Raw genomic sequence first — 71610 nt, 5'->3', positions numbered from 1 at the left:
GACTAAACTTAACCCAGTCCCAACCGGCCATTCCACAGACAATTTGAAAATAGAGCCTCCATATCTTGTGGCAGTCTACCTTAGGCAACCTTAGAACAACATGGTTATCTCTTTCTGGGATCTGCTAACTAAGGCCGATTCATCTAAATCAGTGTTTTTGAAACTTGGCAATTATAAGATCTGAGGACTTTCAATTCCCAGAATTCCCCAGCCAGCAGGAACTTCTAGGAGTTTTTGTCCACACAACTTAAAATTACAAGGGGGAAACACTGATTTAAGACCCCATACTTTAAACAATGGGGAGACACACAAAAGTTTGAGGTTTCTTAGGAGAATTTGAATGTTCCCCCCAAATAGCACTGTGTCCTATTAATGAGCACTTGTCCTCTCTTGACCCAAAGGAACATTTAAGAAAAAGCTGAGCTGTTTTTATGTAAATCGTGGTGAGACTCATTTTTTTTGTGTGTCTATCGTTCTCCAGGAGATTGTCAACTTCAACTGTCGCAAACTGGTGGCCTCCATGCCACTTTTCGCCAACGCCGACCCCAATTTTGTCACGGCCATGCTCACCAAACTGAGATTTGAAGTCTTTCAACCAGGGGACTACATCATCAGAGAAGGCACCATCGGGAAAAAGATGTACTTCATCCAACATGGAGTTGTCAGTGTCCTCACAAAAGGCAATAAAGAGATGAAGCTTTCAGATGGTTCCTACTTTGGAGGTGAGATAAATCAAGTCCGTCTTCATTCATATTTGTGGCATTCTGAGGGACAGGGACAGCTTTCCTTCCTAAAATTAGGGACCTTTGGAGAACATAAGTTTGGTTCACTTTCAAAATGGCTGCCAAAGAAGACTTGACCGTTCCCAAAATGGCTGTCAAGATAGGCATGAGAAGGTCCCAAACTGTCCGAAAGACAAAATAGCCCTATTTTTAAAAAAAATATTTGGATTAAGGAAAGAAAAAGACAAGAACTGAATTTAAAATTATGACATTTATAGCCACCAGCTTGACTGGAAATAATTGAAGGGGGGAAAAGACAAGGTTGGTTCCAGTAGATATCACCCCATTGTATAACACCAACGCAATTATTAAATTTGCGGATGACACGACAGTGGTGGGGCTCTTTAATAAGAACAATGAGTCTGCTTATAGAAAGGAAGTACAAGGGCTGACACTGTGTTGTAAAGAAAATAATCTTACACTTAATATCCAAAAAACTAAAGAACTTATAATTGACTTCAGGAGGAAGAGAGGTGTACATTTAGCATTGTACATAAATGGTGAGGAGGTGGAGAGGGTTGGTAGTTTTAAATTTCTGGGCACTTATATCTCGGAGGACCTCTCATGGACTATGAACGCTAACATGATTGTAAAGAAGGCACAGAAGAGGCTGTACTTCCTGAGAATGCTTAGGAAGATAAATTATCTCAACATCTCCTTCTGTCCTACTACCGCAGCACCATTGAGAGTGTCCTGACATACGGTATTCTTGCATGGTACGGGAGCAGCTCTGTAGCGGACAAAAAATGCTCTACAGAGAATCATTAAAACCGCCCAGAATATCATTGGGCTCCATCTACCAGCCCTGGAAGACACCTTCGCATCTCACTGTTTGAGGAAGTCGCACAACATTCTCAGAGACTCTTCCCACCCTGTGCACAATCTTTATGAACAGCTGCCTTCTGGCAGAAGATACAGAAACAATTAAAACTCGGACCACACGTTTTCTGAATAGTTTTTATCCCAGAGCTATCATTGCACTTCACAACGAACTTAAGGACCACCATCAGTGAGCTGTTGGACAGTCTTACTTGGTCTGTTGTGGGGATGCTTGTGTGTTTTTAGGAGGTGGGGAATTTTGGCGGGTGGGGAGGTGTTTGGGGATTGTCATGTGTGTGCACATGTTGAGTCTGGTCTCTGGGTGTTATGAGAATTTCGTTGTATACAATAAGGATGCAATACCGTACAATGACAATAATGAAGAATTCAATATCTAAGTAGGCTTTGTGAAGGACGGAAAGAAGTTGGCTTTAACCTCACAAAGGATGTATATATTCTTTTATCCTTAAGGGAGAAATCATTTGGAATCCAGTTTTTGGGGTTTGAATTTCCTTTTTCATCTTTCCTCCAGAGATTTGCCTCCTGACCAGAGGGCGTCGAACTGCGAGTGTGCGGGCGGATACTTATTGCCGCTTGTATTCCCTCTCGGTGGACAATTTTAATGAGGTCTTAGAGGAATACCCCATGATGAGGAGAGCTTTTGAAACCGTGGCTCTGGACCGGCTGGATCGCATTGGTACGTTGGGGGAATTGGCAAGGGAAGGGGAGGGGGTTATGGGCCAGGGTGTCCCAGTTGAAAACACGGGAAAAAAGGCATCCGGGTTTTATTTGGAAGATATGAGCTGCCCATTACGAGGAACGGGTAATCCTCGACTTAAAACCACAATTGAGCCCCAGATTTCTGCTGTTAAGCGAGACCTTTGTTAAGTGAGTTTTGCCCCATTTAAGACCTTTCTTGCCACCGTTGTTAAGTGAATCACAGCAGTTTTGAAGCTAAAAACAGTTATTAAGCAAATCTGGCTTTCCCCATTGACTTTGCTGGTCACAAAGTCGCAAAAGGGGATTCCTGTGACCCTGGGATACTGCATCCGTCATAAATATGAGTCAGTTGCCAAATGTCTGAATTGATCACACGACCACTGTGATGCTGTAACAGTCGTAAGTGTGAAAAAATAGACACTTTTTTTAATGGCGTAACTTTGAAGGTCATTAAATGAATGTTTGTAAGTTGAGGACTTCCCGCATTCAAGATGTTTTGGGTTTTTGAGCTTAACTCTTCCATGAACGGTCCCATCTTGTGTGTGAAACGACTTGCTTTGAAAACATGTTTGTTTGTTTATTATGCTGCCCTCTCTCCCAAAGTGACCCTGAGCAGTTTGACTATCTCAAAGTCAGAGTCGCAATTTTACAATCTTTTTCGCAGTGGTCGTTAAACAAATACCACACTCATTAAATGAACCCATGGTTTGCTGTGGGTGCGGTTGTGCCAAAAAGTGTAAGAAAAAGATGGTTTTTGGCAAAACCATCATAAAACATGGTCAGATAACAGATAACCAGAGTTGGAAGGGAGCTTGTAGGTCATCTAGTCCAACCCCCCACCCAAGCGGCAGACCCTACACCATAGCAGTCCAGTCTCTTCTTGAAAGCCTCCAGGGATGAAGCTCCCATAACTTCCGAGGGCAACTTCTATTCCATGGGTTGACTGTCCTCACTGTCAGAAAGTTTCTCCTTATTTCCAGGTTGAATTTCTCCTTGTTCAGTTTCCATCCATTCTTCCTTGTCTGGCCTTCAGGTCAGGTGACTGCAGGAAGCAGCAAACAGCCGTAAACACAGCCCAGTTGGCAGCATCCAAAGTGTGGCTGTGTGACTTGGGAGCAACAGTTGGAACTTTGAAACGGGGTTGTAAGTCCCCCCCCCCTCCAAGTAGATCCATCCTAACTTCGAACAGTCCCTAAACGGCTGGTCGCAAGTTAAGGACTACCTGTAGTTTTCCATGGGTATGGGAAGTGCTATGCAAGGGTATCAGTGGACTTGGATGTCTATGGAGATTCTCAGTCATCCAGGTCATGGTTGTCCAAAAGGTGCTTCTTCCAAAGGCAACTGGACTTTTTCTTGGGCTTTTTTTCCTTGAAGGGGTTTCTCTTCTCATCCAGGAAGCTTCTTCAGTTCTGACTGAATGGTAGAGAATGGAAGGCTTTATATTCCTTGCAGTCATGTGGTCATTCATACTCTCTCTAAGCTCAAGTGGCCTCAACGACTCTCAGAGAGAGCGCTAATGACCAGATGGCTGCAAAGAATATAAATCTTTCCCTTTGCCATCCTTCACTCAGAACTGAAGAAGCTTCCTGGATGAGAAGGGAAATCTCTTCAAGGAAAAAACAAAACAACCCAAGAAAGTCCAGTTGCCTTTGAAAAAGCACCACTGGGAGGGTGGACTTGGACTGCCAGGAAATCACGCCTTCCGCTCTTCTCTTGCAGGGAAGAAGAACTCCATCCTCCTGCACAAGGTGCAGCACGACCTCAATTCAGGCGTTTTCAACAACCAGGAGAACGAGATCATCCAAGAGATCGTCAAGTATGACCGGGAGATGGTTCAACAGGCCGAGTTCCAACAGCACACCGCCATGTATACCCCAACTCAGCCCCAGGTCACCTCAGCGATCGCCACCCTCCAGCAGGCCGTGGCGATGAGCTTCTGCCCTCAGATGGGCAACCCGCTGGTCGGCCCAATCAGCCTCGGGTCCCCACGGATGGTCCGACGTCTGCAGTACCAAGGAGGCCTTCCCGGGGCCTTCGCCATCTCGCCGGCCTTGCTTCAACAGCATCACCAACAGCAGCAGCTGAACCTACAGCAGCAGCAGCAGCAGCAGCAACAACTGGGTGGCTCGACGTTCCAGAACATGCCGCGGCCCCCACAGCCGAATGCCCCACTCCAACAGCAGCCCCCACCCCCCCCAGCCTCCGATGGCTGCTTCAGCCGGCCCTTTCCCCTCCGTAGTGTCCAGTCCCTCTTCCCAAAGCCCTCACGCCAGCCGGACGTTCCCGTACGGGGGTGCCAAGGGTCAGTCGGGATCCCAGCTCTCGCTAACTCAGCAGAAGCCGCCCGGTTCTCCACAGCGGCTGGCAGCTCACAAGAGCACCCAGGCTCTCCACACAAGCAGTCTCAGCCAGGAGACGCGGCCTCTTTCGGCCTCCCAACCTTCCCTCCCCCACGGCGCTCCTCAAACGCCCAGCCAGAGCCCGCCCTCTTCGGCTCACGAGTCCAATGCTTCGATCGCCGCGGGGCAGGGGGCCTCGCCGTCGTCGCCCGCCACTTCGAGCCGGAATGCCGGTAGCACCCCGCCAGCCGCATCGCGGCCGGCGGCCCGGAGCCCCCACCAGATGACCATGGCTGCCGCGTACCCTGGGACAGCTGCCTCAGGCATTCAGCAGGACCCGGGCGGTGCCCGCAAGGATTCCATCATTAGCGCCCCTGATACGGACTCAGCAAAGTCTAGGCTTCCGTCCAATTTGTGACCCTCGATGTAATCTGCCGGGGTGGGGGTGGGGGCTATGTCGGGTAGAGCTGGGAGGGTAGGAAACCGCCCCTCGCCCTAGCTGTGGGGCAGCATGAACTGGCAAGGGGGGGGCAGTTCTGCAGCACCCTTCTTGGCTCTCTCTCTGTCATGCTGACCATCACTTGCTCTGCAATACAAGCGGGGAAAGGAGCACCCCAGATCCGCACAGTCGTGTGTTTCGCCAGGTGGAGCTGGGACGCATGGGATTCAGTGTCAGGGAGGCTCGGCGGGACTTCTGCCTCTGCAGGAGGAGCGGGGTTGGAATGGAGTTTTTTTTTTTTTTTTTCCTAGCCAGGAGACAGAGTGCCAGGGACGAAGGAGCCGCCTGTCCCATCCTCTTCCTCACCAAAGTTTGGCTCCTGTCCAGCTGTCATCTTCATCCTGCCTCGCCCTGCTGTGTCCATTCCGTGAAAAGCCATATCTAGATTCTCATGCAATTTAATCCAGTGTGTGTAAAATATATACATACTTATATAAATATATATATATATATATATATATATATGTTTTCTGAGGTTTTCGCGGGTATTTGTATGTGGATCTTTGGTTATTCAGGTTTTCTCCCGCGTAAAATTGGAAGTATCTAGGCGACGTTTCGATGAAGTCCCGTTCATCATCTTCAGGCTTGTGTCTTCGGCTTTGTCCTTCTAAAGCTGAAGACACAAGCCTGAAGATGATGAATGAGACTTCATTGAAACGTCGCCTAGATACTGCCAATTTTACACGGGAGAAAACCCAAATAACCAAAGATCCATATATATATATACATACATACATATATATAAAATACCGAGAGAAAAAATTATATATATTTAGGAGTTAAACTGCATACGCAATGCCTTATACGCCATGCTCTGTGCTGAACCCAAAGGGGAAGAGACCTGCTGAGGAGACATTGAGGAAGAACGGTGTGGAATGGTGTCATGTCTTTCAGGCCAACTTTTGCTTATCCCTAGAACTGTGTTTCTTAATCTTGGTTGCTTTAAACCGTGTGGACTTCAACCCCCAGCATTCCCCAGCCATCATTTGTGGACTTCAAGTCTCAGAATTCCCCTGCTCGCATTTGTGAATCTCAACTCCCAGAACTCCCCAGCTGGCATGGGGAAGTCAACAGGTGGAATTCTGGGAGTTGAAGTCCACAAATGCTGGCTGGGGAATCCTGGGAGTTGAAGTCTAGGTGCAATGTGAAATGCAGCAACAGAGGACCAAAAGTGTGTTGGGGCTCAGGATTAAAGCCGCCATTTTGTGGAGTTCTCTTTGTTTCACACTGGTTCCTATTAAGTGACAGATCCGTTTGCATTTTGCTTCTCTGGAGTAGTCGCTTACAGCTAGTCCTCGACTTAAGGATTATTTGTAAAATGAAGGTTCAAAGCTACAACGACGTCAGAATAAGTGACTTATGACCCGTCCTCAACATTATGACCTGCATTGCCTCATCCTCAGGGTCATGTGATTGCTATTCAGGCGCTTGGCAACCAGCTCCCATTTAAGAGGACTGCGCCATCTTGAGATTACGGGGTTCGATTTACAACCTTCCCCAGATGGCTTCTGTCCTGACAATCAAAAGTCAGTTGGGGAAACTGGATTCACTGCACGATTGCAATCAAAATGTTCAAAAAAATTGGATCTGATTACTTGGTGACTCACTTAATGACAGCCTCACTTTGTAGTCGTAAATCGAGGATTGCCTGTAAGGTTGATTCTCCCCCCCCCCTTTCCCCTATGGTGCCTTCTTCTGTGGATCCTGTCTTTCACTTGGGGGATTGGGGTAGACTTGCAAAGATCATTAATCACAGATCTCCTGCCTTTTGGTTGCCTTCTGAAGTGGTGGGAGCTTCATCCCTGGCAGCTTTCAAGAAGAGACTGGACTGCCATCTGTCAGAAATGGTGTAGGGTCTCCCGCTTGGGCAAGGGGGGGCTGGACTAGATGACCTACAAGATCCCTTCCAACTCTGTTAATGTGCTAGGTTGACCAGTGAGACGCAGAAAAGCAACTGTGAATATCTTTAGTCAGAGGGTTTTCTTTTTAACAATGAAGGAAATGTGCTCTCTGTAGCTACTTGGATGAGTCGGAGGCTCTCTTGCATGGCTCTGGGGATTATTTTGAGGATTAGTGTTGTTTTGAAAGCATTAGACCTGCTTTTTCCACACAGCAAGCTCTATGGCTTGCCCTGAGGAGGAGGAGGAGGGATGGGCCCAAAAGCGATCGGTGAGTTTCGGTGGTGGCTGATGGGGTGCAGGAATTTTGGTTCCTGCACTTATATAACTACAGTGGAGCCCAAAATTTGATGAGGAGACTGGACTGGAAGTCAATGTGGAAGCCAGATTCACTTAACAACTATGATACTAACTGAACAACTACAGCGATTGATTTCACAACCATGGGGGAAAAAGGTTGTAAAACCTTTGGACTCAATTGTGGTTATAAGTCGAGAATTACCTGTATTTGACAGGGTGCCCAAATGTCCTATCCAGTTCCTGCTGCTCTAAAAATGGTGGAAGCAAGAGAAAAGATTTCTGAGAATAAGTTGGCACAATCAAGGAGGTAATTTTTTTCTCCTTATAACTCTGTGGATTAAAAAAAGGATATGGGAATATTTCAGATGCCAAATGCATTAACCTGTCAGCCTCTGCAAGAAAAGAGAAGAAAGGCCGCCCCAAAGAGAGGAGGAAAAAAAGTCCAAATAACCGACAAGGGAGCAAGCCAAATTAATTGTGCAGCAAGAATGGGTAGCAGTTAATCCTGGCTGAAGCTTTGAGTTTTGCATCAGGGATGAGCAAATGAGAAAATCCGGATTGTTGCATAAGATGGCAAGAGGGATTTATATAAGTGTGTGGAGAAAGTTTACTCATTGAATCGATGTTTTATGGCAATCCGTCTCACTATTGTGATTCTGGATGATGAACAAGAAATTAGAAGGCGGAACAACTCAGTGAATTACAGGGAAATTACATTCTCAGTCAGAGAATGTATCAGTATAGTGTATTACATGCTAGAGAGCCCCAAAAAATTATCTTGACAAGTCAGTGAAAAAACACTCACAAATCAGCCTGAGGGAGATAGATTGATACTACTAAGGAACAATTAATGAACTATCAATAGATAGATAGTAGAAAGTGATTGATGGATGATTAGGTAGATGGGTGGATATACAGACAGACATAAATATAGAGAGAGATACCAGTAGGTAGGTAGGTAAGTGGATGGATGGATAAATGAATGATAGGGAGATAGAGGTAGATAAAAGATAAGTAGAGAGGCAGAATGGGTTAGATAGGTGGATGGGTGAGTGGAGTAGATATAGACTGATGATAAATGACGGTGGATGGATGGATAAATATAGAAGATGATTTATAGATTATAGGGATTATAATTTATAGATTAGATAGGGATTAGATAGTTGATAGAAGGTAGATAGGTAGATGTAGACAGAGTGGATGTATGGATAGATTGGATAGAAAGATAGGTGACAGTTCCTTAGTAGTAGGTCCTTGGTAGTTCCTTAACAGTAGACAAACCAACGAGTAGAAAACAATATCCTTGTCAAGGAGGAAGCCACATCTCCATTAAGCTGGCAGAGTAAGCTACTGTATGTAAGGAGGGAGCCAACCCCACTCCCTTCTAGCACTGATGATGTTACCTAGTTGGATAAGGAAACGCCTCTAAGCAAACAACCAAGCTCAAAGACACCATGGACTCCACGGAGAAGGCACACCTCCTGGGTCCCATAAGATGATGTCACATTGAAGGGGTCCTGGAGCGGGCCTAGCCCATGAGTTCGGATAGGGTGAAACAATGGGAGGGGGCTCGAATAACCTGGCCCTACACCATCCAGGTGATAACCAGCACCTTGACATCATGGAATAGCAGAAATGCTCGAGCTGGTGAATTTTGGCACAATTGCAACTCGCAAGGTCTCCAAGGGCCACCCCATATAGAGTGTATTGCAGTAGTCAAAAGTCGGGGGGTTAATCAAGACCAGAGTCATTTATTCGCTTATTTATTTATTTATTTATTTATTTATTTAGATGGCTGCCCATCCACTCCAGGTGGCCAAACAGAACTACATTCTAGCCATCGCCACTATAACTCGTAGTTTCCAGATTCTCCCTTCCATTTCGCATATTCTTCTCTGTTTCGGTTCCAGGTGCCCCCATTTTCTCTCTCCTCTCCAGGGGTTCATGAGGAATGCAAGTTGGGGGTTCCTCTAGAGCAGCGGTCACCAATTTCGGTGGTCCGCAGAAAAAAAAAATGGCATTTTTTAAATATTTCACTTAATACTATTTATTTTTTAAAAAAATTCATAGTAGTGGTCCATGGGATTTAAAATTATGAATGTAGTGGTCCCTGCAGTCAAAAAGGTTGGAGACCCCTGCTCTAAAATATCTTTGGCTATATACCCAGCGAGGATCCAAATCCCCTCTTTGCTATTTGTTCCGTACTCCCAAGTCCATTTGACACCAATCTTCCATTGGCAGGATTGTAGCAGAAACGACAAAGAAGCCACAATTAAACCTCCTTCCTGCTTCTCTTAAGTTTCTGTCTTCCCTCAAGAAAAGGGAATCTCATTGGACTGCATGTGAATTAAACATCTTTCCAGGATAGTTCAGGGGCAAAAAAAAAGAGATCTATTTGTTTATGGGTTCTATTTTTCAAATGGCTTTAAAATATTTTTTTTAAAAAATATAATTATTTCTCCTTTATTCTCCCAAGAACTCTATAGCGGTGGGCTTAGCTGAGGGAATGAGCCCTTTTCTCAGGTTTTCGTGAACTTGGGAGTTCTGTAGTGAAATAAATTGATCCAGGGTTTCTTAACCTTGAGCACTTTAAGATGGGGTAGACCTCAATTCCCAGAATTCCCCAGCCAGCCTGGCTGGCTAGGGAATTCTGGGAGTTGAAGTCTACGCCTCCTTAGAGTGCTCAGAGTTGAGAAACACTGTTAATCATACTATCCCTTTGCGTGATTGTTCTTGGGGGAATCTGGAAGGAAACAGGCCATTGGCAGTTGTGTGGCAATACTCTCAATCCCTTGCACACCTACATACAAAGACACACACACATATACACCCCAGCCAGGGAGGAAGCAAAATGGCGGTTCTATAGATCGGCCCCCTGAGTTGTAGTCGTGCCGTGGCTGCCTCGTGCAAGACCCCACTCCCTGTGTGCTTTTGATCGTCCGTCCGGGCCTTGCACTTTGCTCTCCGAATCCCGTGTGCCTGTATGATTCCTATGGGTGTGCATTTGGTGTGCAAATGTATCTTTGTGTGTGTTCTACTATTCTGCAGCTTTGGAATCGCAGGTGTGGTTTTTGTAAGTGGAATGTGGGGCGGGGGGTGGTGGTGTTTGGGGCTGTTTGTGTGTATATTATCCGGATTTGAGAGATTTATTATTGATGGAATTTATTTATTTATTAAATTTATAAGCCTCCCCCCCGCCCTTCTCATCGTCCACTGACTGTGGGAGCCTTGCAACATCATAAAAGCACAATATAAATCCATTCAAACCTTAAAAAGATTTGAGACATTCAAAGTTAAGGGCTGAGCTAAGAGGGGTGTGTGTGTGGCTTTTTTTCTGATGTTTTCGATGGACCAGGGAGCTGTGCTGGCCACAGTGCTCACAATGGTGGGGTGAGACAGAGAAATGCACGGGAGGTAAGAGAGAGAGAAAAAAAATAGATTTCCTTTTGAATTTTAAATGCATTAACTTTTGTGCAGGAGGAAAAAGCAAAATGAACTTGGAGCTGGAGCCAAACTGGGAAATACAGCTAGTCCTGGGCTTACAACAGTTCGTTTAGTGACCAAAGTTGCAACGGCAGTGAAAAAGGTGATTTAAAACCGCTTTTTCACACAAGCGTTGGAGGAGTCCCGTGCTCACACGATCAAAATTTGGATGTTTGGCAACTGACTCATATTTATGACGGTTGCAGCGTCCTGGGGGGTCATGCCCTTTTGTGACTTTTTGACAAGCAAAGTCAGTGAGTAAGCCAGATTCGCTTAACAACGGTGTTACTAATTTAACAACTGCAGTGATTTGCTTAACAACTGTGGCAAGAAAGGTCATAAAATGTCACTTAACAAATGTCTCGCTTAGCAACAGAAATGTTGGGGTCTTTAAGTCGAGGACTACCTGTACACATTAGGCTCACTGGAGATTTTTTAAAAAAAATAGATTGGCAAACCATTTCACTGGCATGGTATAAGGTCTTTTAGCAGGGGGTTGGGTTGGATGACCTCCAAGGTCCCTTCCAACCTATGATTCTTCTATATTCTGTGAATCCATCCAGTTTTCTCCGCGATAAACCAGAAGTGATTCGCCATTGCTTCCAACCAAGATTTACTTTTCTTCCCCACTTCTAATCTAGTCCATCAAGACCTATTTCCTGCTTCGCTTTTTTTGAGTTGTGTCATCTGGTGTGTTTATTCCCACATCTTTAATCCATTTTTCTTTTATGTGAGAATTCAGCCACCATGTTTTTTTGCTCAGGATTTTGCCCTCAAAGCTGTGCTCAAATTGCCCAATGCCCTGAAGCCTCAGATTCTGGGGTTTCTTGCCTTGAAGGATATTATTTCCTTGCTATTCATAACAATTTTGTCACTTTGAATGCATTTAGCACTTTGCAAACACCAGAAAAAAATATTCCAATTTGGACCTAGCGGATGAAGCCGACTAGCCTGAATCCGATTTTCCCCTCATCCCTGACAGCCAAATGCTTCCATCTTCCAGCGAATAATAATAATGATCATTTATTAAAGTCATATGTCGTCCGGCTCCCAGACACTCTGGGTGGTTGCAAAGGTTTAAAAAACAAAAACCAGTGCAAAAAAAACCACTGTCAGGGCTCCAACAAATCCACCCCCCCTTTTTTTCAGAATAAAAAAAAAAGTTTTATTAGATGGCCATGTTGATGTTAGCGGGGTGCAGCTGACACTAAAATACATCATTTCTCCCTTGACCCTGGTTTTCCCCCCCATATCCCCTGGATGTATATTCTCCAATGGGACACATCCATAGCCAAGAGTCATCAATCATGCTCTCCAGTAATAATCTTGCGTGCCAACAGCTTTGGGCTGCCAATCTGAGGCATTTGAGGAATGCACTGCTTTCCCCCACAACTCTCTGCTGGCAACTAAAAAGACCAACGGAGTATTTTTTTAGTTGACAGCCACAACTTTTTCATAAAGAACAGAGTTGGCAAAGATGGGAACAAGGAAAAAGGAAGAGGTGCCTGCATCTTCATTCAGCTTCTTACAGGTAGTCCTCGACTTATAACTATTCATTCAGTGACCATTCAAAGTTATGACGGCACTCACTGAAAAAAAAAGTGACTTGCGACCAGTTTTCACGCTCAACGACTTGCGGCATCCACACGGTCACGCGATCACAATCCAGACTCTTGGCAACTGGCTCATATTTATGACGGCTGCACTAGCCCGGGAGTCACATGATCTCTCTGTGACTCTAACCAGCAAAGTCAGCGAGGAGTCCAGTCTCACTCAATAATCTTGTGACTAGCCTCGGTGGCGCAGTGGTCAGAGGGTGGTACTGCAGGCTGCTTCTGCTGACTGCCGGTTGACTGCAATTTGGCAGTTCAAAATCCCACCAGGTTCAAGGTTGATTCAACCTTCCATCCTTTCTGAGGTGGGTAAAATGAGGATCCAGATTGTTGGGGGCAAGAGGCTGACTCTGTAAACCGCTTAGAGAGGGCTGTAAAAGCACTGTGAAGCGGTATATAAGTCTACGTGCTATTTGTTAGGGATACACCCTAACACTATTGCTATGGCTACCAACTTAAAACAACTGCAGTAATTCACATAACAACTGTCGCAAAAAAAAAAAAAACCCAAGCAAAACTCCACAGCTGTCTTGCTTTGCAACGGAAACATTGGGCTCAATTGTAAGTCAAGGACAACCTGTATTTGCAGAAAGAAAGAAACCAGTGTTGCTAAAGAGGGGTGTGTGCTGGAAGCCCCCTTTTGAGATCAGGGGGGCCAGGGGGGTGTTGTGATGTGAGAACTCACAAAATGTCCCAGTGTAAATCTGAGAGTGAAACTTACAGATCTGTACATTGCTGAGACCTCAGATGGGAGTTAGTTTAATAACCTGAGTTAAATATATTAGACAAACCGTGATGCTGCATTTGTGTGGAATTTCTGCGCAGAACTGTGGGATTTTTATAACACAAGGACCAAATCAGAATCTGAAGAAAGGCCTGTATTCCCCCTTAAAGAAAAGTTTAAAAACTTATATTTATTGATTTGATGCATAGTCTAACTTTTCTACCGGGGCTCAAAGCAGCGTACATTTGCTTTTTCCTCTCTTTTTTCCTCCCCTACAACAACTCTGTGAGGTAGGTTGGGTGGAGGGAGAAGCGCCTGGCCAAACTCGGCCTCCTGAACCTTGGGGTGCCAAGGGTGGATTTGAACTCGAGGCTTCCCATTTCTAATCCAACCTCTCGGAACCGAAAAAATCATCATAAATCGTTAACGGGTGGCCAGCTTGGATCTCATCCTTTAATAGAATGATAGAAGAGAAGACTTGGAGATCCACTTGTGGATGAGATGCTTTCTTGCAAGATCAACTATTTGGAGCCGACAAAATGAGACCTTGGTCAACTTCTGGAGATGAGCAGGAGGGAAAAGTGTGAGAAGAGATAGCAACTGGAAACAACTTACAAATCTGGGAAATGGGTTGAATCTCTCTGCACGTGTCAGGCTGGTTTAAGCTTCATCCCAAACTGGGTTCACTTTTGGGGGGGTGCCATCCCTTGAGACTTTCAAGAAGAGATTGGACTCCCATCTGTCAGAAATGGTGTAGGGTCTCCTGCTTGGGCAGGGGGTTGGACTAGATGACCAACAAGGTCCCTTCCAACTCTGATTATCTGTTATTGTTTTTGGGCCTACAACTCAAACTTACGTGTGGGAATGATGGATCTTTAAAAAGAGGTTCAGCTTTCAAATATACACGCCCCCACCAAAAAAAAATGAGGCTTATTTTGGCAACATTAAATTCTGTGGTTTTTCTTTCTGCTGGGACTGAATTTTTGAATGTGGCTGTGGGACCCCTCCTTCCACTCCACCCCTTGTGTTCATCCCCGTGTTACACTTTGCCTATTCGGCCTTCCAGCCTGCTGGGGAAACGGAGAGTATTTCTCTTTCCTAAATATTATTTTTCTGCCCATGGGAAGGGCAGGATAGGGGACGGATAGATGAATCCAGCTGCTGCAGACAGCCGATCCGATCTCTTTCACGGAAGCCAAATTAAAAGCCCCGGGCAAGCCCCTTCTGTGCCACTTGTGTCTGTTGTTATGTTGAATGTACAACCAATAATAATGGATGATGACTTTTAAGTCGCCAAATGTTGGGGTGGTTGAGCAGTAGAGCTCCGGCTCCCGCAAACTGTCTGCTTTCCGTCCTGGGACGATTTGTTCATCTGGATCCATCTTACGTAATAAACATGACCAAGCTGAATGATGCATGATGGTGTTGATCTTTCATTCTTCCTAACCCAGAGGGGGGAACTGAGAAATGAACCATTTCTAGAAAAAATAAAATGTTCCCTCTCTGATCTACAATGTTCAGGTGGTCCTCAACGTACAACGGTTCTTTTAATGACCGTACAACGGCACTGAAAAAAAGGGAGGTAGGTGTTAGGATTCCGGCAGTGGCCCTAATGAAATCATGACCTTCGAGGCAAGCTTCCAACCCTCCAAAGGGTTTATTAGGAGCGAACATGTCGGCATGACACGTGTAACCAACTCTGAGACATGTAATTCACTGTCACCCTTGACCCTGGTTTTCCCCCACCCCTCTGGGCGTATCATAATTCATATTCTCCAACAAAACACGTCCATAGCCAAAGAGTCATCAATCATGTTCTCCAATTAGAGATTTTTGTGTGGCAGAAATTCCGGTAGCTTAGTTCTAATCTTTGCAAGATATGAATGGAATGCACTTTCAGTTCCAAACAGCTGCACTGCTCTTTTAAACTCCTCCCCCCGCCGCCTTTCTGTTGACAAACTATAAAACGGGCATAGAAATGTTTTCTGAGTTGACATCAGGACTATTGTTCATACTTAGGACTGTTTCAGCATCCCCTCAGTCACGTGATTTACAATCGGATGCTTGACAGCGGACTCACATTTATAACCGTAGCAGTCTCCCAGGTTCATGCAAATCCCCTTTTACGATCTGCTGACGAGTAAAGTCAATGGGGAAACCAGATTCACTTTGCAAACCGTGTAACAATTTTAACAATAGCAGTGATCAGTGGTGGGATTCAACCTTTTTTTTTTACTACTGGTTCTGTGGGCGTGGCAGGGGAAAGAGACTGTAAAATCTCCAGTCAGAGGTGGGATTTGCTGGTTCTCCAAAATACTCAAAATTTCTGCTACCGGTTCTCCAGAACTGGTCAGAACCCGCCGAATACCACCTCTGGCAGTGATCCACTTAACAACTGTGGCAAGAAAAGTCATAAAATGGTGCAAAACTTGCTTAACCAATTTCTCACTTAGCAACATAAACTTTGGGCTCTATTGTGGTTGTGAATTGAGGACTACCTGTATATACAGGTATGAGAGATTTGTATAAAAATAAATAACAGACTGTGACAACCAGGATCCGTAGAAGGCTTTATTTAATTAAGATATTTGCAAATATCGGACCCCAACTCCTCATGGCAGATTAGGAGAAAGAGACACTCCCTTAAAATGATTATAGCCTTTTATAAGATACTACATTTAAAAGATTACATAATGCTTCCTGTTTTTCACACATAGGAGTCTATAGGGACTTTCACCAGAAAGAAATGGATAGACCGGGGTGTTTTTCCATAACTCCTCCCAGATGGAAATCCCATGGAAATCCCATAGCTATCCTTATCATCATCTTTCCTGTTTTTCACTTAAAAGATTACACAGTAGATCATTAACAAACTTCCTTTAATGTCAGGGCATCCCAGCGTGAAATCTCAAACCAAGGACATAATATTTTGTAACTTTGCAGAACTTAGCAAAATAGCAAGTTAAATATAAATGTTCTGATATCTTTCTAGAAGGTCGGATTAAGAACAAAAATGGAATCTCTTTGGTTCTATACATTCTTAGGTGTAATAGGCAAATTTTCACATCTAACAAGGTACCTCCACTTGCAACCACTTGTTTGGGGAACCTTTGAAGTTACAAGAGCGCTAAAGGCAATTTATGACCGGGTTTTTTTTCCACGCAACCCTTATAGCATTCCTATCATCACATGATCCAAATTGGAAACTGGAATGCATATTTATAACAGTTTCAGTGTCTCAGGGGGTCACTGAAACTTTGCAACTTTCTGACAAGCTAAGAAGTCAACAGGGAAGCCAGGTTCACTATAACTGTGTCGCCAACTTTAACCACAGTGATTCCCTTAATAATCGTGGCAAGGGACATTGTAAAATGGAGCAAAGCTCATTTAATGAGTGTCTGGCTTAGCAATGGAAATGCAGGGCTCAATTCTGGTCATAAGTTGAGGACTACTTAGCAAAAGCCCAACTCGCCTCACAAGGTTTTTTTGTTGTGGGGAAGATAAGAAAAGGAAGTTGCGCTGGATACATTCACTGCCCGGAGTTATTTGTAAAAATCATAAAGGGACGTGGCGGCTCAGTGGCTAAGACGCTGAGCTTGTCAATCAGAAAGATTTGAATCCCGAGCGCCCCGTAATGGTGGGAGCTCCTGTTACTTGTCCCAGCTTCTGCCAACCTAGCAGTTCGAAAGCACGCAAAAACTGTAAGTGTTAGGCATCCAGAAATTATCCATGGTAATCAGTCACTCCGAGACAATACAATCTCCAATTGATTTATTAGGAACAGCTCTGGTATTTCTATGGCATTTCCAAAAGTGAAAGTCATTTTCTCACCTTACACAAAATCCACCTTCTCTCCTCCTACTTCTTACACTTCATTAATCACGAGAACCAATTAACTGCAGCTGGAATTTCTTAAGGCGACATACGGATTAACTTTGAACTTTCCAATTCCTCCACCCCTCTTTTCATTTTTTGGCGGCTGAATCTCAGAGCTGACAATAAGTAGAAAAATAGGGATCCCTTTGGTGGGAAGGTAATAGCGTTCCGTGCGCCTTTGGCATTTAGTCATGCCGACCACAGGACCACGGAGACGTCTTCGGACAGCGCTGGCTCTTCAGCTTAGAAATGGAGATGAGCACCCACACAGCCAAAACGACCAACACGTATGTGTGAGGGGAACCTTTACCTTTGCAAGGGAACAAACCAAGCCAGATCTCCCCCCTGGTCTCTTACACTATCTTGCACACCTGGTGTTTGATGCAGAAGAATTCAGCCATTAAATTAGGTTGCTAAAAAAAAAACAGAGGGAGACTGGAGGGAGGCAGAAACTCAGGCCTACCGGGAGACCTTGCTTGGTTAATGAAAAATACAAACAGCCCTTAAATTATCAACCTGTTCCCAGCCTAAGAAAGAGGCATCTCTGGGGAACGGTCCTTGTTCTTTCCATTTGCAAAGTAAATGATCCGGACTCAGCTGAGTTATGGACCCTCCAAATGGACCATCTGGCTTGAAGACTGAAAAGCTGCAGTCACTTCGAGGAGCAGATCATCCCATCTGGCCTCCAAACAGCTGCGACGGGGCTTTGTGCCAGGTCCTTGTTGGCATGCCAGAGATGTCCTCGGCCTCCGAGTTTCAGTGGATGCTCCGACCCTGGAAGTTTTAAGTTTTTAAGAAGAGTCTGAAATGGTATATAGGATTTCATACTGGGATTTGCATCCATATTCCACCAGTTGGTACCCATGGGTTAGCACTGGAAGCCGTGCCTTTAGTAGGAGCCCCTGTGATGACCCGGAGCGCGGCACAAAGGCAACACAGTCCGATAATAATAGCTCCAACTTTGCCCTTCTCCAGTGTTGGAGCACCCAACAACTTCTGGAGACAAGTTGTTCCACTGATTTAATTGTTCTATCGGGATTTTTTTTTCTAGGATCTAGATTGGATCCTTCCTTGATTACTTTCCACCGGTTACTTCTTGTTCTGCCTTTGGAAAATAAGTTGACCCTCTCTTCTTTGTGGCAGAAATATTGAAAGGCTACTATCATGTCACCCCCTGGTCTTTCTTTCCATTAAACTAGACATGCCCAGTTCCTGCAACCGTTCTTCATAGGTTTTAGCTTCCAGTCCTCTAATCATCTTTGTTGCTCTTCTCTTTACTGTTTGTATCAGCCGGAGAGGGAAAAAAAGAAAACTGCCTATTTCTGCTCTCGAACTTTCAATGCTATAACTCACTGGGGTGGTCTCTGGGGCTGCCACTTCAACACCATCACCATTGACAAAACCCTCACCTGGAACTGCAAAAGGTAGCTTTGGTCAGCTCATCAGTCTGGAACCCACATTACGTATCTGATATTAATACAGTTGAGAAAGTCCAGAAATATTTCCACATGAAGAGTTCTCCACTCTTCTACTCATTGCAGAATACCTTATGCCACCAGACTCGAAATTTTAGACCTAGACAACCTGGAACTACGTTGCCTTCGGTCTGATCTAAATATAGTACATAAAATTATACATTGCAATGTCCTACCTGTCAATGAATACTTCAGCTTCAACCATAACAACACAAGAGCAAACAATAGATACAAACTCAAGGTTAATCACACCAAACTTGATTGCAGGAAATACGACTTCAGCAACAGAGTGGTCAATGTCTGGAATACTCTATCTGACTCTGTAGTTTCTTCCCCAAACCCCAAAAACTTTAACCTTAGACTGTCTACTATTGACCTCACCCCTTTCCTAAGAGGTCTGTAGGGGCGTGCATAAGCGCACCAATGTGCCTACCATCCCTGTCCTATTGTTTCTCTTTTATTTTTATTTTTTCATTTTTCTTATATGTATCCATTTCATGTATTCATAACTATGTTCATACTTATACCTGTTATCTTATAATCGCTTGACTAAATAAATAAATAAATTAATTAATAAACAAACAAACAAACAGCCTGACATCCTGTGACAAAACCTTTTTAACACCGTCAAACAACATCTGCCTCTCCTAGGGAAGGACCTGGGTGGAGAAAAATGCCAAATCCAGCCTAAAGACCTGGCTGGCTGTGCAGTGAATCACAATCCCCTGCAAACTATCAAGCACGTGTGTACGGATGCTTTCCATTTCTTTACAAGCGAGAGAGAGAGAGAAAAGGAGGCGGAGAGGAAGAAGGACTTGGAGGTGAAAATCGTGTCATCCTCCCCATTGGGGGTGAAATTTCCTGGCCAAGTGGCAGCCGAGCTGAGTAAGGACACTCCCAACGTGTGCACTCGACACTGAGTCAGCCCTTCCTCGTGTGAGGGAGGGCACCGGCCTGCTGCATTTCTCTGAGTCACCGGTTGAACACGCTCTGAGAAGTGACAGCCTCTTCCTAGCTCAGCGCCCACGGTTTCTTTTCTCCACGTTGTTCAGCAGTGCTCCAGTGGAGACCAAGAACTGAGAGTCAGGGGGCTACATTCAAGGAACCACAAAATGCTAGCCTTTCCCAGCAGGTGCTGCTGCGAAAAATCCCAGGTGTTGGTTTGCAAATTAAGGAGAGAAAATATTTTTCATGCCATCAGCATCAGAAACATGTGCCGGTTACAACCAGTGGCTTTGTGCCTTTGGGGTGTTGGAAGAATGATCCTTCTGGGTTCAGTTCCAGGTGGTGAAGAAAGACACTGGAAACACGGTGACTGCTTGGAAAGACGCGTAAGAAATGCATCCCATTGGCTGTCAGACTCCCAGGGGCGGGGTCTTAGCTAACTTTGTAGGCTTTGTCTGGACCGCATGGCTTCGCCTGAGTGCTGGCTGATGCAATCTTCCCAGGCCATGTGGTGAGGTGGGTAGAGGCCTTGGTTATGTGGAATACTCTGGCCTAGTTGTTAATGGCCCACCTATTAACAAAGGTGGAGGGGTGAGCTTCTGCCTCTCTGCGTTTCTGCTTCTGAGTTTCTAGTTCTCTTTTTAGGGGAGATATTCTGCCTTTTTAATATTCCTTAGGATATTTCATTTTTCTAGGAGAGGGGTGGGTGCTAACTTCCTACAGGGGTACAATGGGTTCGTTTAATAACCATAACATTCACTTAGTGACCTTGGTGGTTCACTTAATTACCACCACCCCCCAAAATAAAATAAAACCAGGTGCTGTCACCTCATGATCTGCTTAATGACCATTACGACTTATGTCCATAATTCTGGGCTTAATTACAGTTGTAAGTTGAGGAGGTACCTGTTGTGGCTCTGGGCTTGGATTCAGCTCCTGTGACTGATATGAGTTCAAGTGAGGAAGACATGGCAGAAAAATATGAGCCGGCATGGCTCAGTGATTGGACTGGTAACCAGGATGAGGAGATGGACGTGACGAAGGACGACAGACCTGATGTATTAGAATTGTCAGGACCTTTGACCTCCTCTGGTTCCTTATCTGATCAACAGCCGGGAATGGCTGACAGGGAAGTTTTGAGAGAGTCTTCTAGTGGAGATGAGAACTTGGAAAATTTGTGGTTAAATGTAAAAAACAGAAGACGGTTGAGAAGGCAAACTCAGCTGGAGCGAATGAGGAGAGCGAGTCAGTAAATTAGCACGTTGCCTCAATGAGTATAAAAGGACACAGCTGGGCTGGTACAGTTTGCCAGGAACAAAGTGACTTATTTGAGTGAGGACGTTACAGCAAGAAGCTCTGAGACTAGAGATTTATTGCCAGGACTGGTTTGCCAGACAGAGTAAAGATTTATGCTGTGGATTGAGATTCCTGTCAGCCGTTATCTTGTAAGACTTCTTTCCGTTTGATTTAATTGTGAAACGGCCGCTTTCTGTTTTGTTCGTTGGAATTTTGAAAGGGAGTCATAACAGGTACCTATTATAACTTACATCACTTTGGGGTTTCTTTTGGCAATCCGTGATATGTGAAAGCTTAGCATCGGCCCCTCCCCGAGTCTTCTGATGCCTGCTGGAAAAAGGATGCTTCCAGGTGGATCTAAAAAGAGTCAAGAATCAGAATAAAGCTGGAAGAGACCTTGGAGCCTCTTGGTCAAGCAGGGAAGCCTATACCACCATTTCAGTGGTATAGGAGGATCCAGTGTCTTCTTACAAACCTCCATTGATGAAGCACCCACAACGACTGAAGGCAATCTCTTCCACTGCTTAATTGTCCTCTCACGGCTAGGAAGTTTCTTCTGAATTCCAAGTTGCTTCTCTCCTGGATGAGTTTCCATCCATTGTTTCTTGTCCTGCCTTCAGGGGCTTTGGAAAATAAGTTGACTTCCCCTCTTCCTCTTTGTAGTCACTTCCCCTCTTTGTGGCACCTTCTCAAACGCTGGAATACGGCTATCGTGTCCTCCCTGGTCCTTTTTTTTTTCCTAGACTGGCCAACCCCTGCAAAAGAGAGACTGAAACAGCATTTAGTGCTTTCCATTGATCAGATTGTCCCACGAAAATGTTCAGGTGGAGCCAGCAGATCTGGGATCTCTCTCTCTCTCCCCCTCCCCCTCTCTTTTATTCCAAATATGCAAGGGGGGGTGGGGGGAGAAAGGACAAAAAAAGAGAGAAGAAAAAACAAAAAATATAACAAAAGCTGCGTCTATCCTGACTCTCTGCTGCCATCCTGTGGATTTTCCTGGCCCACATTTTACAAAAAAACCTAAGGACGTGTTGGTGAACCTATGGCACGCGTGCCATAAGTGGCACGCAGAGCCATTGGTGCTGGCACGCGAGCCGAAAGGCAAACTTACCTCACTGTGCATGCGTGCGCCTCACAGCTGATTTGTGGGGGGGTTGGTTTGAGGCCTTTTTCGGCCTCTCGGAGGCTTGGGAAAAGCCTCTGCAAGGCTTTTCAGGCCGAATTATAGGCCCGTTTTGTCACTTCCTGTAATACCAGAAGGGACGAAACGGGCCTACAATTTGTCCTGAAAAGCCTTGCAGAGGCTTTTTCCAAGCCTCCGAGAGACCGAAAAATCAACTGTGAGGTGCAGTGCAAGTAAGGGAGTGGCGGGGGAAGATTGCGCGCACATGCGCAGGGAGTGGGGGGCGCATTGCATTCTGGGTACTGGCACGCAAGTGCGTATCTGCTGGCACGCGCACAGTTTTTAGCACAGGAGCCCCAAAAGGTTAGCCACCATTGACCTAAGGTGGCAAACATATCCACCAGGCCCATTTCCTATTTTCCTCACAAGAAAACCTCTGTGAGGTGGGTCACACTGAGACTGACTGGCCTAAGGTGGCCAAGATGGCTTTTGTGGCTAAAATGGGACTAGATTGGGGTTGATTGATCTTTATTTCCAACTTCCCAATCAGCTTCCAACACACAAAATTGAAGAGGGAAGTTGGATTCAATGAACAACCATTTGATTCACTTCTCCCCACAGTTCAGTTTCCTTTACTGATTAGCCCTGCCCCTTGTGCCATATCAAAGTGCAGAGTTCTAGACACAAATCATTACAAAAATCTGATAAAAACCATTTAAAATGAAATTGGATAAAAATACCATTTAAAGTGAAATTCAAATAAAATACAGTTTAAAATGAAACTGGAATCAAATACAATAATTTAATATGTAGATAAATAAAATATGATAAAATTATATTTCGGTATCAAAATACTTGATTCATTTAAAAAACAAACAAACCATGATTTGTTTAACCACCATGGCAAAAAGGCCATCAAAACAGGTACTCCTTGACCGCAGCTTTTTGCTTAGCGTTGGAAATCATAGTCCCAATTGTGGTTATTAAGTCAAAGACTACCTGTATTTATAAAACAGCAAGCAACCCACCCCACCACTCCCTTACCCTGATGATGTTGCCTAGTTGGGTAACGAAACGTTTGCGAGCAAGCCACCAAGCTCAGAGGACTCACCAAGGCCCTTCTTAATTTTCAGGTGACCAAATGGGAATTGCTGATTGTGGGGAAAAAAATCAGCAATTCCCATTTTTCAGCCATCGAGTGCTATTTCTCCAGGTCTTTTTGACCGCCAGGGATTCTCTTAGCACCCACATTTATGGGGGAGAAAAATGAATTCTTGTACCTGGCCACTGGCATCTTCTACCTGGGAGATTGCAGGTTGAAGCTTGGCTCAAATTGGAATCAACCGATCCTTTCTGATCTAGGAGAAGAAAAAAAAGATATTTGTCCTGCCTCCAGCATACCATTTGCCCTCAGCCTGATGGAGTTGCAAGACCAGATCGAAAAAAGGCGAGGGAGGGAAGGATGTGTGTGTGTGTGTGTGTGTGTGTGTGCAATTTTGCAAATAGATCACTATCACCAGGGAATTACTCCCAACCTTTGTAAATGAGACACAGTCAGTAGCCTGCAAGTAGGAACAGCAATTCCTTAGTGGTTGCTATTGACCAGGGACAGTCAATAAAGCTTGTTCACGCCATGGAAAAACCAATTCTGTAGCAACACTGAAGCCTAGTAACCGATGCACTGTATTGCAAAGGTTTGGCAGATCCATCTTGTTTTATTTTACACAAAACATTCCGGTTCAATGAGGCCAGAATTGGTCTCTTGTTTCTCTCCGTCTTTACTGCTTTCAAAAAATAGGTCACTTTTATTTTCACCAGCCTGAAATAGTGGGAAACACCCCGATTTCAGGGTCCTACCCAACAGCTTCCTCTAGCAAGCTAAGGAGAACCTTAGGAATTCTTCTCAGATAACTACGGTAGGAACTGGCTTAGGATACAGGGAAGGTAGTTATCCTAAGTTATGGAATTTAATTGCTGCTGTTGTATTATTCGATTCTGATAACTGCCGACATCTGGATGTTAAGGTTTAAACTGGGCCTGGCTAGTCTAGTGAAGAGAAGGACCAGGGGAGACAGGAGAGCAGTCTTCCAATATTTGAGGAGGGGCTGCCACAGAGAGGAGGAAGGGGGTCAAGCTATTTTCCAAGGCACCCGAAGGCCAGACAAGGAATAATGGATGGAAACTGATCCAGGAGAGATTCAACCTGGAAATAAGGAGAAATTTTCTGACAGTGAGAACAATCAACCCATGGAACAGAAGTTGCCTTAGATGAGAAGTGAAGAGTCTTCAAAAGAAGAAATAAGAAAGTCCAGTTGCCTCCTGAAAATGCACCTTTGGAACAACCATGACCTGGATGACCGAGAATCTCTATAGATATTTGCTAGATGCAAAGAGGGGAAAAAATACCTCAAGAAATGCTTTGTGTTCTCATTGAATCTTAAAATTTACTCAAAGCTGGTGACTCTAGGCCCAGATAGAAATAAAGCCCATGGCCTATATCAGAGATGTCCAACCTTGGCAACTTCAAGACTTGTAGACTTCAACTCCCAGAATCCCCTAGCCAGCTGGGGAATTCTGGGAGTCGAAGTCCACAAGTCTTAAAGTTGCCAATGTCAGGGTTCCAGGTAACAGACCCATAGCTAAACAACACTTCGAGGCATTAAGATGCCTGAACGAATAGCTTTATTGGATATCATATTGGCACAGATCTGGTGAAAACCGACTCTGAAGGTTTTCCGCGGTTTTCACCTCATTCAGTTTGTCATTTTCTCAAAACAATCAATCACATGATCCAATCACGGCGCTGTCTGGTGGCCTGGTGACAGCACTCCTCCTCCTCCTTCCTCTGGCCAGGTGTGAGAATGTCCTTGGGTCTCAAGAGAAATATATTGCTTTGGCTACAAAATCTCAGCTATCTCAAATCCCGCCTCCTTATCCTTCCACTCCAGTGTGGCAACACTGAACCTTCTAAAATGGCTTCCGTCAGGTCAGCTTCAGGGTTGACAGCCAAGTCAGGACATCCCATCCAGGGTTTTGTCACTAAAACTCCACCAGTCGTTAACTGGGAAACGCAGATTTAACACGGTGAATATTATCTCTGAGTTCTCCGTGTGTGGTTTTGGGCCAACCACAGCGGAACACAAGAGCTGTGTTAAATTCTGGCAGGTTTTATAACTTGACTGCAGGAGGCAGAGCTGCATAAAATAAGCCAAGTTTGTCCTTTGACCTAGTTTTCCCTGGTTTGTTTTGTTCTCTCTTCAAGCACCCAGGATGCATCATTGTGCTATAGAAAACATTAAGCAAATGTTGAAACTCGCGAGGCTGCCGGAGGGCAGCAAACTATGCCAAGAAGTCTTACGAACTAATTTTGACCGGAAGAAACTTGGGAGTGTTTTGTTCTTCCATCTCTTATTAAAAAAGAGAAATGGTCTCTGCTCGTTTAATGTGAAATAACAGCTTCAAGGCAGTCAGCACCCAGGATTTCTTGGGGTGCAAAAATATATATTTCAGGCAGCATAAAATACAAAATCCTGGTGCGTTTTAAAGAAAAAGGTGGATCGTCTAGTATGTTTGTGTGGGATTGTAAGCACCTACAGATTGTCCCCGACTTACAATAATTCACGTAGCGACAGTTTGAAGTTACAACGGCGGTGAAAAAAGTGACACGGCTGTTTTCCCCACTTCAGACTGTTGAAGCATCCACATGGTCACGTGTCATGGCCCTGTCGGAGCCTGAATCCACAGAGGAGGAAGAGCAGGAGCAGGGGCTGACGGAGGTCGAGGGGTTGACCTCAATGGCTTTGGAGGAATGCGGGAAGGAGCAGGACGAGGGACCCCCTCAGGCACGGGACAGCCTGCCAGCACGGAAGAATGAGGGCAGGACAACCGCGAGAAAGGGGAAGAGAGGGCAGGCAGTGGAGATGAGGAGCAACGGAGCTCAGGCGACAAACAAGGACCGCCCCCTCCTGATCCCTGAGCACGGAGAGTGGAGAGGAGACAGGAACAGCATAGGCCGACCCGACAACTCAGGAGGAGAGCGCCCCGCCCCGCTTCACAAGGCACACCTGTGGACTGAGACTGTGGGGAAAGGCATTTATCGGAAACAAGTGCTGAATTCATGGAGTTTTGTATGCCGTTGCAGAAGCCGGTTTGCTGGACTTGCCTTATTACGGCTTTTGTTTCTTTGCCTCGCTGGACTTCTCGTCTTGAAGCTGATGTGCTAACTGCGTTTTGTTGGACTACTCGCAGCCAGAGGCTGCTACAGGTGTGTGTGTGTGAGAGAGCACTTTGCTCCGGGACTTGCCATAAACGTGGGAGCGTTTGGGGGAAAAGTTGGAGCAATAAAGGGGAATTCAAACTATCAGCTGGCTGGGTTTTGCCTCCCTGCCTTGCCCCAGGTCATCAGTCATGTGATCAAAATTTGAACGCTTGGCAATTGGCTCATTTTTATGACGATTGCAGTCTCCCGGGCCCTGGGATCATCTTTTGCGCCCTTCTGACGAGCAAAGTCAAAGGGGAAGCCCCCTTAACGACTGTAATGAATCATGCAACAATTGGGGCAGAAAAAGTGGCAAAAATGGGGCAAACCTCATTTATGAAACTTCTCACTTAGCTAAAAAAAAAATATGGGCCTCAATTGTGGTCGTAAATGGAGGCCTACCTGTAATGCAAGGCTTCATTATAATACAACCAACTTTGAACAAAGGGATGTGGTGGCAAGTTGAGGTCAACCTGTGTTTATATAACGGGTGCAGGAATTGGGATCCCATAATCGCCATTTGTGACTTTCCCAGCTGTGGTTCCGACAAGTCAGTAGGAAAAGCCAGATTGGCTGAACTGCAGTGACTCATTTAACAAAGTGGCCAAAAAAGGTTTAAATTGGCCACGACTCACTTAACAACTGCCTTGCACAATAATAGGCTTTCTGCTTTTAATTGTTGGTTATATGTTGAGGATGACTTACATTTTCTGATGGATTTGTTTCCAGGGACATTTTTCCTAAGTTGGCGAAGGCAACAATAATAAATGATATTGTAATGTGTTAAAATTTATATACAGGTCATCCTCGACTTACAACAGCTCATTTAGTGACTGTTCAAAGTTACAACGGCACTGAAACGTCCGTTGCAGCATCCGCATGGTCGCAGGATCAAAATTCAGATGCTTGGCAGCTGGTTCATGTTTATGACGGTAGCAGTGTCCCACATGATCCCTTTGGCGACCTTTTGACAAGCAAAGTCAGTGGGGAAGCCTTAACAACCAGGTTACTAGCTTATCAACTGCAATGATTCGCAGGAAAAGTCATCAAACGGGGCAGAGCTCACTTAACCTGTGTCTCACTTAGGAACAGAAAAGTTGGGCTCAATTGTTGGGCCGTAAGTTGAGGACTCCCTATCCTAACTCCCAGTAGGAGTGGGTCTGTTTTATCCCGAGCCAGGGTGGCTGCCTTTTTTTCTTAGAAAGCAGAACAATGACTTGTTCCAGAACCCTTAAAGAGGAGGGGGGATGGCTCCCCCAACCCAACCCAGACCCTGCCGTGTTTCCATGGATCCGTCACTCATTTCCTTACACTCCCAACAGGTTCAGCTTCCAGTCTCGGTCATCCACAATCAGTGATGGACAAAGTTACCGGGGTAAACGATGCCTTGTTACAACAGGTGTAAGACAGAGGTGAGTATTCAGCAGGTTCGGACCGGTTCTGGAGAACCGGTAGCAGAAATTTTTAGTTCGGAGAACCGGCCAATCCCACCTCTGACTGGCCCCGCCAACCCCATCTCTTCTCTGCCTCCCATTGAGTCCCAGCTGATCGGCTGGGTCTCCTTTGGTTGCCCTGCACAGGAGAAGGGAGCTGGAAAACAGGTTAGTGGGGTGGGGAGGGAAGGGGGATTTTGCAGTATATCCTTCCCCTGCCACGGCCACCAAGCCACATCCACAGAACCGGTAGTAAAAAGGTTTGAATCCCACCACTGGTGTAAGCCTACAGGGTTGGGCTTTGCACAGACCTGAGTGAATTAAGAATATCGTCAAAATCCACAAGCAGAGGAAAACTGCGGACGACGTTAAAGAGATGCAGCTCAGACAGGAAGTGGGTCAGCAGACTTCTTGGGCAGAGCTTGTATTTAGTTTGGGATCTAGTGAAGTGGGCTGGACTACTGTAAGGCACAACTTGCAGGGCGCCCTTCAGAGCCTCGTCAAAAACTGCCACAGAGTTGGGGGCGTTACTCAGCAGGACGAGTCCCAACGCTCGTTTTGAAGCGACGGCAACAGCCACCAGCAGGCTATTTCACCGACACTGGCAAATAGTCCCTGACTTACAACAGTTCGTTTCACGACCAGAGTTACAACGGCACTGGAAAAATGTGACTTATGACCGTTTTTTTCAGTTATGGCCTCTGTATCATGTGATCAAAATTCAGATGCTTGTCAATTGGTTCGTATTTATGACCGTTGCTGTGATCCCCTTTTGTGACCTTCTGATAAGCAACGGGGGGGAAGCCAGATTCACTTAACAACCAGGTTACTAACTTATCAGCTGCAGTGATTCACCTGCAGCGGCAAGAAAGGTTGTAAAACGGGATAAAGCTCACTTAACAAATGCCTCACAATAACATAAATTTGGGGCTCCGCTGTGGTCCTTAAGTCGAGGACTGACTTGTACCCTGAAGGGTCCCCAGAGGGCAGCAACTCAACGCCTCCTTCTCCCTTTGCCTGCCTTTCCGTATCAGCCTCCTTCCCAACCTCACCTGTTGCAAAGTGATCTTCCCGAACAGGATTTCCCCAACCGTGTCAACTTTTGCGACGCATGGACTTCAACTCCCAGAATTCCCCAGCCAGCACTCAAAAAACAAACAAGGAACGAGAATAGGGAAAGAAACCAAAACAACCGAGTCTTGTTTTATTGAGAGAAAGCTCAGCTTATTTAAAACAATAACCTATTCCAATGGAAACCAAAACAAGGGTCGGCCCAACAAGCCGCAAGGACATTCTCCCCGCTTGGCACAGGCCAACGGCGTTGGGACAAAACGGAGGAGGAGCCGCACAAGCGTGACGTCCTGGCTTGTCTTTTGGCCTCGGTGATTAATTGCCGTCTAAAATGTCACGAGACTCAAAAGGAGACACCATCAGATAAGCTGGAAATACAACCCTACGTGTATATAAAGTGTGAGCTTCCGACTTTCAGCTCCCTTCTGGCTTGTGGGCCGTCCTTGTCTTTGGTCTTCCGAGCAATTATGGCACCATCGCTGTGTGTGTCTTAAGCGCACAAGATGACGCGTCTCCAAGGAGAGCCCCAAGGGGCTGCAGAGAGGAATGGCAGAAGGCGGCGGTCATCTTCCAAGGCCCGAGAAGCCAAACACAAAACACACCGACACACAAGCAGCGCGACAACCCCGTGTTTTGTGGTATCTTCGCTCCGGGATTCGGAGACGATGGCGGTGTGAGATTGCGGAGTTTGTGGTCCAAGGGAGACCAAGTAAGGAAGAGAAGGGGAGGCCGACTCTTCTACTGGCCAAACTTACACAGGGTTGAAGCACTGCCCTTCCTAAAGTTGAGGGTGAGTTAAAACTCTAAGATTGCTTCATGCTACTGCATCATTAAATTGGGACTAATTTAATAACTCCCCCTATGGTCTGCTACTTAAAAAAAAAAGGGGTGGGGGAGAGAAAGAGAGAGAGAGGGAGAGAGAAAAGAGAACAGCACGTTCTTGAGTGAGGGATGATGGTTCTTAAAACTAACTGGCGACGTTTTCTTGAAATGTAATTTCCCCCAGGCCTTCCATTTTCCTTTCCCCAACTCTCAAGATTCAGCAGTGAGGACAAAGAGAAAAAGACTTTTATGTGTGGTTAAAACGTAAAGGCTAAAAGATCTCTCACTGCTTTTTTTGTTTTCCTTTTTTTTTAAAAAAAAAAAAGGATGCAAGGATGTTCTAGAAATATTGTTGGTTTTACAGCAGGAAAGTGTCAGAAGAAACATCTAAGTTGTCTGCTTAGGTTTCATGTGTCACCTGAGAGAGAGAGAGAGAGGAGACAGAATATATAATTAGGCTCAACGAATGCATTGTATCGTGGGTGTTTACACACACACACACACACACACACACACACACACACACACACGAGTTAAGGGCAAATCCAAATATCCCAATCCCATCCAAGGATGACTTCAAAACACAGTGTCAGCCTTGGAAGTCATTTTTTACTTGGAAGCTTCGAGGCTGCCGCATTCAGTGCCTGAGGGAATTTGGGAGGGGGGATTTCATAGAGAGGAGGAAGATTAGACACAACAACATTCCTTTCTCAGACAGTCAAGGACATGTTGCCCTGCCCCTGGAGGGGAGCGACTGGAGGGGTGTCTCCAGTTGGGACGAAGATTTGATTGGGCCGTGTGATGGACTGATGGGTGCAGGGGAGGGACCTTGGACTTCTCTTTTGAACTCTCAGATGTGGCTTTTCCCAGATGTGCCAGTATGACGACTCCAATACAGTGGAACTTTGAGGAATTGATCGCCTTGGGAGTTTATTGGCTTGGAGTTGGTTAGTTGGACTGCTGACACATAGCATGAAAAGAATGCCAGCTGGGAAGTATGCGAGACTCATGTGCACTAAAGGATATGAGTTTGCGGGGGGGGAAAGAGTTTTAAAAATATTGAATTGTGACAACTCTCTTATATGGACAGGTTCTGGGTGGCCACCGATTATGGGATCAATTCATCGCACTCATATACAAACAGAGCAAACCCCTCTCTCTCTCAGCACTGATGATGTTACCTAGTTGGGTAATGAAATATCTGGAAGGAAATCACCAAGCTCAGAAAGCACCAAGGCCTCCACAGTTAACCCTGAGCTACAATTATTCCCTTCTACCGGTAATACATTACATCTTCCCGGTATTCCTGTTAGGTGAGTGGGATAGGGCAATAATGCCGAATGACCTTCACCTGGCTGAGTAGATACAAGGTGCAAAGGGAGGTTCAAATTGGGGTTACATGCTCCATCCTTTCCCAACTTGGTATCCTGAAAATGTGTGGGATTGCAACTTTTGTCCCTCTTGTGTAAATAATGCGAGTCGCAGTCCAAGAACTTTTAGAGGGTATTACTGTGTTTCCCTGAAAATAAGACTCTGTCTTATATATATTTTTTTGCCACCAAAAAAGGCACCAGGTCTTATTTTCGGGGAATGCCATCCATTGACTAACCTCATTTGTGTGGATCGCCCTCAGCCTCCTTTTCGCTGTCAGAGGCCTTCAGGAACTTCTTCTGCAGCCGGCAAGGCTTTCCTGAAGGCCTCCGCAGCCAATAAGAGAGCTCTGGATCGATCCAGACCTTTGTTATCAGCTCCAGAGGCCTTCAGGAAAGCCTTGCCGGCTGCAGAAGAAAGGAACCGGCAAAGGCAGGTATTGGGGTATGTGAGGCCTGGCTACAACTGTCCAAAGGTAAGTAGTAAGGCGGCTGCACCCACCCTCGATCCCTACCCTATGTACTCTGGAGTGGGTGGGATCTTAATTAGGGCTTATTTTGGGGGTAGGGCTTATATTGGGCGCACATGTTTTAAAAAAATCAAGCTAGGACTTACTTTCAGGATAGGTGGTATTTTTGGGAAAACGGGGTAGAACACAGAACAACAGGGTTGAAGGGGACTTCAGAGGTCTTCTAGTCCAACTCCCTGATTAAGAAGGAGACCTTATACCATTCAGGACCAATGATTGCCCAATCACTTCTTGACTGGTAATGGGAGCACCCACAACTTCTGGGGGCGAGCTATTCCACTGACTAATTCCTCTGTCATAATCAGCCAGGATGATGGCATTTCCTGACCGAGAAGACGCGGACTTCCTTTTCCGTTGCTGTTATTTTTCTAAAGCAAATCCAGAATTTCGAAAATGGGGTTTTCTTTCCATCTCTGGATGGTGGGGTGCAACGTGGCCATATTGGGCGACTCCCACCTGCCGTTGCTCGGCCCTCCCAGGAATCCTACCTTGCCGTGAGTTTAGTTTGCATTCCTCTGACGCACATTCTTGTCCATGTTGTTTGCAGTGTTGCCTTTTCTGGGAGGCAAGAGGGAAAGTCAGTCAGTTCTAGACCTTAAGGATGATCTGTGTCAAAGTCTAAACTAGATTAGCAAGTAGGTGGAGTCTAGGACCTATGCTGATACTTCACACACACACAGACACACAATTAGAAAGCTCTGCCTTTCACCTACCCTCTCACCTACCCATCTGATCAGAGACAGCAGGCAGCCCGTGTTCCTCAAAGTTAAAAGCGAGTGTCTCTCAACCTCGACAACTTGAAGACGTGTTGACTTCAGCTCCCAGAATTTCCCAGCCAGCTGTGAGCTACGCTGAGATTTCGAGACAAGACAATTTGAAGCAGTTTCTCAGCCTTGGCAGCTTGACGAAGCGTGGAGTTCAATTCCTAGGATTCTGGGCGTTGGAAGTCCACACATCTTCAAGTTGCCGTGGTTGAGGAAAATCTGCTCTGGCATAGCCAACCCAAGCCCTTGTGTTTCTAGACTTTAAAGCAGGGGCGTCGAACGCAAGGCTCACCCGCCGGATCTGGCCCGTGGGGGCGCTTAAATCTGGCTCACGGGGCTGGCCTGGAAATAGCAAAGTGCCTTTTGGGGGCCTCTGGCAACCAGAATGGAGCACTGGGGTGTGTGTGTGTGTTTCTGGGCTCCCCACAACCCGGCAAAGTGCTGCAGGAGGCCATCCAGGCTGAAAATGGGGTGTGTGGGGGTGTTGTCCCCCTCCCTCCGGTGCCCTGTTTTGGCTGGCAGGGTGTTGCAGGAGCCGTCCATCCCACGTTCCTCTCTTGGCCGGCCTGTGGAGGACAACTGTTAACACTGATCCGGCCCTCGAAGAAATCCAGTTTGACACACACACACATAGACACACACCCCTCACTTTAAAGGACCCATTAATCCTTCTCCTGCTCCCCCTCCCCCTCCCCCACTTTGGGCCCTGTGGGTTGCTCTTCCCTCCCCTCTCTGTTTCCTGCCGCTCCTCTTTCACAACCTGCCAGCTTCAGTAAGCAGCCTCTGGCTTAACCCTGGTTCCCTCAGGCAGGAGGCAGCCTCCTGAAGAGCCTTTATGCCTGCTCAGGTAGTTGCAGTTGGGCACATCCAGCTGGTTGTCTAATCTCCCACCCACAAGTGGCCTCAGGAGGTGATTTACCAGGAGGAGTGGGGGAAAAGGATTCTTTATACTTACAGGGGTGCAGAGCCTCCATCATCATCATCTTTGAGCAAAGGAAGAGAGGAGGAGAAAGACTGAAGTCAGCAAGAGGATTTTGGCGAATAAGCAAATCATACTTTGTCAGATTTATTTATATATACATTTATATTTCCTATTTATAAACCGCCCAGTTTCCTCAGAGAGGCCGGGCAATTAACCTCCTTCATCCCCAATTCATTCTACTGTATCTATCTATCATCCCATCTATTATTTGTCAAAAAAAATTAATAATCCCTAGCTTTTAACACGTCTACATTCATTTATTTACATCCCACCTTTATTATTTTTATACATTCTGTTTTCCCCACAACAACCCTGTGAGGTGGCTTGGGCTGAGAGAAAGGAACTGGTCCAAAGTCACCCAGGTGACTTTCCTACCTAACGCGAGACCAGAATTCACAGTTGCCTGGGGATTGGCCCAAAGTCACCCAGCTGATTTCTGTGCTTGAGGTGGGAGTAGAACTCATGGTCCCCCAGTTTCTAGCCAGGTGTCTTCACCGCTAGATAAACTAGCACATGGGCACTACGATCATACATGGATGACAAGACAACCAGGGCAAGAGCAAGAGGTGGATTTAGTTTGGACTTCTTCCATTTACCACAAAGGGTTAACAGGCAGCAGCAAGAAAGAATTTAATTCAACGTTAATGCCAGCAAGTATGCCAAATTTACAAGCTTTTAAACCAGATAGGCACTTTTAAGCTGTCTGGACTTCAACTTACAGCTGTCTAGACTTCAACTCCCAGAATTCCCCAGCCAGCATGCTGGCTGGGGAACTCTGGGAGGTGAAGTCCAGACAGCTGTAAGTACCTGAGGTTGAGAAACACAGTTTTAAGCCAATCAAGAAACCTTCCTCTCCTCTTAAGACAGCGGTCCCCAACCTTTGCAGCTTGGTGGTCCAGCCCAGCACGGGGGATGGGAAGAGGGGATGGTTTTGTGTGAGTGGCGTGTGCGTGTGTGTATGTGTGTGTGTGTGTGGGGGCTCTCCCACCACTTGTGTGGCCCGGTTCTGAATGGGTCATGACCCGGTAGTGGGCTGCAGCCTGGGCATCCAAGACAGAAGTAGGGAACTATGGCCTCTTTATGACTGGAGGACTTCAACTCCCAGAATTCCTGCTGGCTCAGGAATCCTGGGGATTGAAGTCCACAAATCGTAACAGGACGATAGCTCCCCACGCCTGCTCTAAGGTTCTCCCTTTCCCTTTACTCCATTCAAAGAATTGCTGCAAAAGACAACGTATACATGAAGCAGGACTTTAACTAAGTTTATAAGGATGAAGAAAGTCAAGAATATTTTCCGGCTTGCCAAGAAAAATATAAAGAACAATGATTTAAATCTCCACAGCAAAGAAAAAATTGTTTTAAAAGGAAAGAAGAGAAGGGGGTGGCACAGGAGGAGGTGCTGAATTTCTGATTTAGACTGAAACATCTCCGGTATTTAAAGGAAAAATATTTTTTTTTTCAAAATGCAAACATGTGGAGGGAAAAACACTGACGAGAATACTTCCTAAGAGAAGAAATTCACTGCTGACAGCAGTGAAATAAGGCTGACATTGGCGAAGAGATTTCTCCGGGGATTTTAAAAACATTCCTGCCCATTGATTTATGCAGCAGTTATTGTTTTTGGCCCCCCACAGGAGACAAGGAACAAGGGGAGCAGATAAAGTCTCACTCAGCAACGTTTCCACAGTGCCCAAGACCACTGAAGTTGCCATCGGAGTGAGATTAATTTCCTTTTCAGGTGTGGAATCCAAGCCAAGCTTAGTATAATTAGGCAACCTAATGGGCGAACATGCAGGAGCCGCTTAAGGCAGGGGTCCCTAACCCACCCACCCATCCCCAGTTTGTGGACTGGCACTGGGCCGTGGCATGCCACAAACCAGGCCGCACAAACAAGCAAAGCCCCATCCGTGGGATGCAGGCAGCACACGAAACCACGCCCGGTCCAGTCCGTGCCCCAAAAGGTTGGGGTCCGTTGTCTTAAGGCATCTCAACCCTAGAGAATCTGACCCCTTACAGGCCTTCAACCCAGGGCAGGGTTAGCTGTCATTTTAAGGGACAGATCTCAACCAACCCTCTCCAAATTATAAGTGGCAACACAGAATGATTTCACTCAGAAAAGCCATTTCCCCCCCCCCAGGGAAAAGGATTGACAGCAATTTTTTAAAGGCTTTCCATTCTCGGCCTCTGTTAATACACGACCTCCTTGCAATTTCCCAATGTCGGGAAAATCCTGATACAGATGCACATAAGAGCATCTTGGCACCAGCTGTTTGTGGAGACTCAGCTGCACGAAGCGGACTTCAGCCGAATCTGTCCAGGGGATACTTAGTCCATTGATCGTGTAAGACGTGATAAACCCAAGGGCTGATTTACTCACTTCATAAATGTTAATTAAATGGCCCAGTCAAAAATAGGGCCAGGTTTATGTCTTTTACCATATTTTTCGCACTATAAGGCGCACTCCCCCTCCCCACCCAAAAAGTGGGTGGAAATGTCGGTGCATCTTATAGCAATAGCACTTAAAGACTTATATACCACTTTATAGTGCTTTTACACCCCTCTCTAAGTGATTTACAGAGTCAGCATATCGCCCCCAACAATCTGGGTCCTCATTTTACTCATCTTGGAAGGATGGAAGGATGAGTCAACCTTGAGCCTGGTGGGATTCGAACTGCCAAATTGCAGGCAGCTGGCTGCAGTAGAAGTAGTTTGCAGTACTGCACTCTGACCACTGCGCCACAGAGGCTCCTATATAGAGCGAATGCTGCCGAAGCCCCGCCCACCCGCCAGCCCCCGACCTTCGACCTCTGCCTCCCAGCAATTTGCCTCGTTGCAGCAAACAGCCCGGTCAGCTTCAACACAGCATGATTAGCACAAGTGGCCTCCTGGAATACCACCGCTCAGCTGTGGGGATTGCCACCGTCCGTCACCGTATCCATGCGTCCTATTTTTGGCTCATTCCAGCCAGCGGGGATCAGAGGTCTGGAACGGGCCAAAAATGGGACGCGCGAAAGGCTGAAAATGGGGTGCGCGGAGGCGGCAGTGATCCCCGCAGCCTGGAACAGCTGATCGGCGGTATTCCGGGAGGCCAATCCAATCGCCAATCAGCTGCTCGTGCTAAATCGTGCTGTGCTGAAGCTGACCGGGCTGTTTGCTGCAAGGAGGCAGAGGAAGATCCCCCCCCTTCCCCTCCCCCCCGTTTTCCTCCCCAAAATCTAGGTGCATCTTATAGTCTGGAGCGTCTTATAGTGCAAAAAATATGGTATATCGTTAGACATTTGTTGCTTTGACATGATAACGCATCAGAAGAAAATTGCTTCTGGAGGTGGAGTATGTGGAGAGCTGTCACAGAGACGAAAAATAAATTAACGGTGTTGGATATTCCTGGAAGGAGTCATCCATATTAAGTGAAAGAACACAAGGATCTCACCAACTTCCCACTCGGGTTTTGAGAGACAGAGATGAAGGAATTATCTCTTATTTCAGGGGTCCCCAGCCATGCAGCCACAGCCCACCAGGCCACGGGAGAGCTAGGCAAGCATGCGCACACAGAGCTCCACTCATGTGAGCAGAGGGTGCTTGTGCATGGAGCTGCATTGGGGCAAATGGAGCTTTGCGCGCAAGTGCCCTTTGCTCACGTGAGGGGAGCTTCGCGCGCAAGCACTACGGCCTCCACTCCACCTGTTTAGCAGGTGTTCAAAGTTGTGACAGTGCTGAACAAGTTGCTCAATATTATTGGGAGACCAGTCCTTCTTGCAGGTGTCCCTGGCTGACTTTTTGCTCAACGGTTGAATGTGGCAACTGGATGCTGATGTGAATTGCTGTCCTAGTACTCAAGACTTGTTTAATACCCACATCATGTTAGGAAGCAGGGACATACATGGGACCCAATTACCATGGTTAAATGAGGAAAGAGGGCAGACAGGAAGTCACCGACATAGGAAAAGGGACAGACAGGAAGTCCTTCCCGGCCAAAACAAAGGGTTATCTGGAAAGTCATGTGGTCTGTTTGGTACTTATTGTTTTTCGTATTTGTCATGCCTCCCCAGAACTAACTAACAAGTAACCGCACTTAGATTTATATACCGCTTCATAGCCTTCTCTAAGCGGTTTACAGAGTCAGCATGTTGCCCGCAACAAATCTGGGTCCTCATTTTACCCACCTCGGAAGGATGGAAGGCTTCAGTCGACCTTGAGCCGGTCAGGATCGAACTGCCAAATTGCTGGCAGACAGCAGTCAGCAGAAGTAGCCTACGGTACTACATTCTAACCCCTGTGGCTCTTTAGTACCAGCATATTAGAATATTATATGATTGCAATAGTATTATGATTAATCTCCCCCTTGCCCATTCCAGCACCTTACCCTCAGGAATCTCATTGGGCTTTCTCCTCTTCTCGTAGATGAAGATTATTGTGACCAGCACCAGCACCTCCGCTACAATCCCCAGGAATGGCCACAGAGCAGCCAGCCGGCTCCGCACCTTCAGGGTCACCTCAGCACTCCCTTCGCCCATTTCATTGGTGGCGTTGCAGACGTAAATCCCGGGGTCCTTCTCCAGATCCAAAGAAATGACCCGAAGATCCGTCTTGGTGCCATTGGATCGGATGTAGAATCTTTCTTCAGTGCCGTTGGCAACAGGCTGGAGGAGAAGAAGGGTGTCACTAGCTCCAGAGGCAGACCCTTAGAAAGAGCTACAGACAAGTCCTCTGCAAACGACCACCATTGAGCCCAAAGTTTCTGTTAAGCAAGGCAGATGTTAAGTGAGCTTTTCCCCCGTTTTATGACCTTTCTGGCCACCATCGTTTAAGCGAATCGTGGCATTTGTTGAAAGTTAGTAACACGGTCATTAAGTGAATCTGGCTTTCCCACTGACTCTTTGCTTGTCAGGAGGTCGCAAAAGGGGATCACATGATCCTGGGAAACGGCAGCCATCGTAAGTCTGAACCAGTTGCCTGAATTTTGATCACATAACTGCTGGGGTCCTGCAACGGTTAAGCGTGAAAAACAGTCGCATTTTTCAGCAATACCTGAGTGGTGCAAACAGGTCTTGGAACTGTTGAAAGGACTGCATTGTCGCTTGGAGATAGATGATGTCGTAATCCCACCCACCCCCCGTTCCAAGAAGGCTCCACACCCATTTGCACCACTCAGGTAAACCTCCAAGCGGCCTCAACGACTCTCTAAAACAATGCAAATGACCAGATGACTGCAAGGAATATAAATCCCTACATTCCCCACTATCCCAGTCAGAGCTGAAGAAGCTTCTTGGATGAGAAGCGAAACGTCTTCAAAGAAAAACCAGAAAGTCCAGTTGCCTCTTGAAAAAAGCACCTTTGGGACACCATGACCTGGATGGCTGAGAATCTCCATGGACCATTACGAGGGTCGTCTATGGCTTAGGGCGTGCAAAAAACCATGTGGCTTATATTGAGGTTTGTGGCATGTAAATCACGGGGGGTGGTGTGTAGCCCTCCACCTTTTTTTTTTTAACCTTTGGTTTAAGTCTGTTTTTTGTTTTATTTTACTTTTTAACTACATCTCGTTGTACATGGCTGAATGGCTTTTATCTGTAAATCACGCAGTCACTCAGATGAGATGGGCCATATATAAATTTAGAGGGTTTTTCCCCCCCCCAGCCCTTGCGGGGACATGATAAAAATTAAACCTGGGGTCCTGTTTATTTTATTTATTAAATTTAGAAACCACCCATTCCCCTCACCAAGGGACTCTGGGTGAGGTACAAGTAAAGTATTAAAAACATTTAACCTTTTTCCTCTCGTGTGCTCCACAGTTCTATGCACTCCTTCCACCGGATTTTGGGGTGGGGGGCGGGACGGGACACACCCTTATCAGTTGTATAATCAGAAAAAACAATCTACTGGGTCAAGACTTTGTTAGTGGCTAATCAGACCCTTTTAAATAAAAAGAAAGCATTTTGGCTTTTTATATCGACGTACTCACCCGCCTTTAAACTGAGTATATAATGCTATTTAAAAACTGGTGCTGGGTTTCTAGTCAACAGCATGAGTCAGCAAACGTTGTACAGATGGTCCTTGACTTAAGACCACCATGGACTCCAGAATTTCCTTTGCAAGGCAAGGCAGTCGTTAAGTGAAATTTGTCCCATTTTATGACCTTCTTTGCCACAGTTGTTAAACAAATCACAAGGCAGTTAAGTGCATCTGACAAGATTCTAAATGATTATGTGACCATGGACAGGGCGACTGTCATAAATAAATGACAGCCCAAATTTTAACCACATGATCAAGGGGAGGTGGTGAGTGTGAAAACGGATCATAGGTCACTTTTTTTCAGTGCCACTATAGCTTCAAAATGTCACTAAATGGATGGATGTATAGGGTCTCAGGCAGAGGTGGTATTCAGCAGGTTCTGGAAAACCAGTAGCGGAAATTTTGAGTAGTTTGGAGAACTGGCAAATCCCACCTCTGACCGGTCCTGCCCCCATCTCTTCTCTGCCTCCCATTGAGTCCCAGCTGATGGGCTGGGTCTCCTTTGGTTGCCCTGCACAGGAGAACGGAGCTGGAAAGCAGGTTAGTGGGGTAGGGAGGGAATGGGGATTTTACAGTATCCTTCCTTTGCCACGCCCACCAAGCCACGCCCACAGAACCGGTAGTAAAAAAAATTTTGAATCCCATCACTGGTCTCATGCTTGAGCAGGGGTTGGACAAGAAAACCTCCAAGGTTCCTTCCAACTCTGTTATTCTTTATAACCAAGAGAACGGCGATACTTTCATACAATATATACAATACTTGGAAATGTACATCAGGTCTTCTGAAAGCAAAATCTCACCTTATTGGCTAGAATCAAAGGGGAAGATGACTTCGAAAAAGCTTCCTCTCTTACCGTAACATGCAAGACGAGGCAAGGAGGGCCCAGGAGAGGCGCCCCTCAATGCGAGTGACACTGAGTTGGCCACGCCCACCCAGTCACATGACCCACCCCCCCCCAGCAACGCCTACCCAGCAGTCATTAGGGCTGAGACCTGGTTGTTAAATCCCACCAGGAAGTCGCGGGCTTCCTGATTTCAAATGGGCTTTTCTTTTTTTTTTTTTTTTACAGGTACGTATGTTAACCTCTCTCTTCAATTCACCACCTCTGAAGAAAGACCCCTAACTGGGACTCTTGACATGGTTTCTCCATAAGCAGCCAGGACACTGAAGTGTGGAGGAAAAGCAGGAGAATCCGTGGCAGGGAAGGCGCTCACCTGAGGCACCTGGTCTACCATCTTGTACCAAGTCCACTGGGTAACAGGAGGGTAAGAATTGCATTTGCAGGCCAGCGTTATGGAGTCGCCTTCGTTTCCGTGCTCCGTCTTCTTGTAGGGCACCACGTGGGGAGCAACTGCAACGGGATATGAGAAAAGCCAGTAGGTCACCATCAGTTCAAAGAGGGGGCGGAGGAGAGGCTGATCGAGGAAACCCCCCCGCCTATAAACTCTCGTCCATCGTGAACAGCAGATTTCTTTGCAAGGTCTGGGAATTAGTTATTTGGGGACAGAGGTGCAAAAGGCTGGGAAAACACAGGAATGCCATCTAGCAACTGCAAAGACTTATATACCGCTTCATGGTGTTTTCTAGCCCTCTTTAAGCGGTTTACAGAGTCAGCCTATGGCCCCCAACAATCTGGGTCCTCATTGTACCAACCTCGGGAAAGATGGAAGGCTGGGTCAACTTTGAGCTGGTCAAGATCGAACTGCCGGCAGTCGGCAGAGCTAACCTGCAACGCTGCATTCTAACTAGCTCATTATCGTATCATAACCTCCTTCAATTTATCATCCTTGGGAGGTATTCGGTTATGAATCCCACAATTCCAGTATGGAAATAGCAATCCGATTTAACTAGAGCAGGGTTTCCCAACTATGACGACCTTAAGATGCGTGGACTTCAAGTTTCAGTCCCCAGGGCTGGCTGGGGAATTCCGGGAGTTGAAGTCCATGCATCTTAAAGTTGCCAAGATTGGGAAACCCTGACCTGGAGGATACCAGGCTGGTCTACATCATCTGAAACAGGCTTCCACGCGGATTTCCTGGAGACAAATATTTGGGTATTGTTATGGTCCCCTCTAGGTGATGAAAAATGGGTGACACTAGTACTTAAGGCTTATATACTACTTCATAGGGCTTTACAGCCCTCTCGAAGTGGTCTATGAAGTCAGCCTATGGCCCCCAACAATCTGGGTCTTCATGTTACCAACCCTGGAATGATGGAAGGCTGAGTCAACCTTGGGTTGGGCAGGATCGAATTCCTGGCAGTGGGCAGAGTCAGCCTGCAATACTGCATTTTCATCACTGTGCCACCACCTACCTACCTACCTACCTACCTTCCTTCCCTCCCTCCCTCCTAGTCCTTCTTTCCTTCCTTCCTTCCTTCCTTCTTCCCTCCCTCCTAGTCCGTCCTTCCTTCCTTTCCTTCCTCCCTCCCTCCCACTTAGCACTTATGTACCGCTTCACAGTGCTTTACAACCCTCTCTAAGCGGTTTACAGAGTCAGCCTCTAGCCCCAACAATCTGGAACCTCATTTTACCCGCCTTGGAAGGAAGGAGGCTGAATCAACCTTGAGCTGATCAGGATCAAACTGCTGGCAGTGAGCAGTGAATTAGCCTGCAATACTGGATTCTAACCACTGTGCCTTCATAGCTCCTTTTTTTCTCAGACTAGAGTGGCAGCTAGAGGAACTCATGAGCAGTGGCTCGTTCCTCATGCATTTGACAACACAAAGTCCTTCTCCTCTGTGTACAGATTCACCCATGGAAAGAGGGGAAAAAAGCAGAGGACTGAAGCACCCACAGCAGTTACCTTTCACGTACACCGTTGCTTTTGAGAGGGGCATGGTGTCAAAGACGCAGTGGTATTCTCCCGAGGTTTCGTAATCCACTTTGGGGATCCTAGGATTCAAAAACACACACACAAACACATACCAGCAGGTGACAAGTAGAACACACAAAAGCATCGCAGGAGGAGAACTGGGAATGGATATTGCCAATTGTAATTTCACTCAGAAAACGCAATGGTCACGGAGTAAAAGGAGCTACATTCCAGCATCATCCGGGGAAACCACCAGGAAAGGCTGGATTAGATTTCCTGTCAAAGCGTAGGACACACACCTAAAACTCCGCTGAGCACGCCTAATTAAAACTTTCTGGGACAGGGCTGGAATCTTGAGAGGAAAAGTTCCAGGGAGCCATCACAATAAAACAATAGAGTGGATGGAATAATCCCGACTGTCCAAGAATCTTCCATCTATAGATGTAGCTGAAGAGTTCAAATAACCAACCAATCGCTCCTTGTAGGATGGCATGTCTTGTTTTAATTTTATTTATTTGATTTATATTGCCTATTTGCCCATGGTGACTCAATTAATTAATTAATCAATTAATGCCCAAGGCTCTGGCACCAGGTAGTCAGATTGGCAAAGTTTCTACTGATTGCCTCTCTGGTGGAATAATAACGCTTTTTCTGAAGGATTTATCTTTGTTTTAGTGAAGTCCGATCAGAGATTAACATACGTAGCCTTGAACTTACAGTCTCATTCATTTGCTCAAAGCTACAACACTCCTGAGAAATGTGCAACCAAGTCTTTGCACTTACAACCAATGCAAGCCACATTTGGTTGCTTGGCACCTGGCTTGTACAGGTAGTCCTTGACTTACAACAGCTCACTTAGTGACCATTTGAAGTCACAATGGTGCAGAAAAAAATGACTTGTGACCGTTTTTCAGGCTTACAACCGTTGCAGCATCCCCAGGGCAACATGATTTACATCCGGATGCTTGGCAAGCGGTCCATATTTATGACGGCCACAGGTTCCCAGGGTCACGTGATCCCCTTTTGCGATCTTCTGACAAGCAACATCAATGGGGAAGCCAGATTCACTTAACAACGGTGCTATGTAATAATTTTGAGACATGCAAAACAACATTCCTAGGATAGTTGATAAGTAAGTAACCTGGTTGTTAAGGGAATCTGTTACTAACAACTGCAGGGATTCACTTGACAAATGTGGCAAGAAAAGTTGTGAAATGAGGCAAAACTCACCTTAACAGATTTCTCACTTGGCAGCATAAATTTTGGGCTCAATTGTGGACCGCCTGTATTTACGTTTGCAGCATCCGGGGGGGAGGGGGGGGGGAGGCGCACATGCACGCCATTTGCAACCTTCCCTTCACTTAAAGAACGCATGATTTGCTCAACAACTTTAACAACAGCTGCACTGCTTAGCAACAGAAATTCTGGTCTCATTTATGGCTGTAAGTTGAAGACTTATATAGCTACTCTTCTGGTTGTTAATTTGCTGGAGGAAGTGTACTTCCCCCTTTTCAGGAGATGTACCGTACAGGTAGTCCTTGACTTATGACCACAACAGATCCGAAAATTTATGTTACTAAGTGAAACAGTGAAGTGTATTTTGACCCACTTTATGACTTCTCTTTGGTTGTCGAGTGCATCACTACGGTTGTTCAGTTAGTAACACGGTCGTTAAGTGAATCTGGCTATCCTATTGACTTTGCAGGTCAGAAGGCCACAAAAGGGAATCACATGACCCCAGGACACTGCAACTGTGGTAAATATGAACCAGTTGTCCTAGCATCCGAATTTTGGTCACGAGACCCTGGGGGTGCTGCAACCGGTTGTAAGTGTTAAAAAAAAAAAAAGGACCCTTAAGTCACTTGTTTCAATGCCATTGTAACTTCAAATGGTCACTAAACGAACTGTGACAAGTCGAAGAACTACCTGTGTACCTTTAAATACTGTGGGCTCTTGCAGTGGTTAGCAGTGGGATTAAAACCAGATTAAAAAAAGAAGAAAAGCAATTATTTGGCACACTGCATTTCCCCGTTTTTGGGTTACACCTGCCACTGAGTGCCATGTTGTTCTCAGGTGAAGAACACCCAGCTATTCCCACCTCCTTTCTCATTTAGAACCAAGCTAGTATTACTGCCCAACATTCAAGCACCAGAGATTTCTGTGCAGTGACGGTCAGTTAAGAATTATGCTTTCTGCAGGCAAAGCATTTCAGGCTCGTTGTTAAGCTAATGCAGAGGTCTCCAAACTTGGCAACTTTAAGACTTGTGGACGTCAACTGCCAGATTTTTCCAGCTATGCTGGCTGGAGAATTCTAGCAGTTGAAGTCCACAAGTCTTAAAGATGGCGAGTTTGGAGACCCCTGAGCTAATGCATACAATTCATTACTCCCTTCCCCCACCTTACTAGCAAAATTCTGGTGAGGAAGAGGAAGAAATGGTTGTCAACTTCTTTTATAAGTATGCAGTATAATCTCCTGCATAATTCCTAGGAAATAATCTCTGTTAAAATTTGAAATTAAAAAAAAAAAGTTGACTCTGGGTACGTCTTACTGTGAAAAATGATTCCACTGAACGTTGTTAAGTGGGCCAAACAAGCTGTGAAATTTCCCCATTTTGCATTTGGAGGAAATATTCCATTTGGAGAAGTTGATAATTTTTTTAAAAAGGTTTTTTTATCCCCTTTCTTTCATATACAACTCAATGCAATCAACACGCGACTATTTCTTCCACCTCCTTTCTCCACAACAACCACCCTGTGAGGTGGGATGAGAAAATGTGACTGGCCCAAAGTCACTCTGCCCAGTTTTTCATGCCTAAAGCGGACTAGAACTCCCAGTTCTCCTGGGGATTGGCCCAAAGTCACCACGCCTAAGGCAGGACTACACCCGAACCATTACACCAAACTGATTCTGATAATTAACTCATGTACGCTTCACTTTAAAGTCACCTACATGTAGGAGGTAAAATCCAGAGCGGTCTCATTGGAATCAAGCCTGGTCTCTCCCTTCATCCAGTAATTGCCTTTGATAGGTGTCGGTGTTTCACTTATGTTACATGAAATAATCACATTTGATCCAGAAGTTACTTCAGGAGAGGTTGAGATTTTGGGCCCTGGTTGTTAAGAAGAAAACGAAAGTTAGGTTAGGGTATCATGGGTGTGTCAGCATGTTTTAAGCACCTCTTAAAAGAAGGAAAGAGCCCTGGGTTTTGACATAGGGTTCGGTCACCTGCATGACTAAGTAAAAGCAGCTCGGTTGCAGCACAGTAATGGCATTTAACTCCTATCATTAAAATCAAGGTTCTGAGGTTTGAAACAATGTGGTCACTTGTATAAATCAAGAAACACCAGGAAATTAACATCCATCTGAGGGATTTGAAGGGAAAGAGATTAGGAAGCAGAGGTAACAATCATTTCTAAGCAGCACATCACCTTCTAAGCACATCATTTTTCTAAGGTTAACTAATAACAAATACAACTACTGGGATAAATAAAATAGTGTATCTATGCATACAGACCCATTGAATGGTTCAAAACATTCTGGGTGCTTTATTTGTGATTTTGGAGTAAATGTATTTGCTTTATTGTTTCTTCTGCTTAAACACACGTACAAATTCTTCTCCTTTCTGAACAATCACCACAATGAAACATCTAGTTTCATTCTGGTCTCTTTGCAGTAAACTAAAGGAATATATTTATGAAAAATGGCTGTATACAGGTAGACCTCGACTTACGACCACAGTAGAACCTCAAATTTCCTTTGCTAAGCAAGACAGTAAAGTGAGTTTTGCCCAATTTGATAACTTTTTTTTTGCCAGTTATTAAGTTGATCACTGCAGTTATTGAATTAGTAACACGGTTGTTAAATGAATCATTGACTCCGCTCGTCAGAAGGTTGCAAAAGATGATCACATGACCCCAGAACACTGAAAGTCATAAATACATGCCAGTTGCCAAGCATCCAAACTTTGATCACGTGACCATGGGGACGCAGCAATGGTCGTGTGACAAATGTCATAACACTTTTTTTCACTGTCATCGTAACTTCACATGGTCGCTAAATGAATCATTGTAGGCCGAGGGGTACCGGTAGTTCAATTTTAGGCCAGGAGCAGAAATTGCATTAAGGATCTTAAGCCAGTGCAAGAAGAGAAATACAGGCAGCAATCCACAGCCTCTGGGTGATAATCGACCCCAATTTAAGCCCAACTCAACCACAGAGACTGTGGAAGCTGCACATTCCCTATCAGGCCTCTTTGCCTACCTAGGATGCAACCTACGAGCACAGTTGAGCCCAACATTTCTGTTGCTAAGTGAGACACTTGTTAAGTGAGCTTTCCCCTAGTTTGCAACCTTTCTTGCAGAGTCAATCTAAATGACACTTAGGTCACTCATCGCAGTTAAGTAACCCAGTTTGCTTGTCAGAACGTATCCAAAGGGGATCAAGTGACCCTGGGACACTGCAAACCGTCATAAAGATGAACCAAGCGCCTTAATTTTGATCACGTGGTCATGGGGATGCGGCAACGGCCTTATAAGTCGCTTTTTTACAGTGCCATTGCAACTTTGAATGGCCACTAAATGAACTGCTGTAAGTCGAAGACTACCTGTATTAGCCTTCGCCTGCCACGAAGGAGAATTTCTCACCTGATGAGGTATAACTAAGACGAAGTCACAAAGTCATAATTAGCAGAGCTATTTTCTTGGCATTTCTTTTAGAGAAAAACAATCGCACCCTAGTTCGTATGCACAGAGTACCCAAAAGGAGTATGTGGCTATTTTCAGGCTTTCTTTCTTTTGAAATTCAATAAATTATAATGACCATTCTTTGAACTGTAAGCAAACAGTATGAAATTTGGTGGGTGTGCAACTCCCCTTTCCCCCTCCCAAAGGTAAATTCACCATCTAAACAAAGATTTTAAGCACTGAAAGAAGTTTATTCAAGCTAACCGTCATATTTTAATCACCATTTTCAAGAGAAATATACTGCTACGAATATTTTCCCTGCCCGTAGTCAAGCCAACTCATCCAAGTCGGCCATTTCCCACAAGACAGGGTATAAAGGTAAAAGACACACCTGACACTTGCCTCCTAAAAATAAGTTTTTTCCATTTATCGTTTTGTTTTAAATGAGCCATTGCTGGAACAAGCCGTTTGCAAACTTCCTTCAGTTAAGGAACAGTTTCTCACACAGACACTCCTTGAACATCTACAAGGGGAGCTGGTCTACTTGCAGAGGTATTGAAGCCTGGATCTAGTTCATATGTTGCATTGGCTAGGCTGCACCATCACCTCATATGAACCAAGGATATGCGTATCTCAGCCTCGGGAACAAGAAAGCCATTCCTGACGCCGTTAAGGAATCCTTGATCGAGCTTTCAAGGGGCTTGAGAAGAATTTGAAAACCAAGATTGGAAACGCTCTTGCCCGTCAATGCAAGTTCAGCATTTCAGCCAACGGCCGTATCATTTTATTCCCCCCACACCCTCCCCATGTTAGAAATTTGACTTTTGCAGCTCTGCAAATGGAAGGATAGCCGACTGGTCATCCTACAGCCAAGAAGAACTAAGCCTATGACCTAGGTGGCAAAGAGAAAATTTGGCCTTGTCAGAAAACGGTTGCCAGTTACAACAAGCACAAATACAAGTTTGGACTGCAAAATTGTGCTCCTTGTAAAGTGGGGAAGCAAAAATAAATAAAAAAATAAAAGCACAACCGCACAGATGGAAGAAGAAATATCAGAGCGCGGGGTGGGAGGAGGGGTTTTTGGAAATGACTGGTGGAAGCAGCGCAGAGGCAACCTGGTCTGTTTCTCATGGGAACGTTGGGGGAAGAGAGGCAGAATTCCAACGGATCCCCAAAAGGGCAGGATCATTTCAACGGAGAGGTCACAACCCCACCCTTTTTTTGGGGGGGGAGCAAGGCTGCAGGTGGATCCCTGCGGGGTTCACGAGGGTCGGGAAACTGAGGTGCATAAGAGGGTCTTGGAAAGCCACAGGACACGGATGGAAGGAGAGGCGGGCGGGGGAGGGGGCATGGGGACGGTAACGTTGGAGACAGTTCGGTGTCCGTGGGAACGCCGACACGTAGGAGTCTGCCACTCACGCTTAGTGACAATGACATTCGCCTGGGAACGGATCCATTTGACTTTGGGGCTCTTCGACAAGTGGTTACGATCAGGGTCGTTGCTGGCCCAGCATTCGTACGTGCCAGAGTCTTTGATCATGAGATTAGTGATGGCGATAGTGCTTGAGGAGTGCCGCTGGTAGGTTGCGCTGATTTGGACCCGGTTCTGCCAGGCGCCATCCCACAGCTGTATGGCGGTACCATTGGGGTCAGCTCCTTCAAACCACCACTGGATTTCGGGGATGGGGTTGCCAATAGCCTCACAGTGCAGTTCCACACTTTCCTCTGTCAGTTTCTTTTGAGAGAGAGGTGACTTTATAAAGCCAGCTATGAGTTGAAGAGGTATTAGCAACAAATGGTTAGTGGGGAAAAATAAAATAAATAAAAAATAGTGCATTCAAAAAGAAGATATTTCTGATTTTTAAAAAGGGATAACAGTAACTCACAGTATACAGATTCCTTAATTGGTTGCTTATAGGTTACAAGACCCAGAAAGTATTGAAGCAGCAGAGCCTGGAAAGCTTCTCTTCCCTTGGTGAATGAGGGTGGAGAGCTTTCTAACAAAAAGTACCACTAGTGATAGCACTTAAGACTAATATACCGCTTCACAGTGCTTTACACAGCCCTCCCTAAGCAGTTTACAGAGTCAGCCTCTGGCCCCCAACAATCTGGGTCCTCATTTTACCAACCTCGGAAGGATGGAAGGCTGAGTCAATCCTGAGCCTGGTGAGATTTGAACTGCCAAATTGCAGGGAGCCGGCAGGCAGCAGAAATAGCCTGCAGTACTGAACTCTAACCACTGCGCCACCGAGGCTCTTATCACTAGCGATATTAATATGTTGCCTCCATATTCTTTCCCTTTACTCAGACTAACATTTTTCTTAAACCAAAAAATAAAAAAGGTATTCCAACTAAGAGGTGAAACAGAACCCATCGTTATTTAACTTTCACACTATGGAGGAGGCAACACTAGTGCATTTTACTAAAAGCAGTATTGAATATTTACCAAGTAACAGTTCAATGATCTGATGCATCATTGTGTCCTAAAGCAATTTGCAAATCAGGGCCCTGAAAAATAATTCACAGGCCGTTACAGAGCTCTCAAAAGAACCTTGTACACATGGAAAAGGCACGATCCAACCTCTCCTATGCATGTGTTTGTAAGGTCATTAAACCACGATCCAAAAAGATGGTTTACTAGTCTTTGCGAGTTCTTTCAGAGCATTGTCTTTTCATACAGGAATAGATTCATGAGAAAGACCTGGGACTGAGTATTTTGCCCCAATGTAACACCTACACAAAACAGCTTCTCAATTTTAAATTTCAGATATAGTTATTGTGAGTATTGATGATGTGCAAATATCTCGTTATTGTGACATTACCTGCTTACACCCCTGCTTCAATAAGAGTTCAGACTCTGTTCCTCTTCTCCAAGAAAGAGGAAAAGACAATAATGGAGGCAACTGAGGGAAAAGTGAATGATTAGCACATTCACAGCATTGTTTCACCAATCCCTCTCCTATCAAGGGATTGGTGCACACAATTTGCTCTCAGCAAATCCAATCAGGCGTGCAAAAGTACGAATATGAGGCCTTTCATAAAGAAAGTCAGAAAGGAACATGTCCTCATGTGTACCGCACCAAATAATGGTTTCTTTGCTCACCCTCAATTTAAAAATTCATGATCAGCTGACCCAAACTAGCTAATTCCTGGCTGTAGTGACTGAGTAGCATTGCACAGGTTTCCTTTAAAGCACGTGGATTAGGCCTCCCCTTTCTGTGCTTTCTGGGCCTTTAAGACTGTCACTCACTCGGCCATACAGCTAGATACACATGGCTTGCAAAACATAATGCGTGCCTTTCCTAAAGCAATTAGTATTGAAAATCAAAACATGGCACAATTTCCCCATAAGTGGCAGTTCTGTAAAAACAAGGCTTTGCAGAAGGAAAAAAGGGAAGCAGCGACTGAGATTTTGTGGAAGGATCCGCTGAGGTCCTTTAAGAAGATTAGAAAGAGACAGGAAACCTGTGGGGGGAAATCTCTTTGTTTCTGCTGAAGCGGAAGGAACATTTCTAAACTAGCCATTCAGATTCTGGAATGATGGGGCACATTAACAAAAAAAACAAAACATTTGTTTCAAGGATTGGGGCTGTTTTTTGTTTTCAAAGTTAGACCCAAGACTTGCTTTATTCCAAATAAAACAACAAAAAGATTCTTAAAATTCAGAATATTTGATTGAGGAACACCTGAAGAGAAGGGAAGGGATAAAAACTGCCACTGTTTTATTCTGTAGAGATTCTCAGTCATCCAGGTCATGGTTGTGCCAAAAGTGCTTATTTTTTTTCAGGAGTCAACTGGCCTTTCTTGTTTTTTTCTTTGAAAACGTTTCGCTTCTCATCCAAGAAGCTTCTTCAGCTCCGACAGGATATACTCCATGACCAGCTGTCTGCAAGGAGTATAAATCCTTCCATTCCCCACTATCCTGTCAGAGCTGAAGAAGCTTCCTGGATGAAAAGCAAAACGTCTTCAAAGAAAAAACAAGAAAGGCCAGTTGCCTCCTGAAAAAAGTACCTTTGGGACACCACTGTTTTTTATCATCTTCAGTTCACAGTGAGCCCTGTGGCTTAATCCTAATTACAGAGTATTGTCCTCGACTTATGACAATTGTTGAGCAAGGTGGATAGTCCCCGGTTGTACGACCTTTCTGCTACAAGTCATTAATCAAGTCACTGTGATTGTTAAATGAATCACTTGGTCATTAAACAAATCCAGCTTCTCCCATTGACTTGGCTTGTTGGAAACCAGCTGAGGAAGTCACAAAGGATGATCGTATCACCCAAATACCTGCCGGTTGACAAGTGCTTGAATTTTGATCACATGATGGTAAGGAGGCTGCCATAGTTGTAAGTGTGAGGACTGGTCATGTCCGGTTTTTTTCAGTGCTGAAAGGTCGCTAAACAGACAGCTGTAAGTCGAGGACTACCTCTGCGTCTCCTATGCTTTGTGTGATTTCAAACACAGAATTTGATTTTCTTAATGTGGGAGATTTCCTCATAAATGTTGCCATCATCTCCCTTTTTATGACTCTTTCCCAGGAACATCATGATCTGCTTAATGAAATTTAGTAAAACAGAGTCATGTTTTCCCTCCACCTTCCAAGAGAAGCTCAAATGGCTTCAGATACGTTGTGCAATGTGGTACATCGTATTCCGCTCATTCATGCCTATTTTGGAGGACAACCCAGGCTTGCTAATGACAGCCTTGGCCGCTCCCTGAGAGCTCCTGTGAACTTGCCAGACGTCCAAAGGGCTGTTTCTACAGTTTATAAAATGCAAGCCTAAAGGGGAAAAAAAATACCAGCTTAATATAAACAAAAACTTGCACACTTTAATCAACTACAAATATGCAGTGCCTTGGTCTAGAGCAGCCTGCCACGCTGAATTAACCTCCTATAGGATTCTAATCAAGCATGGAAACACCTTTATTAAAAATAAGACACCAACTGGTTACAGGCATTTTGATAAGGAGTATGCATGAATAAATAATAAGGAAGCTGTTGCATTTCGGAACTAGAAGGAAGATATACAGGGACGCATGTCATAAAATCAAGATACTGTTTTATAGGATGTGTGGCTTGTGAAAATATTTTTCAAAAATATTTATTTTGTGTTGTACCTTTCCAGACATTTATGAACAATCATCACACTCTCCAACAGCAGCCATTTTGTGAGACAATTATTATACTTATATAATTATAATTGACTCCAAGTAAGTCTTCTACACACAAAAAGTTATCTATTGTTACTCTGTATATGTGTGCACGCATGGGCGTAAGTTACTGTAATGTTAAAAAACAGTGGGACAAAACTATAATCAATCTCAGAAATAACTATTTTTAAATGGGAGAACTTGAAATGAGACTGTTATCACAGAACAGCTGAACTATTTTTTTAAAAAACTGATCTACTAGGGCGAGAGGAAAATTCAGAAGGTTATACTCATAAACTCACTCCGCAACCAAAATCCAGAAAAGGTTTCCCATTACAAATTGCCATAATTTTTGCATTTTATTTCTCACTTACATTGTTACTCTATTAAACATCTCTTTGAGACATATGAAATATAAATAATTAAATATAGTTTGTACTCATCACAGTAATTCATGGTAACCTTACCCAAATCTGTCTTTAAAGCTTCCTTCAAAGAAGCCACAAGAAGAAAAAATTACAGTACCTTGCCCTTTCAGATCCACAATTATCCCAGATCTGACTAATAAGCACAGAGCCTAGTTGGGAGCCATGATGGATTTCCCCTGAATGAAAACTTGGACTAAAAAACGGTTTTACATTGAAATGCTCTTTAATGGCTATTTCTCTGGTTTTTAAAACTGCCCATCTCCTCCCAGATGTGTGCAAATATCTCCTTCTAGTCTAGGAGAAAGAATATACCTAAAAGTCGGTAAGAACTGAAAAATTTGCAATGTCCATTCTGTAACGGCACTTCTGAAGATTGTTTCTTTGTGTGAAATGACTACATTTTAAATTGCAGTGATAACTGGCTCTGCTTTTATTCACTTCTGCAGCACTTAGGGGAAATCGAAGGAGGACATTAAAATGTTCGACTCCTTTATAGGTCAAGCTGCCTAGACAGCTTAGTTGCCGGTTCACATTCCCAATAAAATGTTAGAATCCACATGGGAGGCCATTTAAAATAGCTCTTCTATATAAAGTACAAGATGAATTGAAAACAAGGGCCAAGCCATCAGGAACACTTCCAAGGATGCCCCAACAGATAGGAGGGGAACAGCAGCAAAAGCTAACATCCATTAAGTCCTGACCACAGTTCTATGCTTAGTCATCACATATTAACTTTAATCACATTTGCCATAGTTATATTTCCAATTAAAAACAGAGAAGAAATAGCAGTCTTCTGAATGTAAGATGGCGGTGAAATAAAACGATTATGTTAAAAGCCTGCTTAAGCCTCTTAATTAATTAGGTCCCTTAGAGTGGAGAAAAACAGCCGCAATAAAACAGCAGGCCACTAAGCAGATACAAACCACTGGCTTTTCTGCTGTTTCTACTTAGAATTTTGCCCAAAGGAAAATCATGTGATTTTTGCTTTAACGTCACCTTCAACTAAAAGCAAACCTTCTCTCATCAGAGGGTGAAACTGCAAGGCTGTATAAAGTAACTGGCACACATAACTAGCTAACCTCTTTAGACTACTGGTTTTGCCAAGAGCAATGTTCTATTAAAGCAAAAAGATATTATTTTTAAAAAGTTCCCTAAACAATGCCTCCACCTCACAACCAAAAATAAAGCACGTGGCCACCAGACGTCATGCCTCTTAATTTTTAATAACACAAGTCTTCTATGCTTTGGATTAAAATCTCAGTATTATAGACACTATTGTCTAAACATGGCCAAATAATTTTGTTCCAGCATTGCAGAGCTAGGGTAAGATTTTAAAACAGATGCCAGTTAAAGTGATCAGGGAGATGACATTTTAATCTCTTTACAACAAATCCACTCAAGCGTGTGCTTCATTTTCCCAAGCAGGTGTATCATTATTTTGCAATAGAAAATGCCATAAACTGCCAAGGACAGAATTGGCCCAATATAAAACAGTAATAACTTTGTAAAGCTGACCATGCTATTATAAAAATCTATAAAAATTGTAAGATGCTTCCAAGCTAGAGAGCAGAACAAGCAAGTTCAAGGATGAAGATTACTTTCTTGTGAAATGAAAAAAAAAAAAAAAGATTCCTGCAATATTGTTAAAGAGAAAACTCTCAAAGGGATTCGAGATGGTTCAGTTAAGAGCACATCAAAGCTAGGTGTTATCAATACATCACCCTTATTTTTAAACACTCCCTCACAAAGCAGACACTGTCCCAAACACGTTTCACCAGAACATTTGCAACACTAGCCAGATAAGAAACAGACTAAGGGGGTGAGAGGGGCTGGAAAGTATCTGCTTCTCATGAGGGGCATCTGAGAATACCTCCTACCAATGAACTCTCTCTTCAATGCAGCAAATACATCTGCAATTAAAACAAAAAAATTAAAATACACTGCCAGCTGCATCTCACTGGGCTGGCCTGGATTAACTTTAAAACCTAATAAATAAAGCAGCTACATCTGTTCTGTGTCCAGTACAAACAGGACAGACCCAGGGGCTTTCCAAAGAAGTGATAAGGGATAATATGGCAGTTCTGAAACACGTAAGCTACTTCCACAAGCCTATTGTAACCTACATTGCAAAGATAAAGAGAAACATGGGAAATATTTGACGTTTCACAAGACTGCTGCTCTTTCCTTCCATTTTGCAGAGCTAGCGTATCCAGTAAAAACCGGACGGCAGCTCTAAAGATGTGTCACATGCACATTCCCAGAGCTGCTGAGCTAACGATTGATTCAAAGATTAGTCTAATCAAACATTAATCTGCGGGGTTAGAGACAAGAGGTCAGCATCTACGTTACTCAGCTAAGAAACTAGTCTCTCTGTTTTAGAAAGACAAATTTCTGGCTCTAATTACTTAGTGGATTGAAGGTTGTGTGTTAACTGATACCCATTGAAGCAGTAGTTGTTTATAAACTCGATTATGTATAAACAATTGAAAGGAAATATGGCCAACCTTTATGAAAATGGTTATTAAAGCTTTTATTTTTAAGAAGCACTGCTTCCTCCCCCTTTTTCTTTGTTGTGTAATTGTTTTTTTCTATTTCGATCTGTTTTTTTTTTCTTTGGAATTAAAGGGGAATTGACAATCTACAGTGCAGCACAATGCCAGAAAAAGAGGCATATGGTTTAAGAAGCTAACAGGTGTCATATCTTTTCTGCCTGAGGGGATATGTGAAAATATATGGTCTTCACAAATATGTGCCAAGCCACTCTTTGTCTTCTTCCAAGTAAACAGAAAGCATGTATGAAACAGCCCTAGAAATCTCAAAGAGAGGTCTTCTGTCAATCAATTTTTCAGCAGCATTTGAACTGTGGAGGGGAGGGGACAGGGAGAACGTGAAACAAACAGAAAAATGACTCTGAAGGAAGCAAAGAAAATCATCTCGGGTATGTTAGGAAATCATTAGATCACAGATTAATAAAGTTGTTTCTAAATTTTCTAAACTGTTACATCGTTGATTCAGTTGCATTAAGTGCTATCACCTATGGTTTGTCAATAACATCACTTGTGATTCTTTATTGTTGACTCAAATCATACAGATTGTCCTCAATTTGCAACTGGTTGCTTAGTCATCAAACATCTGACAGACCTACGTAGGGGATATTTATGGCCTGGATTCAAAGGTCTGATGGTTAACCCCTCCACACTCACATGACTGCACTGTGGGCGCTCAATAACTGGGTCATGTTTACACCAGTTTGCAGAATCCCAGAGTTGTGAGATGGCATTTTACCATAGTTTTGTCAAAAAAAACAACATTTACTTTCATTTTTCGCAAACCTTTGCTAATAGTAAATCTGGTTCACTTAACAACTGCCTCAAAAGAGGCTGCAAAATCAAGTTGGTCAGGGGCCATGGTGGTGCAGTGGTTAAAATGCAGTATTGCAGGCTAATTCTGCCCACAGCTAGTTGTTCGATCCTCACCAAAGCTCAAGGCTGACTCAGGCTTCCATCTTTCCGAGGTCATTCCATCTTTCCGAGGTCATTTTCCGAGTAAAATGAGGACCTAGATTGTTGGGGGCAAATATGCTAACGCTGTAAACTGCTTGGAGAGGGGCTGTAAAGCACTGTGCAGCAGTATATAAGTCTAAGTGCTATTGTATGACCAGTCTGAGTTATGACTGGATAGGCTCCGTTATGGTCATCTGGAGGACTAGTTCTAAACCACAGATTTCAACTTCTTTTGGCTAATCAATTCCTCATTGTGACCTTTCTAACTAAAATGTAAGAGATCTCAGATGCAGATTCTACTTCAGACTGTTTGTGGGCATAAACATCAGTGCTTTTGTAACCTGCCAGTGCTGTAAATGTCTTCCAATATTACAAAATTACTTATACTGTGACATGAAGATATCTTATTGCAAATTTCTAACACCTCAGATATAAAACCAGGAATCTTAAGCACTGGCAGATGTTTCAATCATAGTTTGTAAAGGTTATCTGGATAGGCCAGCATAGAATTTTCTAACAATAAATCTTTCAACCCTAAGTGTCTGGGTTCCAAGTAATACACCCATGGCAAACAGAACTCCAAGGCCAGCAGGTTCCTCAAAGAACAAGTTTATTGGATATATCATGTTGGCACAGACTGGTGAAAACTGACTCTAAAAGTTCTCGAAGTTTTCATCTAATTAAAAGTTTCCCCCCTTTCCCAATCAGTCATATGGTCCAATCAAGGTGCTGCCCGATTGCTTGGAAACTTCACTCTTTTTCAGCCACTTATCTGAATGTCCTTGGTTCGCAGGGGAAACTATTTTGTTTTGGCTAAAAAAAACCCAGCTATCTCTATTCCCTCCACCCTATCCCTCTGCACCATTGTGGCAACACTTAAGCCTCCAAGGTGGCCTCAGTCAGGCCAGCTTCAGAGTTGACACTAAGTATGAATTCTGCAAATCTATCCCCCACTGGTTTCACTGTATGATCCAGAACTCTTAATACGAATAAAGAAAGAGCTAAGGCTTGGATAAGTGAACCCTTGGCCATCTCACAAAAGATATATGGCAAATGTGACAAATTAAATATTGCGTGGGCAAAATTACAACAAAGAAACATGTGATACTGCTATAAAATGAACAGATACAAATGGATGCTGCTGTTTCATTGCACAGGACTACTCCCATTTCTCAATCCACTTTGACCGTCAATGTTAAAAAGTTATTGTGCAATATAATTAATGTTGTAAGTTACCTTGAGTCAATGAAAGCACAACCATCATTTTAAGTTTTAGATGTACTTTAGAGTGTTACACATGTCTAAGAACAAGAGCAGAAATGTCAGCTAGAGATTTTGAGAAACCCTATGAAACCTTTAGAGGTATGTAAACTATTTTTGAGGCCAATCAGCTGTTTCAAACTTGAAAGGAGTTAATTCTAACCTCACTGGAAGTGTTTCAACCTCAACAAATTTTACACACCCCTAGAAATAACATGCTAGGTTTTTCAGCATCGAACAGGCTCTATAATCTTCTAGAAGCCATACTATTTAAGTAAAATATTAAAAACCAAGCTACATTTTTACACATTCTGAAATTTTAGAGAGCTTTATTAGATTATCTAAGTTCAGACTTCCAGGGGAGGTATGGTGAGTTGAAGCATAGCTAACAACCTGTGGAAAAGACCAATAGCAATAGCACTTAGACTTATATATCGCTTTACAGCCCTTCTAAGCAGTTTACAGAGTCAGCCTTCTTGCCCCCAACAATCTGGGCCCTCATTTTACCCACCTCAGAAGGATGGAAGGCTGAGTCAACCTTGAGCCTGGTGAGTTTCGAACTGCCAAATTGCAGGGAGCCGGCAGGCAGCAGAAGTAGCCTGTAGTACAGCATTCTAACCACTGCATCATGACTAGTATCGTCGTCCTGTTTTATTCCCCTCAAACACATTTCTCTCCGTATCTCATACCTTTATCTGCATAAGTCAATTACTCATGATTTGCAGTATTAGCCCAATATTGGAGGTTCACACCTGTCAATGAGCCAAAAACATACAATTTTTCTTTGGTTTACATCTTTTTCAATTAAGCATACAGTAAAGTATTTGGAAGAGTGTGTTTTGTGCCAATGCTGCCACTGTGATTTCAATTTAAATTTTACTTGAGGAATCTCTCCTCACAGTCTTCCTTGCATGGGAAAAGTAGATGAAAAGTCTTGAGGGAAACAATATTAGTCTTGTATATCCTCTGAACAGTCCAGAATAAAAAAAATCTTTACACACAAAAATCTACATGCCAGAGAGAAGACGTAAGTTTCCTTGTGTACTATATTTTATACTTGGCATTTTTTAAAATATTCATTTCAATGTTTCAATTCATTAAGACACGTTATTGCTACTTGTAATTATTCATAAAGTCCTGACATATAGTCCACTACAGTATATTTGGTTTTTCTCCAAGGGTAATTCTAGCATGCATTTTATGAGTGGGAGGCTGGTGGGAAAAATCTCTTTAAATACTGAAAATAGTCTGGAAAATAATTATATTCAAATATAAAATACAAATTTTGTTAAAAACCCTCCCTTCATTTCATAACTTTTAAAAAATATAAATACCTTAATATTTAAGCCAATCAGAAAAGAATCAAATAGCAAAGCAAGAAAGCTATAATAAACGAGCAAGAAAATGTTCTTAGTAGTCTAATATAAGCAACAGCATTTGTATTTTCCAGTCTCTCCCATCTCGTATATGAATGTATATTCTCTATGCATGGAAAACCACTCATACATATTTCAACTACTTCCCCTCCTTTTCACCATTCCCATGCTCCTGCACAAGGAAGAACTATATTCTCTTCCTACACAAAAAGTATGTGAGATACTAAATCCTCTGGCCCCCTTATCATGAGCTCAGTATCTCCGCACTGCTCTTCCCTATATTGCTTCCCACATACAGCTAGGTTTACACCAAATTACTATCTATCTATTTGTATCCCACCTCTATTATTTGTACAAATAACTCAAGGCAGTGAACATATCCATCACACCTTCCTCCCCCTAATTTCACAACTACGAGCCTGTGAGGTGGGTTTTGGCCACCCAAAATAAACAATACAGTGTAACACACTTGTTTCCCACAGTAGGCTGAAGCTCACACTACACAATTCTAATTCACCTTGGTGTGCTGCCTAAAAACACAATAAATACACAATATATCAGCTTGGGCTAGACTCCTACTTCACAGCTCTCCATTACTGTAATAGAGGAGGGGGATTTGGTCCCTTCCCCATTAATGGAGGGTATGACTTTCCTCACCAACCACACCAGGGACCCTCTTGCCCAATCCCTGTATAACCCTTCAGAGAGCTTCTCCAACTCAGCCCCCGCTCCGCCCATGAATGTATGAGGGATGCTCCCCCTCCCCTCATTAACACGAGGAACATTCTTTCTCCCCAAAATGACCCCCCCCTCCCCTCATCTTGAAGGGGAGCTTTTCCTTCCCATCCAATAATGTACAACGAGGCCCCCTCCCCTCATTAACTTGAAGGACACATTTCCCTTCCTCAATAATGTATGGGGAGGCCCCCTCCCCTCGTTATCCTCAGGGGGGAGACTTTCCCCCCAACAATAATGCAATCCCTTCATTAACACATGTGCAGGTGCTTTCCCTCACCCTCATTTTCCCTCCTCCCAAAAATGTATAAGAGGAGCTTCCCCCCTTCATTAACTTGAGGGGAGATTTCACCAATATTGTAGGAGCCCCTCCCCTCACTATCTTGAAGGAGACATTTCCCCCCCTCAGTGTATAAGACCCCCTTCCCCTCATCATCTTGAAGGGGAGATTTTCCCCTCCCCAGTAACACGGAAGGGTCCCAGCTCCCCTTGTCCTGAGTGGGACATTTTCTTCCCCCAATGAGGAGCCCTTCCCTCATTAACAGGCAGGAGGCAGTTTCCTGCCCATTATCTTGAGGGACATTTCCTCCCCCATGAAGCATGAGGAGCCCCTCCCTCATTATCCCGAGGGGAGACATTTCCTCCCCCATGAAGCATGAGGAGCCCCTCCCTCATTATCCCGAGGGGAGACATTTCCTCCCCCCATAAAGTATGAGGAGCCCTCCCCTCATTATCCCGAGGGGAGACATTTCCCTCCCCACCATAAAGCATGAGGAGTCCCCTCCCCTCATTATCCCGAGGGAGACATTTCCTCCCCACCATAAAGCATGAGGAGCCCCCTCCTCATTATCCCTGAGGGGAGACATTTCCCTCCCCCATAAAGCATGAGGAGCCCTCCCCTCATTATCCCGAGGGGAGACATTTCCCTCCCCCACCATAAAGCATGAGGAGTCCCCTCCCTCATTATCCCGAGGGGAGACATTTCCCTCCCCCCATAAAGTATGAGGAGCCCCCTCCTCATTATCCCGAGGGAGACATTTCCCCCCCCATAAAGTATGAGGAGCCCCTCCTCATTATCCCGAGGGGAGACATTTCCCCCCCATAAAGTATGAGGAGCCCCCTCCCTCATTATCCCGAGGGGAGACATTTCCTCCCCCCATAAAGTATGAGGAGCCCTCCCTCATTATCCCGAGGGGAGTCATTTCCCTCCCCCCATAAAGTATGAGGAGCCCCTCCTCATTATCCCGAGGGGAGTCATTTCCCTCCCCATAAAGCATGAGGAGCCCCCTCCCCTCATTATCCCGAGGGAGACATTTCCCTCCCCCATAAAGTATGAGGAGCCCCTCCTCATTATCCCGAGGGGAGACATTTCCCTCCCCCATAAAGTATGAGGAGCCCCCTCCTCATTATCCCGAGGGGAGTCATTTCCCTCCCCCCATAAAGTATGAGGAGCCCCTCCTCATTATCCCGAGGGGAGACATTTCCCCCCCCATAAAGTATGAGGAGCCCCTCCCTCATTATCCCGAGGGAGACATTTCCCTCCCCCATAAAGCATGAGGAGCCCCCCCCTCATTATCCCTGAGGGGAGACATTTCCCTCCCCCCATAAAGCATGAGGAGCCCCCTCCCCTCATTATCCCGAGGGGAGACATTTCCCTCCCCATAAAGCATGAGGAGCCCCTCCCTCATTATCCCGAGGGGAGACATTTTCCTCCCCATAAAGCATGAGGAGCCCTCCCTCATTATCCCGAGGGAGACATTTCCTCCCCCATAAAGCATGAGGAGCCCTCCCTCATTATCCCGAGGGGAGACATTTCCCTCCCCCCATAAAGTATGAGGAGCCCCTCCCTCATTATCCCGAGGGGAGACATTTCCCTCCCCCCATAAAGCATGAGGAGCCCCTCCCTCATTATCCCGAGGGGAGTCATTTCCCTCCCCATAAAGCATGAGGAGCCCCTCCTCATTATCCCGAGGGGAGACATTTCCTCCCCCATAAAGCATGAGGAGCCCCTCCCTCATTATCCCGAGGGAGACATTTCCTCCCCACCATAAAGCATGAGGAGCCCCTCCCTCATTATCCCGAGGGAGACATTTCCTCCCCACCATAAAGCATGAGGAGCCCCTCCCTCATTATCCCGAGGGGAGACATTTCCCCCCCATAAAGCATGAGGAGCCCCTCCCTCATTATCCCGAGGGAGTCATTTCCCTCCCCATAAAGCATGAGGAGCCCTCCCTCATTATCCCGAGGGAGTCATTTCCTCCCCCCATAAAGCATGAGGAGCCCCTCCTCATTATCCCGAGGGGAGTCATTTCCCTCCCCCATAAAGCATGAGGAGCCCCTCCCTCATTATCCCGAGGGGAGACATTTCCTCCTCCCCATAAAGTATGAGGAGCCCTCCCTCATTATCCTGAGGGGAGACATTTCCTCCCCCATAAAGTATGAGGAGCCCTCCTCATTATCCCGAGGGAGACATTTCCTCCCCCATAAAGTATGAGGAGCCCCTCCCTCATTATCCTGAGGGGAGACATTTCCTCCCCATAAAGTATGAGGAGCCCTCCCTCATTATCCCGAGGGGAGACATTTCCCCCCCATAAAGTATGAGGAGCCCCTCCCTCATTATCCCGAGGGGAGACATTTCCTCCCCCATAAAGTATGAGGAGCCCCCTCCCTCATTATCCTGAGGGGAGACATTTCCTCCCCCCATAAAGTATGAGGAGCCCTCCCCTCATTATCCTGAGGGGAGACATTTCCTCCCCCATAAAGTATGAGGAGCCCTCCCCTCATTATCCTGAGGGGAGACATTTCCTCCCCCCATAAAGTATGAGGAGCCCCTCCCTCATTATCCTGAGGGGAGTCATTTCCCCCCCATAAAGTATGAGGAGCCCCTCCTCATTATCCTGAGGGGAGACATTTCCTCCCCCATAAAGTATGAGGAGCCCCTCCTCATTATCCCGAGGGAGTCATTTCCTCCCCATAAAGCATGAGGAGCCCTCCCTCATTATCCCGAGGGGAGTCATTTCCTCCCCCATAAAGCATGAGGAGCCCCCTCCCTCATTATCCCGAGGGGAGTCATTTCCCTCCCCATAAAGCATGAGGAGCCCCTCCCTCATTATCCTGAGGGGAGTCATTTCCCCCCCATAAAGCATGAGGAGCCCCTCCTCATTATCCTGAGGGGAGTCATTTCCTCCCCCCATAAAGCATGAGGAGCCCCTCCCCTCATTATCCTGAGGGGAGACATTTCCTCCCCCATAAAGCATGAGGAGCCCCTCCTCATTATCCCGAGGGGAGACATTTCCTCCCCATAAAGCATGAGGAGCCCCTCCCTCATTATCCTGAGGGAGTCATTTCCCTCCCCCCATAAAGTATGAGGAGCCCCTCCCTCATTATCCTGAGGGGAGTCATTTCCTCCCCCATAAAGCATGAGGAGCCCCTCCCCTCATTATCCTGAGGGGAGTCATTTCCCTCCCCCATAAAGCATGAGGAGCCCCTCCTCATTATCCTGAGGGGAGACATTTCCCTCCCCCCATAAAGTATGAGGAGCCCCTCTCCCTCATTATCCTGAGGGGAGTCATTTCTCCTCCCCATAAAGCATGAGGAGCCCCTCCTCATTATCCTGAGGGGAGACATTTCCCTCCCCATAAAGCATGAGGAGCCCCTCCCTCATTATCCTGAGGGAGTCATTTCCTCCCCCCATAAAGCATGAGGAGCCCCTCCTCATTATCCTGAGGGGAGACATTCCCTCCCCCCATAAAGCATGAGGAGCCCCTCCCCTCATTATCCTGAGGGGAGACATTTCCTCCCCCATAAAGCATGAGGAGCCCCTCCCCTCATTATCCTGAGGGAGTCATTTCCCTCCCCATAAAGCATGAGGAGCCCCCTCCCTCATTATCCTGAGGGGAGACATTTCCCTCCCCCATAAAGCATGAGGAGCCCCTCCCCTCATTATCCTGAGGGGAGACATTTCCCTCCCCACCATAAAGCATGAGGAGCCCCCCCTCATTATCCCGAGGGGAGACATTTCCCTCCCCCCATAAAGCATGAGGAGCCCCTCCCTCATTATCCCGAGGGGAGACATTTCCCCCCCCATAAAGCATGAGGAGCCCCTCCTCATTATCCTGAGGGGAGACATTTCCCTCCCCCATAAAGCATGAGGAGCCCCTCCCTCATTATCCTGAGGGAGTCATTTCCCTCCCCCATAAAGCATGAGGAGCCCCTCCTCATTATCCTGAGGGGAGACATTTCCTCCCCACCATAAAGCATGAGGAGCCCTCCCTCATTATCCCGAGAGGAGACATTTCCTCCCCACCATAAAGCATGAGGAGTCCCCTCTCCTCATTATCCTGAGGGGAGACATTTCCCTCCCCACCATAAAGCATGAGGAGTCCCCTCCTCATTATCCCGAGGGGAGACATTTCCCTCCCCACCATAAAGCATGAGGAGTCCCCTCCTCATTATCCCGAGGGGAGACATTTCCTCCCCCATAAAGCATGAGGAGCCCCTCCTCATTATCCCGAGGGAGACATTTCCCTCCCCCATAAAGCATGAGGAGCCCCCTCCCTCATTATCCCTGAGGGAGACATTTCTCCCCCCATAAAGCATGAGGAGCCCCTCCTCATTATCCTGAGGGAGACATTTCCTTCCCCCCATAAAGCATGAGGAGCCCCCCTCATTATCCTGAGGGAGACATTTTTCCCCCATGAAGCATGAGGAGCCCTCCCCTCATTATCCTGAGGGGAGTCATTTCCTCCCCCATGAAGCATGAGGAGCCCCTCCCTCATTATCCTGAGGGGAGTCATTTCTCCCCCATGAAGTATGAGGAGCCCCCCCCTCATTATCCCGAGGGGAGACATTTCCTTCCCCCATAAAGCATGAGGAGCCCCTCCCCTCATTATCCCAAGGGGAGACATTTCCTCCCCCATGAAGTATGAGGAGCCCCTCCCCTCCCTCATTATCCCGAGGGGAGACATTTCCTCCCCCTAAAGTATGAGGAGCCCCTCCCTCAGTACCTTGAAGGGAGATGTTCCCTCCCCAAAATGTACAAGAGCCCCCCTTTTTTCATTAACTTGAGGGGAACGTTTTCCCTCCTCCGAAGAAAGCACCGTATGGGGAGCCCCTCCCTCATTCTCTTGAAGGGAGATGGTCCCTTCCCAATAACGTGGAAGGCCCCCTCCCCTCTTTGTCTTGAGGGGGGCATCCCTCTCCTCCCCAATAACGAACGAGGGGACGAACCCCTCCCTTCCTTCCTTAACTCGAGGGAGGCAAGACCTCTTCCCTCCTCCAGGGACGCGGAGACCAACGAGCGAAAAAGGCTTCCTCGCCCTACCCGCTTTAGGAAAGATTTCTCTCCCGCACCAACCCACGTTCTTCCTCCGGAGGGAGACCAAAGAACGCTCCCCTGCTTTCAGGAGCCCTTCGGATATGGAAGTGGCCCCGGGGGCCCGACTCAGATCAGCCTTTCTTCTGCCCTACCTGCTGCCGAGGCGCCTCTGAGAGCGCAGAGCAAGGAGCCCAGCGTCAGGAGCACGATCCCGGCCGCCATGACCGACCCTCCGCCGATGCCTGGCACGATTTCACACGTCCGAGCCGGTCTCACTTCGTCCGTCTGAGGCGCTTATAGCCCTTTCAAGGGGACGAAAAGGGGCGAGCCCACAGGGCGCCCAAGCCAATAGCGGACGAGCGAGAGGAGCCTCCGATCTCACTATTGGCTCAAACTCCTCGGAGTGACGCGAAAGCTGGTCCACTCAGAATTCGGGAGCGCGCGAGATTCCAAAGGGCGGGGATAAAGTGGGAAGTGTATGAGACGGTTTTAAAATTATAGTCATGAGTCGCAGCCAATCACGGGTGACGACGCGGTCGGCCCGGCTGATGATTGGACGCTGGCGGAGATGAAGAGATTCTGTGGTATATGGGGCAACCCAGGAAGAGCGGCGCCAAAGGAAGCGATCAGAAAAAGTGAGATTGAGAAGAAAAAGCCCTCGGAAAAGAGGCCGGCCTTAAACCTTTATAACGTTCACGATTTGGCGAGACAAACTAGTGACCTCTACGCTATCACATACGCCGATAGGCGGTCGCAATAGCAACCGCCAATCAGGTTCCTGACCATTCTCCAGCGCTGCCCAATCAGTGCATGGCGACTGTAGACTGATAGCAGCCCAAGCCAATCAATGTCCTGTAAAAACGTATGTATGCCCATACAGAGTACTCCCGCCTATCAATGGACGTTGACGGCCAACCACAAGGCGAAGAACTAGCGGCTCCGCCCACTCTCCATCTCTTCCGTTTACTTTGGGTCGTGCAGAAGGACACGCGATTGTTAAAGGCGCCGCGTTGACCTCGCTGGAGGTTATTAAGCATAAGGGCGTGTGGGCGGTGTGTGTGTGTATGTGTGTGTGTGTGTTGCGTAATAATCCTTGTCCTGCTTGCATGGAAATTATGGCGCAATTAATCGTGAAATCACACTTCCATTAATAAAAGCAGCTTATGCCAGTGAATAGCAAAGAAACAGGTTTTAGATGCATAGAAAAAGCCCAATGTTCGCTAACCATAAAGGCTTCGATCGGTGTAAAAGGAATTATGGTTTCATCAACCAGCTCAGTCTGAAAAGTATGTAGAAGAAACAGGAAACTCCAGTTGCCTCCTGAAAAAGCACTTTGGGGACAACCGATACCTGGATGACTGAGAACCTCTACAGCAGTGGTTCTCAACCTTCCTAATGCCGGGACCCGTTTAATACAATTCCTCATGTTGTGACTCCCAACCATAAAATTATGGCTTGGTTCCTAAGACCAGGGGTCTCCAACCTTGGCAACTTGGACTTGTGGACTTCAACTCCCAGAGTTGAAGCTGGCTGAGGAATTCTGGGAATTGAAGTCCACAAGTCTTCAAGTTGTCAAGGTTGGAGACCCCTGCCTAAGACCATCAAAAATATGTGTTTTCCAATTCTGTGAGGGGTTGCGAGCCACAGGTTGAAAACCACTGCTCTACAGACTTTGAACTATGCAATTTGGAATGGACACCCTTTGAATGGGGTGGGAGTAGGAATGGGTTTCCAGAGGAAAAATTGCAGACTCCAAGAACCATTTGCACTACTCAGGTGGCTCTGAGGACACGGATAACCTCCAAGTAGCCTCAACAACTCTCTAAAAGGATGCAAATGACTAGCTGCCTGCAAGGGGTATAAACCCGTCCATTCCCCACCATCCAGTCAGAGCTGAAGAAGCTTCTTGGATGAGAAGCAAAATTTCTTCAAAAGAAAAAAAACCCAAGAAATTCCAGTTGCCTCATGAAAAAAGCAGCATTGGGGCAGCTCAGTCTTAGAAAAGTGTAAAAAATCAAATGATAAGATGCATCCAAGAAGGAGAAACACTTTCAAATGACTGACATTTCAGAGAGCTGCTGTGTTTAGGAGCAGTCTACCCCTACTCACCTGCTCTCACAGACACTGCTTCCAGACACTGAGCAGCTCAAGACGGAATCCAAATCTTGTTTACAAGAAAAGCACGCAAGAGGTTCTATCCCTCTTTGCCTCCTGCTGAAGTTAGAGATTAAGCCAATTTATGTCAGGTTATATATTTCTGCACAAAATGAAGCCCTGTTTGTACAGGGGATCCACGACTTAGGGCCAAAATTGAGCCCCATATTTGTGTTGCTAAGTGAAGCATTTGTTAAGTGACTTTTGCCCCCATTTTATGACTTTTCATGCCACCGTTGGTAAGTGAATCAATACAGGCGTTAAGCTAGTCACACAGTTGTTAAATTAATCTGGCTTCCCCATTGACTTTGCTTGTCAGAAGGTCTCAAAAGGGGATCCCATGACCCCAGGACAATCAAATATGAGGCAGTTGCCAAGCGTCTGAAAGTAAATCTTGACCATGGGGATGCTGCAATGGTCATAAGTATGAAAAACGGTCATAAATCACTTTTTTCAGTGCCGTAACTTTGAACAGTCATTAAGTGAACTGTTGTAAGTTGAGGACTACCTGTACATCAAGACCATTTTTATTTTATTGCTATTTATTTGCACAACTCTTTCATAACAGGAGAAAAAAACATCTATTTCCCAGTTTTAGCAGTGGGGAAAGTTCTTATTAGCACAAACCGTTTGGGGTTATAAGGCAGCAAACATAACTGGCTTCACATATTCTTGCCTAAGCTATCTTTAAAACCTGATTTGTTGAACAACCCAAAACAAGCTGGGCTTACAAGCCACTAAGCCCAATCTATGGATTAGACCACAAATTTCACACGTATACATTATGGTTGAGTGTGATGCACGAGTCCCGGTCATAACCTCCAGTTTTGGTCACCATATTATAAAAAAGATGTCGAGACTCTGGAAAGAGTGCAGAAAAGAGCAACAAGGATGATTACGGAGCTGGAGGCTAAAACGCACGAAGAACAATTGCAGGGATTGAGGGAGACATGACAGCAGTCTTCCAGTATTTGAGAGGCTGCCACAAAGATCAGAGGGTCAGCCTATTTTCCAAAGCACCTGAAGGCAAGACAAAAAAACAACAGATGGAAGCTAATCAAGGAGAAAAGCAACCTAGAATTAAGGAGAAATTTTCTGACAGTGAGAACAATTAATCGGTGGAATGGATTGTGACTGCTTCATCACTGGAGCCGTTTAAGACAGCCACTTGTCTGGAATAGTATTAAAGTCTCCTGCTTGAGCAGGGGTTGGACTAGAAGACCTCCAAAGTCCCTTCCAACTCTGTTATTTTGTGTGGCAGGCATTGCAAAATGCACATATCCTTGCCAAGGCTTAAGTAGCTCTGTCTCTCTGCAAACGTAGCTTTCGTGACACATAAAATCATAGCTGAGGGTGGCAGTATACCTGGATATCCGAAGCTTTAGTGTCTTAATTCTTCAAAAGGGGAAAATTCTTCAAAAACCTCCTCCAAATATGTTTGGTTAACACCTTTTTGCCCATGTTCCAAATACTATATCCCCATCTTAACTGCACTTTCTTTAAGCCTATTAAATGGAGGTGGGAAGAAACTCCAATACGGAATAAGAATATCCTCAGAGTCCACAAGAGAGTAACTGCTTTGCCCCTTACCTAAAATTATGAACAGTTCTAATGGTTTAATTAATATTTTTCCTGTACCAACAGAAGAACTCTCTCTTAACAGAGATATGAACTGATCACTTCCAGTCACACCGGGAATAAGGTGAAGAGTTACAGATGCTAAGCGGAGTGTCCATCCTTGACAACTTTTTAAGATTTGTGGACTTCAACTCCCAGAATTCCCCATGCTGGCTGGGGAATTCTGGGAGTTGAAGTCCACAAGTCTTAAAGTGCTTGTGGGCCATTCTCCAGCTGGGTTTCCATTTTCTCTGAATTTATCACTTTTGTTTCTTCTTTGCCAATCTTCCCCTTCTCCTCTATGGATCTGTAAACCACAAAATAAGCCTGGATTTTTGTAATCATTCAGAGGCTGCATTTCCCCAGGTCAGCACATGACCAGATTAGCAAATCACTGTCAAAATGTTCCACGAAGCTGGCCGAGGAATTCTGGGAGTTGAAGTCCACAAGTCTTAAAGTTGCCAAGTTTGGAGACCCCTGGACAATAACATGGGACTATAACTATTTCAGTTCTGAGCTGGCAAAACCCTGTCGCTCACAACGGATTATCTACTATCATTTCAGAACATTTTTTTCCTCCCATCCTCCAGAGGTTGCAATGCTGCCAAAGAGGACAAAAAAAACCCCAGACCCCACTTCCTTTCAAAATCGTTTTATTAAATAGCTTCAAATCCAGAAAAACGAAACAAAAAAACAGAAAAAAGCAAAAAATATATATCCCATCCCCTGCCAACCCACCCACCCCCAATTCTACAAAACAGTCGATTTTTACCCATTAGATTCCCCCTGCTTCCTAATAGCCTCCCCTATCCCCCCCAGGTGCAAATCCTAGCAAATCCCACCCTAGAGAAAGGGGCATCATCTCACAAAAATCAGGAAAGCGACATCAAAAGACAAGCAGAGTGGATTTCCATTCAGCGCGCCCAGCGAGACATGGGATCCGGGTAAAAATAAATAAAAAGACAACCCCACCACACACACACACACACACCATCATCATTTGCTTGCGAAAAGGAAAACTTGGGATTTTAGCAAAGTCCTTTTTCTACAGCAGACAGAGGAGGACATTTTGAAGTGGGCTATTCCCTTCCCGTTCTAAAAGATGGACGTCAAAATCCTTGGGGAGGGAATCAGCAAAAAAAAAGAGGGCGAGCTCAAAGGAATAACATTTGAAAAGGCAGGAATGCAGGAGAGAGAGAAAGTAGACTCCATACAACAAGGGTCTTCAAACTTGGCAAGTTTCAGACTTGCGGACTTCAACTCCCAGAATTCCTGACCTAACATGACTGGAGGAGGAATTCTGGGAGTTGAAGTCCACAAGTCTTAAACTTGCCAAGTTTGAAGACCCCTGCTATACAACTTGCTGGTGCTGGTAGATCCCTTTATTTATTTTCCACTGTAAGAAGAACCTTCTTGGATAAATATGGTGTCACATTGTCCTGCAATGGAACCATGAAAAGGAGGAACCCAGCAGAGATGCCCTTGGGTTGGGATCTTATCTCCTAGGGCAGGGTTTCCACAACCACGGGAACTTTTTAAGACGTGCGGACTTCAACTCCCAGAATGCCCATGCTGGCTGGAGAATTCTAAGAGTCGAAGTCCACGTTTTAAAAGCTCCCATGGTTGGGAAATGCCATCGAAAGGAGTCTTGCCTCTTCTGGATGCTATTTTCTGTGCCAAACTCCTGTTGAGAGAGACTTCAAAAACAAAGTGCAATGGATATTTTCAGAAGACATGGGAGAAACCTTGTGGAACCATCACATATCTTCCCTGGGGGACCCTGGTGCTGAGGACAGCTGGGGTAGTTGCATTCCTGGAAAACCATACAACAGGGGTCCCCAAACGTGGCAACTTTAAGACTTGTGGACTTCAACTCCCAGAATGCCCGTGCTGGCCAGGGAATTCTGGGAGTTGAAGTCCACAAGTCTTCAAAGTTTCCACTGGTTGGAGACCTCTGCCTTACAATCTCCCATTGGGGCTGTTTTGGAACGGACTACTCTCCAGTCTTGAGATCATTCATCTGACACGGCATTGAGTCAGTCTGTTTGCAAGAGGAAAAGCCCCTTCCAGGTGCAATAAGCCAAATGTGCTTTAAGATGACCAGATAACCAGATCCATCGCGTATACCCTGCAACCCGAGAACTACAACAGCCACAAACGCATTTGCAATTACAAGACTTCAATGGTGGAGGGGCGGGCTGGATTTGGCGGCAGCCATCTTGGCACTTGAACTCAAGCAAGCAATGGCTGGATTAGAATGTATGAACCAGGGACAATTCCCCCACCCCCACCCCGATGTCTCTGTAAAGGATTTCATTCCATCCAAAACTTAAACCGTGTTTGTTTTAGCTGGATTTCCCCTGATAAAGAACATGGCGTGAGGAAACCGGAGAATTGCTTGCCGCATGGGACTGGTTTGAGGCTCTGAAGGTGGTTTATGGCCCTCAGGACTTAGCCTGCAGTTGGCTACTTTGTGCAACTTGAAGAGCGGAAGCAGGACAATTTGATGGTGGAAACCATGTTATGATTGTCTTTAGATCAGGGGTGGGCAAACTACGGCCCGGGGGCCACATCCGGCCCGTTGGTCTTTTTAATCCGGCCCGCCGAAGATTGGTACAGAATTAAGATTTGATGTGAATGATTGCATTCATTTGATTTTGACTTGTAATGACAGGCATTTCGACACCAGGTGGCGGCCCGTCTGTCAAATTTTAAAAGTCAATGAGGCCCCCGAGCCAAAAAGTTTGCCCACCCCTGCTTTAGATACTACGGGTTTATGGGCAGGTCCTCTCACCCACAGAGAGGTTGCGACAATCATTTACTCCCGCTTTCTTCTGGGAGGACTTCCCACTGAGAAAAGATTTCCAATTGGGAGGGGTTCGATGGGGTTTCTTTTGTGTGTGGGGGGTCTTTGTTCTTCCCCAGAGTTGCCTCTGATTTGGAGTCTGTGAAGTAGCAATCGAAAACAATGGAACCATACCTTGTTCTGTTGTTAGTTTGAGCTCCGAGCTTGAATGCGCACTGAAGATGCCTCCTCAAACGAGGACGAAATGTTTGCAACCAAATCACCATTCTCAAAGAGTTCAAACCGACAACAATCCAATCCAAACTATTAATATTGAAAGTCATTTCAATCATAAATCTCCTGCTACCCTTGCTTTCCTATGCTGGTTACTATTTTACTTGTATGCCTCCCATTCCTGAAGACTCTGGGACGGCTTGTTTTTCCTCAAGCAGGTTGAAGGAGAACCTTCTTCAGGTTTTCCACTATCGTGGTTTGTTAGCAGTGATGCTATTTACCAGGCCTCTGGCTGAGATTTGAGCATTTAGACTAGCAGCTATTGGGGGGGGGGGGCGTAGGTGACCTTTGTGATTATGGCTTTGGCCACACACTCTGGCCTGTAGGATCTCCAGCCATCAGAGGGGAGATGAACAGGTCTA

The 71610-nt window shown here is 45.5% G+C and overlaps 2 protein-coding genes and 1 long non-coding RNA gene across 3 annotated transcripts in view; 2 read left to right on the top strand and 1 right to left on the bottom strand.

The window, feature by feature from the left end:
• HCN2 (hyperpolarization activated cyclic nucleotide gated potassium and sodium channel 2) overlaps nucleotides 1–5737 on the top strand; it is a 68335-nt gene extending 62598 nt beyond the window's left edge. Inside the window, exons 6-8 of the mRNA XM_087921110.1 lie at nucleotides 482–722; nucleotides 2134–2298; nucleotides 4041–5737. Coding sequence (XP_087777236.1) covers nucleotides 482–722; nucleotides 2134–2298; nucleotides 4041–4897 — 1263 coding nt within the window. The 3' untranslated portion in view covers nucleotides 4898–5737. The remainder of the gene's footprint in view (nucleotides 1–481; nucleotides 723–2133; nucleotides 2299–4040) is intronic.
• Nucleotides 5738–12901: 7164 nt separating this feature from the next.
• Nucleotides 12902–14592, top strand: LOC148128383 (uncharacterized). The gene is made up of 2 exons (XR_015741300.1): nucleotides 12902–14201; nucleotides 14305–14592. It is a non-coding gene; the product is annotated as an uncharacterized LOC148128383 (long non-coding RNA).
• A 14162-nt stretch (nucleotides 14593–28754) lies between these two features.
• Nucleotides 28755–64685, bottom strand: BSG (basigin (Ok blood group)). The gene is made up of 9 exons (XM_087922697.1): nucleotides 64551–64685; nucleotides 48051–48398; nucleotides 44899–45058; nucleotides 41940–42028; nucleotides 40350–40486; nucleotides 37486–37762; nucleotides 33096–33123; nucleotides 31865–31934; nucleotides 28755–29894 (listed from the first exon to the last, which is right to left on the bottom strand). Exons 1-8 carry the CDS (start codon nucleotides 64618–64620, stop codon nucleotides 31877–31879), a joined length of 1167 nt encoding a protein of 388 aa, XP_087778823.1. The 5' UTR covers nucleotides 64621–64685; the 3' UTR covers nucleotides 28755–29894; nucleotides 31865–31876.
• Nucleotides 64686–71610: the final 6925 nt, after the last annotated feature.

The sequence above is a fragment of the Pseudonaja textilis genome, chromosome 1 (assembly GCF_049901715.1).
Source record: "Pseudonaja textilis isolate UNSWEBS1 chromosome 1, rPseTex1.2, whole genome shotgun sequence".
NCBI classification, from domain to species: domain Eukaryota; kingdom Metazoa; phylum Chordata; class Lepidosauria; order Squamata; family Elapidae; genus Pseudonaja; species Pseudonaja textilis.
The sequence above is the reverse complement of the archived record's forward strand: the minus strand, read 5'-3'. Positions and strand labels throughout refer to the sequence as shown.

Bases quoted from the DNA above. Each gene is read 5' to 3' on its own strand.
- BSG (XM_087922697.1), bottom strand. From the start codon at position 64,620: ATGGCGGCCGGGATCGTGCTCCTGACGCTGGGCTCCTTGCTCTGCGCT. The intron at 48,399-64,550 runs GTAGGGCAGAAG...TTCAACTCATAG, and splicing joins CAGAGGCGCCTCGGCAGCAG to CTGGCTTTATAAAGTCACCT. The intron at 42,029-44,898 runs GTAGGTGACTTT...TTTGAATCCTAG, and splicing joins CTGGATTTTACCTCCTACAT to GATCCCCAAAGTGGATTACG.